Raw genomic sequence first — 58,304 nt, 5'->3', positions numbered from 1 at the left:
GGATCATTTCAGTGTGACGTGAAATGATCCCTGGCTTAAATAATCGAGTTTTAATCAAACAATTCTCCATCATTCTTTGCTGGAAAGTTCATTATTGTTGTATAAAAATCACCATACAATCTGCCTGCTGGTTCTCTTAACTTACATTGGAAGTACAATAAAGCAGCCACCATCTCTGCAGCATGTTCCAACATTCAACCACTTCCTCTTCAATGTCCAGGCATTCTTCTATTTGAAGTCCATCCTAGCCAAGACGCCACGCCCCTTCACCAAACACTAGTATTTTTTTTTTCTTTTACTCCTTCCTCTATTAAAACTTTACTCCTCTTACTCCCACAGGAAGACTGAAGGGAAGACTAGAAATGTAGTGGGCGTACGTGCTGTGCAACGCCAAGTCTATACACCCCCTCCTTAAAACTCTCATTCCAGCAACCACCAGTGAGCCATGCCTGGAAAAGAAGAACAGAATGGAAAGAAACAGAAAAAAAAAATCCCACCAACCACAAAAGTGTAACGACCCACACATTTCACACATTATTCTAGAAGGAGAATGCAGCTGTAATTTGGGAATTCCCTGTTGGTTTAAGCATTCCCAGCGTGAACCAATGGGGTGAAGTTGGAGCACTCGAACAAGGAGGAAAGATAACTCTCACTTCAACTATGAGATAGACACTCTCTGAGGCAGCCTTTCTACTCAAGAGCTTCTTATTTTTAGCCCGATAAGTGACTGGTCCCTTTCTGTGTAGATCTAACCAATGTTTCAGATTGTCGCTTGCCAACCAAACTGTTAATTTATACCTTAGTCATGTTTAAAGAAACCCAGAGTGATCCCATAAAAGGAATATAGCACAAAAGCCCTGGGGTTTGGGGTATTAAACCTCACTGCTGGTCAGACGTTACTCACCACTTAAAGAAAAAACTTTGCACATCATTGGGCCGGCAAATCCACTGCTGAGTAAATTCTTCCTCCTTGATCCTGGCAGAGGCCAAGAGTCAGAAACTGATAGAGTTCAAGGGGAAGGATTATGTGGAGAGGGGAACATTACATAATTTCTAGTGTCTTAGAACCGTTTTGTGTTAGATGTTCTGTTGTTCTCATCTAAAACATGAGCAATTTATTAAGAACAGGAAAAGCTTGGAAACAGAATGATGACAAATACAATGAAAATGTCTGAAATGCTACAGAGTACCGCTGCCAAGCTTGCCTGCCCCTGTGGAGTTCTAGTAAAATTCATAAGAACCTGTAAAACAGAAAGAAAAAAACACACACACACACACACACACACACACACACACACACATTCAGCTGCGGTGTGAATAGAACAGAATGACATAAGGTTGTACAGGCTTTGCAGCTAGCACCTCACCCCAAAGCTCAAATTGCATCCATTGTTAATGTGCGAGTTGATATGCTGTTGACCAAAAGGAGAAAACAAAAGGGCACATCACGCATGTTTAGCACATCCTCACAATGATGTCTAATGCTTGTTTAAGATAATTATGACTGAGGAGGGTTGTTGTTTCAAGGCCACCCTCTTAACTAGAAACACACTGAGGCATTTAGCTCAGGCAAAGGCTGGGCTGCTTTCCGTCAGTCATCAAAGGCAAGAGACTTGGCAGACAAAACCCCTTTTCTCACTATCAGCTACACTGCTGAACACAAGGACCCTGGCTTGGATGAAGTGTCTATGAAATACACAGTGAATCCTTGACAGTCAAAGTACAAGCAAGGATTCATAACCTCTGCAACACTAAAATTCGGTTAAAGGTTAAACTGCACCAATCTGTCTTTGTTGAGGAAAAAACTTTCAGCCTTTTGCCATTTTTAATGTGAACAGATTGGATCTCTCATCAGATATGTTACAATACTGTCAAAATTAAAATGATTAGATTATCAGTGTGACTGGCACATCAAGTACTATTTCCATATTCAGTTTCTCAGACAAAGCACATCAAAAGTATTTAAAAATAGAAGAAAAGACATGTCTCAAATGGAAAGCCTGCTTCCAAAGATGTTTTTATATAACTGTGAGACTGCCCTTACTTCTGTATCAACAGGAAGGAGATGTCAGGGTAAACAGACCCCATCCAACATTTTCAGGTAATCTCTACCTATAAAGTATGATGGTGTGATAAAACCAGCCGTATATTATATCATTAGCTCACTCCACCAGAAAAAAAAAAAAAAAAAAAAAAAACGTGGACTGCTCCCTTCAGGTCATGGATCAGTGAAAATGCTCACACATTGATTAGCACCTCAGTAAGCTACTTGGCATCAAGAGCCTTGCCAAATGGCACTGTAATGTGTTTGTTGAAGTTGGATTTAAATCCTCAACCTGATGAATCCTGGCATTGTCTGCAGGAATGCGTCTGTCTGTTGTTGCGATGAAGGAGCAAGCCAAAAGGCAAAGCTCTTGATTTACAGGCTTATCTATAAACAAGATCTTGCATTCAAGCAGTCTCATTGCTCAGCCTTGGAGATACGGTGAGAAGCTCAGCCATCCATAGGGAGATCGAAGTAGAGCTGTTTTCCCACTTGTTGTCAATCAGGCATGTGATTAGAAAGCCTTTTGGGTGTTTCCCTTTGGATATTTCATTGGAAACTGCTCCCTGAGCTGACCCAGATCCCACTGGGGGCACTGCATCTTGTGGCCTCGTAATCCCTTGTGATGCGTTTTGGAAATGAACAATAGGATAAAAAGAACCTTATCTCCATTAATTGTAGTTCTAAATTACATTTGAATCAGATAACGGATCAAAACAAAAGAGCTACTAGCGACTTCCTGCTTACATGTACATAATTTATTGCTACCAGAGAGCCTCCTTCCTTTACAGCAGATCATTGGTTGTGAAAGCAGGTTTAAAATGTTCTCAAGGTGCGTACAAATTTACAGAAGGCTGGTAAGAAATATCCCATGAAAGACAACTGTGTGGGGAGATATGTGGCTTCCCTTATAATTAATCTTTATAGTACAATAAGGACATAAAACCTTCATTGATATGCTGGTCACTTCAGTCATTTAATTTATTTGTTCTCCTCTGAGTACACAATTGACCAGAGTTATAAAACAGTTCAGTATCACCTCTCCACTAAAAATGTATTTTTCTGAGTACAATGTAGGAGGAATGAAAAGTCATCGACATCCAAAGGATGTAGAGACCTTCAGTCATTGCACATAACTAATAATCTTCTTAAACATCACCGTAGAGGAGGCCACCTTCGTCATTCTAAAATTGCTTCCTTTTTTTTTTTAATCACAGGATTAGGTTGACCATTAAGAACAACTGGGGCCTTTACTTCTGAGTAAATTACTTTCTGGTGACCTCTCACCCTGAAAAGGGGAATTAGGTAGAACAAAAAAAAACCCCTACAACTTTTCCTCATTTAATTTGTCTCCCACTCATACCTGAACTTCAAAAACCCAGCCTCAACGGTTAAATAAATCCAATTCACTCAGCTGTTGAAGTCTCCATTGACCTGAAAATCCAATATGGTTTTCAGAGTTTTTAATCTTTTGCAAATCTTCTTGGCACCTGGTCATTGCAATAATGTTCAGATATAAATAAATCCAGTGGATACATATTAAAAAACTAAAACGCCAGGTTGCTAGTTAATCAGCTCAGGGGGAGGTTGTTGATGTAGTGGATATATTGCGGGTCCAAAGGGCTAATCCTTACTTCCTGGCTCAACTCCAACAATACACTCTAGAGCATTTCAACCCTTCCAGTTTTCCCACTAGTCACACAGCCATTAAGCTTCAAGTGATTTGTTATGAAATTAAAGTACAGTTGCAGACAATGGCCATCTAATGATGCTTTAAGTGGCACAGAGCTGTAATATGATGAAGTACTTGGTTACACACTTAAAATGTGTGGTCTCAACTAACAACTCAGGCTGTTGCAATAACAGGTTTATTGGTTATGACCCTGCAAATGAGAAAATGAGAGTACAGTTCTCTTTAGTGTTATTATTTTGATCATGATTAACGTTTTATTTGTTTATTTTATGTGTGCCTGGCTTCACTTACTGAAAAAAAAAAAAACAAACAAAAAAAAAACAAAAAACACTGTAATAAAGATGTTCTGCTCAAAGTCCCACTAGGAAATTAATTCAGAGCTCAGTGAAGTTGTTGAAATCCACAGAGCAATTTCAAAAACGTCCAGCCATGGGGGTCTGGAGCTTTTTATATTCAAACTAGTTAAACTAAATACAGCAACAAAATGTGTGTTGGTAGGTTAAAACTTCATTATAGTAAAGTGGCCACAAAACTGTGACCATTGCAAATTCAGTTTACACATTAAGATTTACTAGTCAGACTGGATAACGTTTTTTGATGGCAATTTGGCACTTCTACAAAGGGAACCCAAATGACTTTAATAGATTCGGGGATATGTTCCTAGAACTTTAAACTTTGAAAATTTTGAAAATGAATTTTGAAAATGGCAGAAACTGTGGTATAAATGTCGAGAACACAATTTAATAATCCTACAACTCCAAAAGTTATATTACATGTGACAAATAGCTGGCCATGAACAAAATAAATAGGGGAATACCAAAATCTCCACACTAAGTGAGTGTGACATTAAATATCTGAGAAATATTTCCAGGAACAGGTGAAAATTATATGGCTGCTTTAATCCAGCAACCATATAAACCCAAGTATTTGTGCTCATTAGTCAAACTAATTACTTTGTCACAAGCAGGTATTGTTATTGCGGTGTTATTTTGATTTTCTCAACCATTCTCGGTCTTGTTTCTTTGGTGATATATCAACTTAAATACACTCTTAATGCCATCTAAATGTCTTTTTGCCTTCTAACCATTGTAACTTTCAGCCAACAGGATTTTCTTTCTCCTCTCTGTTGACACAGTCATGTCTACAAGGCAAGTTAAGGTCAAGGAAGACAGATAAGCCAGTGTCAAAGGAGACAACAAAGACCTAAATAAAAAGCCTTTTGTCCAAAGATTTGGGCTTCTGCAGTCATGTGTGAAACTGTTTTTTTTTTTTGTTTTTTTTTCCTTTTCTTTCTCTTTGACGCATTGTCTGTCTTGGTAGCATGTCATTATCCAATCTGGAAGTGAGTTTGAAAGCCTGTATTTATGCTGATTAATTTTCAGTCTTAGAATTTTGTGTAAGAGACACTTCTATTGGAGAAGCCCAACACAATAGGAAGTGTAAGCTGAGAACTTGTTTTGGACTCTGACTCTGACCGTTTAAAGATGGAACAGGGTGTCTGATCTAAAATCCAGTGAAGTACTACAGGCTTCCGATTAACATCTGGGTTTTTGTGCAGTATTTGAAAGTTGTCATATTTGTAAAAGCTCATTACAAAATGCAGTCTTATTTTGTCTGGTTTTTGTTATCCATCTCCTGAAGCAAGACCTTTCTCTTTTTTTGTATTTGGCTCATTAACTCTCTGAACAACCTCAGTTTCCGTGATTACTGAAAAAGAGAGGATCTTGATTGACATTTGACCACACCTTTGTAGTGAAGCATGTAATGCCTTAATAACAGTTGAGGAGAAAACATTATCTTAATGGGCATCTGGGTGTTAAATGTGATGTGTAGACAAGTCTGATCAGGATTCATTTAGAAAGGTACACAAAGTTGAGGTTTTCTTTTTTTTTTTAAATCAAACATATCTGCACTCGGGTTTACAAAATCCTGCACTGTCTGAAGAAATTTCAAGTTGAGTCAAGCCATTTTACCTCAGTGGAAATAACAGTTAAATCTCCATGTCTGTCTTTGATCTTAGGCATAAGAGAAGTAGTGTGGAAACTTCTTTACAACAGACTATAATTTTGTCACCCTCATGAGTCAAAACCTCCTAAAACTGCATAACGGGGCTTCTTTATCTGAAGTAGGAAAGTCCTCCAAACTAATGAGGAGAGTATGCAAATCCCGTTTTTTTTATTTTTTTTTTATTTTTTTTTAATGTAAACTGGAAAAATTAAGTTTAAAATATCCATGGAAAAAAATTAAACTGTTAATAAGAAGTAATCCGAAAACATGCTAATCCGCATTAGGCAAGCCAGTTTCAATAATCAGGCACCACCCTTCAAACAATGGTTTCTTCTGAAATACTCTAGGATGGAGGTTTGTTTGTGAAGCCATTGTTCTCCTCCCTGTAGGGGATTTCTTCGGCAGGCGAGCACACATTGTAGCTCTGCTCCTCAGAGCGACCTGTGGGTCACGCGAGGAGATGACAGACCGACAGGAGGTCCGCGGGATAATGGGGAGAGCCTCTCACCTGCAGTTTGGATGCTTCCATTGAAGCAGCGGTAGCTAAAAGCAGCAGGATATAGGCTCTCTTTGATGGACATTTAAACAATCAAAAATATGAAAAAACTTCTGTCTGATGTTTTGTTTTTGCACCTCCTCCCCCAATTTTCCGGGTTTTCTTCACTTTAATTAGCTCGCCAACACTGTTCATCCATATAGAGTATGTTTTAATGCAAATAAAACATATTTGTTCATGGGAAAAAAATGCGATTCTATAATTACCCCAAATAATAAAAAAATATCTGGCGTTATTGCAAACTAACATTAAACATTAGAAACCATAAGAACGAGCGTGAATCGACTGCAAAGCTTTGTTCTAAATTAAAATATTTCAACATTTGTAGCAGTGCAGAGCACTAAAAAAAATCAAGACTTGCCTTTGTCTTCTGTGTAGAACTACAACCCATTTCATTTTTATGAGTTAATCTCAAAGTAGTAGTTAATTGCGTAGTTAGTAATATTTAAAACATGGCTTGAAATCAGAATACCACAAACAGCCTGGGACAGTTATTGGTAAGAAAGTATAGTGACAATTTAAAAGTTACAGCTTCTATGACAACCTTCCTACACAGGTAAGTGAAGTTCAGAGTGACCAAGTGCATAAAGTATAGAATAATGCAGTCCCTCCCTTCTTCAACCTGCTGCTACACACTGTTTGTCAGCTGGCTCAAAGAGGGCTACTACCCTTTTCCATTTGTCATACAAGTTTGAGAAAATCGTGTGTTTGCATTTACATTTAGTAGTAAAAGACATATTTGTAGCTTAGCGGATCTTTTTTAATGGTTATTTCACTGCTGTAAGTCTTAGTCCTTTTAACCCACAGTAAAATAAGTTAAAATGGTATATTTTTTAGCCTCTAAATTCTGTCCTAAAGTAACCTAAATAAGAAATATTTGCATAACTATGACAAGCATGCAGAAATCTTTTTAGCTTTCACTTTTAAACATTCATGCAAGAACAAAATGTTACTTTGGGAACAGACAGAGAGCAATGATTTTGGATACAAAGATAGCCAACAGTCATGACTATAACAGTAAGGCTATTTTAAAGCTACGATTAGCAAAATGTGTAGAAGATATACTGACAATTTAACATGACACTGCAATATTGTTATTTTATAGATAAAGGTTTTAAACAAGCTTTTTGATTTCATTCACCTCTTCCTGATGGGCTAAATATTTCTTCTTTAATCTTTCAATCTGTGGCAAATAAGCAATCATAGATTTACCTCATTTAGTAATGCATTGCTTAAAATCAAAAGCAGTAGATTTTGTATCAGAGCTTTTCATCAGGAGTTATTCCTACAGTAAAAAGGGAACTTATGTCTTAAGAAATATTATTATTTAACAATAAAAATAAAAATATGCCCGCGAGTAAAAGAATCTTTCTCAAAAGCAAAAACATCCCCTCAGGGTTATTAATTTAATTAGATGTAGGATGTTTTTCCTATTAACACAACACTAAAGCTGATGAGAAGATAGCACAGGGCCTTTTTTTCCAGCCTAGACGGCTGGGTCTCTTTCCACTTGACACAACCGGACGATCGTGGAAAGGCCATAAATGCTGCGGATGACTTTGTTACCATGAACAAACAAAGGGAGCAAATCTGTTCAATGAGTAACTACATATTCACTCACTTATTCCATGCTGGAGGTATACAAACTACTGAAGTGCAACCAGACAAACAATTAACACGTGAATAAGTGCAGTGTCACTTGACTTACACTGGATTCACTGTTTTTCAAAATCTCCTAACAGTGAAAAGGAAGCGAAATAATGAAACTGTTGATGCAGATTGACCTGCATACCCGCTTTCAGGTGTGTCTGCATCAGGTTGCGGATCTGTGCTGCTCTGCAAAGTATCACTGATGCCAGATGACCTGCTCTCTACAAAGCCACTATTGTCTTGAAAACCTGCACCTTGCCAGCAGTTCTATAAAATTACTACCACTCAGACTTGATGCAAGTTCTCAAAGCTACGCTGAGGATGACCAGAAATCACACTCCATCCCCCACAGTTTCAACAAAAAAATCCTTTCTTCCCCAACAATGGCTGCAGCAGATGTAAGTCTGGTTTGTTCGTCAGAGGGACAGGAAACTGAAGTTGCAGTAGCATCAGCACCAGCAGGACCTCTTGTGGGTCTAAGATTACACTGGATCACAAGCTGCACTTCACTATCGCTCTTAGGAGATTGGCTTTAATGAATGGAAAAAGGCATGGTTTATAGGGAAGCTGGGGAAAAAACAGATGGACCGATGAAAGAAGAGGGTCTTTTAAGACTCTAACTGACCACACCAGGAAAAACACTTAGCTGAAATGTTGAATTGTGCTTCGAGCTGGAAACTTCTGCCATGAATCAGCTCAACATTTAACAAAAGAGAATATGTAAAGCTTAATGAAACTTGTACCATCTTTAAATTTCATTCAACTAACTAATTTAGACAAAACATACTGGCATCAGCAGGCTACACTTACCCAAATCATGCTTCAAGCATTAGGAATTACTGATTTATCTTAAACAAGCTCATGTGACTAGTCTGATCATTCACAAGTAAACTTTTTGGCAGAGGCAGGATAATCACCACTTTAGCAGCTTTCTACTGGTAAAACACTTCTCATAGGAACAAAATGCCGCGATCACTACCAGTTCCACTCCAGTCAGGAATAGACTAATCAAATAACCCCAATGGACCTGTCCACATTTTATAAATTCAATATACCAGAGCCCAAGGCAAGGATTGTTTCTACAAAAAGGAGCTTTTACACTCAATTGAAGACACTCACAGGGGAATGCTGTCCGACCACACACATGACAAGAGGGACTTCAGTGGGGAGAACGTCTGGCCCGGCTCAGATGTAACGTCGAACTAATTCACGTACAGGCTTGATGTGTCGCTTACAAAATAAAATAAAGATGAGATGAACTGAAGAGTGTGTTAAATTTGAGGAAAACATAAATGTTTTCCTCAAATTTATCCTGTATGGAAAAGGGGCAAGAAGAAGTCTATTGTTGAAAGAAAGAAAGAAATAAAAAGGCCCTGCTTGCAAGAGACAGAGCAAGCATGTGGCAGAAGGTGCTCTGAATGGATGTAACCAAAACTAAACTTTATGATTTACATACTGCTATGTGCAGTGGAAAGCTAGCACTGGTGAAGAAGATGGATGGAGATATATACAGGATAATCCAGGAAGAAAAACAGAGGCTGCAAAATACTTAAGATAGAGATGCACATTCAGCAGAACAGCAGAATGGGCCTAATGGCCCGTTCCAACCTCACAAAATTGACCTAGTTAAAGTTCAGACCTAAATCAAACTGTCTGTCTACATAAAGCCCCAATGAAATGCATTGACGTTTGTAGTCATGACAGAATAGAAAAGGATATTTTGTTCACATGAAAATTATCACTACAACAGCAGAGTTGTACAAATAGCTTTAAAATACCAGCAATACAAAAGAAAGTAAAGTGGAGTGTTAAATGTTTTGACAATTATTTCTTAGATGCTTGTTTTTTTACTAACTAAGAAATCTGCTTCAAACTCTTCATATGTTATCGATTGATTGAAAAACACTCAGGAGGCCTACTGCAATTCACAGACGGAGAGCAAATAAACAACAAAGTCATACTGACTGAAGGTGGGTGGATTGAGTTACACCAGATTTTAAAGGTATAATCTTCACCATGGTTCTTTCTGTTGCGGAAGACAGCAAAAAGGGAGCCACACCAGCCATTTTGTTGTTTCTTCAAACACCCTACGATATTTATTTCCTTGTCATGAGCTGAAAAAAATGCCCCGTTTATTAAACACACAAGATAAGTGCAAACAGGTACAAAAAGATCTGATTTGACAATAACAAGTAGAAGTGTAGGATTATGTTTTGAACTTGAGTTCTTCTGTTTTAGATGCTTGGGAACATCTGTAAAGTATGTTGGATTTTCCTAGAAGCAGACTCAAACCGGGTGTGACTGCAACCCATAAGTTGTAAAAATCCATCTCAGATTTAGAAATACTCTCAAAATCAAGCTCTACCCTATTTGCAAAGCAGAACTCTCTCAAAATATAACCATATTAAACAAATGCTATAAGAATTCACTTCTCATCTATGATAAAATAGAAATTATATATAAACAGTTTGCTACCAGGTGCAAACCCAAAAATACACTGAGCTGCATTTCAGCTCCTACCATTTTTAATGCACACCAATATTTCTTCGGTTCTCTGTTAAGGAACCGTATAGCAAGATTTACAACATGCAACATGGAGGAGGTTTAACATCAAACTGGACACTGAGGATATTTGCCACATGGAAACATCTGTCCTGCCCCAGAACAGCAATAAACCAAATAGTGCAACATGTCTGTCGGTACAGCTGCTCATTATTCACCTCATCTGGTCTTAATAAAATTCCTAATTTATTATTTATGGTGGGAGACATGTTGCTGCTTGAGATATAAGCTGTCTTCCCACAAGTAAGACAGAGAGGACTGTCCTTTTTGCTCACAAATATGCTTACAATGGTTATGGTTAACAAGTATATAAATACATATATGACATGCATTGATTGGAGCAAAGACGCTCATGTGTGTTGCTGGAACTGAAACGTGCTCATCCACTCATTGGGACAAACAGCACAGAGACGATGTGAGCGTTGGACCATTATGATTCATGAGAATAGGAAGTTACAGTCATTAGGTAGTAAAGTGATACTACTGGTCACTTTCTCCCCTCACATCTGGCCTTCATGAAGTCTGATTCACTTAGACCAACTACAATTATATAAAACATATAGACAAAACATAAAAAATAGCTAAGTACTAGACAAAACCCTGCTGCTTCAGGGCCATCAGAGAACAGAATTTCAAGTAAACATGTAAATCAAATTTACCTTTAACAATAAACTAAAGGTAGCTATTTGCATACATTTTATCTAATCAATGTTTCTGAGGAGAAGTTATGTAAGATTAACAGTTATAATATATATTTTTTTTCTGATCTGGTTTGACCTAAATGTTAAGAAGAAACAAAACTTTTGAAGTCGTCTGTGATTAAGGCATAAAAGAAGTAAAACATAAAAAAACTATTCTAAGCAAGTTAACCAATAACTAAAGCGAGCATGTGTAGTTCTCTTCAACTGAAGAGTAAATAAAGTAAAGGAGATGAAAAGTTTGACTTTAGCATCTGCAAAGCTGATGAGCTGAACTTTCCCTTAAAACCTCTATTTCACCAGGTAAGTTAGTTGAGGTTTATACTGTAGAAGAAAAGAATATCACTCTTTAAGAGATATGGCTTTTTTAATTGTTTCAAAACTGGATGAAGTACTTAAGAAAAAAAAAATTATATATATATATATATATATATATATATATATATATATACACACACACATATAGTGGCCAACTTTTAAAATATCAGTTTCCTTGTTTATACATTTATATTCAATTATTCACAATTATTTTCTATTCAACTAATTGTTCAGAATCGCAACATTTTATCTAGAAAATATGATTTTCCTTAAAACAATGTCATACAGTTTAAAGAAAGAGTGGAAAAGTCCAAAAATATTGCTCAACCAACATCATTTCCCATCATCGTCTTCATCACCACCACCATCGTCATCATCAGTCTAGTTCAAAATTTCACACTTGGATCCTGACAGATGGTCACTTCCTCAATTATTCAATTAACCAATTAATAATAGCCTCTGCTAATCACACTTTCAATTGTCATGGCGGTTACTAGGTTGTACTTTCACTGAAGGCTCAAATCTAGCTTTACAACAGGTCACAGGGTGAACAGCGGGGACTGTGAGAAACTTTTCTCCCATGCAGGATCAAGTTTCCGCGCAGCTCCGTCTCCGTCTCACTCAAATTTAAGAAAAAGCAGGACAGGCAAACAGGGAAGCGAAAGCCCCGCTGGCGTTCTGCCTTTTGAAACCCATTGTCCAAGCATACCTTTCTTTTCCGCCAGAACACAGGAGCCAAAGCAGAGCAGAGAGGTGAGGCTGATCCACCGCAGAAAACGGGCTGCCATGGTGTTTTCGAAGCGCGGTGTCATTCCATGTCAACAGGACGCGATATCCCGACTGGATATAAACAAACACCTTAATTTAATCTAATTCCCGTGTCGATGTGTGGAAGAGTGTTCCTTCTCCGAGAAAGTCCAACTTTGACAGCTCCTCCTCCTCCTCTTCAGATATCTCCAGCAGTAGTCTGCCTTCAGCCTACGAGGGCAAACCTCAAACTGCTGCGACGTCAGCAGCAGGAGGAAGGACAGATGCGCCCCTCAGGTATACACGCACACAGAGGAGAAATCCAGGACAAAAATCTGTTCACTGCGCTGACGCTGCACGCTTTGCACACCGCAAAGACGCAGATGATCGGATCTAGATGTATATTTAAGGTGAAAACTTCGAGGTTTTTCAACTTCGATAAACCTCCTGCAATGAAACCCTAGCAGTTGCACTGAGTACGTTTTTATGGCCGCTTTCCTCTGGTGGTTGAACGCAAAGGCACAGCAAAGAGAAGCAAACCCATTTAACAGTCTTTCAACAAATGTTATAATCTTCATTTTAGCTTAGGTTGTTAAAAGCAGATGCAAAAGCAAAAAACTTTTTAACTATAGAACTTAAAAAAAGACATGTTTTATCTTTGAAAATAAAGAAGTTAATTTGTATCTGTATGTTAACAGCCTCAGCTATTGCTTTAACATCTTTGTAAAGCATATTATGTTTGCATACGGTCTGAAACGTAAAAATGTAACTTGTATGTCAGTTAAAAATTTTATTATTTTGATTGAGCATAGCTAAATTTTATGCTCAGTCACTAAAAGAAGATAAGTCAGACTACAAGTTTTGCCCCATTCCACGTGGGCTGACAGTGTGTCCTATGAGTTTGTTTTTATGTGTTTTTTGTGATATAGAGCACTTTGAAATGCCTTGTCAATGAAAGATGCTATACAAATAAAATTTAATTAACTGATTTGGCTCGGTGTGACTGACAGCAAACAGAACCTCTCTATTCTCATTTGCAAGCAGGGAGATATGGGTGTTTGTCCTCTCTTATACCGTATAAAAATAACAATACTGATCCAAAGTAAAAGCCATACACACTAGTACTGAAATAATCACAAAACAGAAACAACAGTAAAGCATTAAAATGACCACCAAAAGTCCATTTATCAAGAATGCTTAAAAGTGCTGAATACAAATAAAAATGGATGAAATTATTTCTCTAACATATAAAAACATTTAGGGAAAAGATTCAAACAAAGAAGTAAAGTGATTTTTTTGATGAACTGTCAATAATTCTGATTCTGTGCTGCATAAAAGGGAAGAGGAGCAGCTGAATGCTCTGTCCCTTGTTTCTTTAACGTACTTCTGGGAAGCTTTGGCTGGACCTGGGCTGGTAAAAATCTGACCTGATCTGCTAAATATATAAGCACTCTGTCTCCAAATAGATGTTCCTGATTGCTGTGACCTCTTTCAGGAGGGTAATACATCCTGCTTCAAAACAAAACAGGACTCAGGTAGGGTTGGAGCAGCACTGATGTAAAAACAAATTCGCCCAATCTCAGTCCAGTTGATCATCTGCGAGTTGTACTGGACATCTTCCTGGCAGACACTACAACTTTTTGAGTCTAACAGAGTCCGCACCTCGATAGGTCAAGACTTTTATGGCTGCAAAAGGGAGAAACAGCATCGTATTAGGCATTTTTCATGAGTAATCTGTGTAAATCTTTAAAAAGAATATTTTTTTTTTCTGTAAGATGTAACTTACTTAATGGTATTTTTTATTTTTTTTAACATGCCCCTTTATCAAGATTCAATAATGTTCAAAACTGTTTTCCATCCAATCTATTGTTCACATTGTGTTGTTACAGCACTGAAATCCAAATAAAATATAACCCAAAGTTTGTGGTTGTAATTTTATGACATCTGAAAAAGTTCTCTGATGTTCTTCGGTGTCTTGGTAATTTTACTTAACCTTTACTTGACAGATGCAATTTATAGGAGCTTTCAGTGTAAACATCATACTTTAAAAAAAAAAAAAAATCTGGCACTATTATGGCTGCATGGTCACTACAGTTGTATTGAATCATTCTAAATAAATAAACACTGACATCCCTGCAGCTTTTTTTTTTTTTTTGGTGAACGTCTATGAAAAGAAAAGTGTCCATGGTGATGATTCACTCAGAATGTCATAATTCACATGGAAGGTTTTATGAAATTTGGGCCTGATAAAGGAGACAATGTTTAGATTCTAATATTATTTTATTGGTATATATATCTATATTAAATATGTGTGGAAGCTGAATGAAAGTCATAAATAGCAGCAGGGAACAGGGGCGGAACACAAAATGTCTAAATTGCTGACAAATCTTCAATCTTACCGGATCTGAATCTAATTGGACACCAAAGCTCCTAAAATGTGTTTGTTTGTCGTAACCATATTGGGCTCTATGGGGACAGCAGGGATGGAAATCATTTCTCACTGTGGTGTTTATTTCATTATTGAAGCCTAATGCTTCTGCAAACTGTCCTTGGCTGTGCTGTTGGAGGAAGAGGTTATAGTGTTGAGTGAAATTATGGCCATTCTGCTCCAGAAGAAATTGCTTAATGTGAGGCTAACGTTTCACATGTGGCAGCACCGTAAGATTTGTGTCTACACAGTGGATGTGATGCAACCATCAGTTTGAGGGCTTTAACTGCTAAACAGACAAATGCTGATGTGATTAGTGAAACTGAGAAGTGAAGTATTTACTGAGGGAACCAACTAGAGTTACTTTCCACAAAAATCTACATCAGGTTGTGGTACCTTTCTGTAGAAAGGATTTTCTGAACACATCGTTTGCTTTTTCAGATACCTTGGGGAAAAAAGAAAAGTTTGTTATGTACTCTGTCTTGTGTATTCATGGCAAAAGAACATTTTCAGCCGTTACTGTTATTCATTTAAAAGTCATAGCATATAAGTATACTGCTCAAAAAAATAAAGGGAACATTTCACTTTAATTTTGTGTGTGGCTCCAAATCCAGGCCTCCATTGGTTAATAAATTTGATTTCCATTGATGATTTTTGTGTGATTTTGTTGTCAGCACATTCAACTTTGTACAGAACAAAGTATTCAATGAGAATATTTCATTCATTCAGATCTAGGATGTGTTATTTGAGTGTTCCCTTTATTTTTTTGAGCAGTTGTATTTTGGGAACAGAGGTACTCAAGTAAGACTAGCACTACTTCAACATATTCACAAGAAAAAGTAAACATAGTTAACTTCTGGTTTAATATTTAAAACGATGATCTCAAACAGATACACAACACAAAGTTTTGTGCAAGTTCTGGTGTTTTAAAAATGATTTGCTACTCATCTCTGCTTGGGGCTACATGATGCAGTTTAATAGGAAGTGATAATCATGAAGCAGAAGCGAAACTATACATCACAATTTATTTATTTTTTGTTAGAATATCTGCAAAAATACCTGAAGACCAGTCAAGATGGAACGATGGTAACAGTGAACATATGTATTTTAAATATCTTCCATTTGCCATTGAATGTATGTCTAGGCTCTGACTGGGACATTCTAACATGAATATTCTTTCATCTAGAACTTCCCATTGAAGCTGTGGGTGGAAGTTTATGGTTATCATCTTGCTGGAATATGAACTGCCACAATAGTTTTAAGTCTTTAATAAATAAATGCATCCTGAAGAAAAGTAAGTCCATAACATGACGGTGTCACCCCCATTTATGTGGTTCATGTTCATTTTCAATGTTAGTTTTTTATTTTTTTTTTTACCAAATATTACCTTTTGTAAATGTGCCATGTTGAAAACTGAACCGTTTCATTTAGATCTAATCTGATGTTAGCACCTTTTTTCCTTTTGCTGTGTCTCTGGCATGGCTTGTGGCTAAATGTAAATCAAACTATTTACTGCTTTATTTCAACAATGACTTTCAGCACAACTAATGAATGCCATTGTTCTAACTATCTGTTACCCATTAATCCGTCCTTGTGGTAATGTGCATGCACACGTTGATGCTACATCACACACTGCTTTCTCAGCAGATTTCTTATCAATTTTGACTTGGATCACTAAAAAGCGTCGGCTCCAAAGCGGCTCTTCAGATTTATTTATTTATTTTTTTGTTCCTTAATTTATTATCCAACAGGAAAATGTGGCAAAATGAATAAGATCAGCTCATAGTCAGAAATCACTACATTCAACAGTTCTTTTTCAGGGTCAGCGTAAAGTGAAACGTGCAATTTGAGTTTTAAAATACCTGATGAGTTTGTCATTTGGCCTTTGATGGTCACGTTTACAGATTTAACTGCGGAAAATTGATGGAACACGAGCCTTTAATTCAGAAATCTTCCCACTTTGTCTGAAACTTGTGTTTGTATTGAACCAGCAATCAGAAAACGTGCTTCTGTTACATGACAGGTTGCTGCTCCAGTGTAATGGGCTTTAAATTTTTTCCATGTGTTGCTTTTCTTCTCTGAAAAACACACCAGCAATAAATCTCAGGCTCTAAAAGGAGTGAAGGGATTATTTAAATCCACAAGGAGGCGTCCTGAACTGTTTCACACTGAAGGCTGTACATGAAAGAGAATTACACCCAACCATAGTCATTGTTTTAGTATAATGTAGAAAAAATGTGACATTAGTTGCACACAGAAAATGTAAATTTTAACACTATTTGTGATTTTTGGTGTTATAAAAATATAATAATCACTTTGTTTGCTTATATTCTGTATTATTCAGTGGACTAAGAGACTGCTATGATTTTTTTCCCCTCCATGTATGGAAAGCGCTGTGCCGCCATGACGCTGTGACATAATACAGGATAACAGCCGACAGCTGACAGAAAGTTCCTAGGGCGTGTAGCCACACTGAACTGTTGTCTTGCATATTAAAACACAATTCGATCACGATGTTGTTTCATGCAATCACGGCTATTTTAAGTTGAATTTTTTGTTTCAAAACACATTAGAGAAAATTGAAAAGTGGTGGAAAATTCTGTTTTTATTTTGCTATTTCACAACTAGATGGTTCATAGAAATGGAAAATCCAACATGTGTGGCCTTGTGCAATTTCGTCACGCGACTTAATTTCTTCTGGACGACAATGGAGAGATCTGCTGGAGCTGCAGGTTGGAGGTCACAGAGGTAACATTCACACTTGAATCCATCAACTCTTATTTGCAGGTTTTCAGCTGAACTGACCTCTACATTGACAGGTCCCAGTCGATGAAGAGGGGATCGACTGGGACCTGTCCTTCAGTGTTTAAGTTTGTTTTTAACCCATTTTCTCTCCTAGACTAAGCAACAGGCAGAGCTTTTGTTGCAAATAACTTTTTTTTTCTCATGTATAAAGCCATCAAAGGAGCTTCTACTACAACTAACTCTCTTTTCTTCTATAGAAACTCTCCTGGAGCAGCTCTTTTTCTTTTTCTTCCTCTCTTTACTCTGTCCTTTCAAATCCCCGGGGGGTAGTGATAGATGGCCTTTCATACAGAGCCAACTTCTGCTTCTGCTGTAGGGTTCTTCCTGTTAAAGGGAAGATTATTCCTCTCCACTGTCACTATATGCATCCTAAATAAGAGGCATTGGTTTAGCTTACTTAACTGAAGTAAGCGAAGACTTCTTCCTTTCGGTCCTGCACTGAACAGCTTCTTTCTTCTCAGTTGGATTTTTATTTTCCATTATAAATGTTGATGAAAATAATTCATCTGAGTTCCTGTTTCTCTTTTTTTATTTGTATCTGAGCAGTGGGAGAGTTCCATCCATCCATCCATCCATCCATCCATCCATCCATCCATCCATCCATCCATCCATCCATCCAACCAACCAACCAACCAACCAACCAACCAACCAACCAACCAACCAACCAACCTGGCTCCCTTCCATTCCTGGTAATTGTTTCCCCTGTCTTATACTATTTCATTCTTAAAATCACCCCTGTATTTAAAATATTTTTTAAAAGGTAGGGTATTCTAATAAAAAGATTAGTGCATACAACTGCGATAGCTTTTCATTTTAAACTGGTAGAATATTCTAATGAAGGAAGTGATATTTTTTGTGGTTTTATCGTGTATATAAATTGTTCCAATGATATGCTAGGGATAACTCCTAAGCTCCGGTCTCGTAACCCGCCATAGTTTTCGGTTTGTAAGCATGACGGTAGAAGTTTTAGACTGGTAGCACCGACATATAGACATAGCTATCTATCCGTGCTACGGTAGGAAAGTCTGATGAGGTAGCACAGATAGTCAGAACACCGTGCTCATAGATTTGCTCACCTGTGCTGTAGATCTCTGCAGCTCCTTCAGAATGTCTCTGACGAAAACTCTTTTTCTTTATGAAATCAAATGTGTGAGAACTTTATGGAGCATCTCTATTTATACTGACATGATATTACGCACAGGTGGACTGTAGTTATAAATTGTGTGGCTTCTGGGCACAGTTTATTGTAGAAGATTTCATTTAGAATGGAATTCAAAAGCATGCCACATTTCTCCAATTTTTATTTGTAAAAAGACCTAAAAACGGTAAAATTTTCCTCTAACGTACAGCTATGAACGATCTGTGATCTGTATTATCTGGTAAAACCAGTGGTGGTAAAATGTAAGTGTGCAGTGTGGTAAAATGTAAAAAACATTCAAGGCACAGATAAGACTCGTTAAAGCAGCAAGGGGATGAGAAAGGAAAAGACACAATGAATGTCATTACCTTGGCATCTTACTAGTGAAAAATTTCCAAACCTCTGGCAAAGGCCTCCTTATGAAATGGTTTACACCAATTAAGAAAGAAGTTGCCGTTATTTCAATGTTTTTTTGTTTTTTTTTCAGTTCCTGCTGCAAGAAGCTGAGATTTCTGCACTACTGACATGAGCAAAAACACCAAACAACCAGAGTAATGGTCAGACCGTTCAAGAAACACAACACAGTAAAAAACATTTAAATAAGGATGAAAATGCTGGGAAGCAATACAAGACATATCATCTTTTGGAAAAATAAACACATGTCCCATCTCATAATACTCACACATTTCCCATCTTTTTATACTGTATAAGCGCCGTGTGGATGATCCCGGAACGTTATAAATTAGCTGCATGAGGTTAATAGCTCATATTATATATGACGTTCCCCTAAGAATAACCATTAGAGCCGAGCTGTAAATGGCGCCCGTCCCTGTTAACACTTCTGGGGATAATATTTAGACAAGGACTCCTATTAAATGGTTGAGTGTGACAGAATAGCTGTGCAACTGAAGGATATGGGATGATGGCTGGTTATCCTGAAGGTATGCTGTCAGAGGGTCATGAAAAAACCAAGGGGACCCGACAACATCCCAGAATATATGAAAACACCACCATCTAGGACGCAGTCATTTGTAATTTATTTATTATTATTTATTTATTTATTTATTTACGCTCTTTCACATACAGTAGGTGGTCGGGATGAGAATACGCTGGGGAAGCAAGAAAAAAAAAAAAAAACATCTGGGATCATATGAGATAGTCACTGTCACCACTCAGTTCTGATTGCTGCTTCCTCTCATAAACATCTCTCGAGTTGTGTTTTAGACAATAACCAAAATGTTAAACAACAAGCAATTAAAATAAAAATAAAAAAAACATGAGGTGACTGAGGCCTGCAGAGCTTTAGATCTTGTCTTTGGTTTGTTTGTGACCTTCTTCGGACTACTCTTCGAATAAGGCTAGCAGCTCTGGGGAGGTTCAACACTGTTCCATGTTTTGTGAATGATAGCTCTCACTGTGGTTTGCAGGAGCCTAAAAAAAACTTTATAAATGACTGTGACACCTTTCCAGGGTAACAGATGTCAACCTGTTCCTTAATTTCTTAACTCTGTTTTTTATTTGAGATATTTTAGCCTACTTCACTTTGTCAGAGAGATTCTGTATATGTTACTTCTTCATTCATCAGATCTGAGAATAATAAAATATCTACTTTTTTGACTGTAAATGTCAAAATATACCTGAAGGAAACATAATGATTGGATGTTGTATGTTTTTTTTTTTTTTTTCTCAACAAGCCAAAAATAATTAAAAAAAAGCTAAATTAGATTAAATTAGCTACACCATCCCACACACGTCTTTTGTTTTTGATCTCTTATGATGGCGGAATTGGGAACACATTGAAATTATACTGTCATGGCAATCCGAGAATATTTCTATTAGATTTAAACAAATCCACCACATGTCTAATAAAATATTCTGGGTCTTGTTTTCAACACTATGGTGGAAAAGCCTCAAGCATTTGTTGGAAACTGTCTGGCACCCATTAATTAGTTTTAATTACGGACGTCAGTGATGTTATCTTGCGCTTCACCATCTGGCTGCCCAGAGGCAAACCTAAAGCTGCTAAACCTAAACAAAATCTTAACTGTAAACCTTTAATTAGTGACCCTGATTACACCATCCCACACATGTCCATTGTTTTTGATCTCTTATGAGGAACAATATAACTTGTACTCAGGTTGGATCATTCTGCATTTTTCTTTCTTTTTTAGCTTTACCATCCAGGGCCTCTGCTCTTTGGCTCCAAGCCATCTTCACTTGCCAAAGCATGCAGTTTCCATGGCGTCCCGACGGGTTACACAGTAAACACCTAAAAAAGTAAATGAATGAACTCGCTTTAATCCGATAGGCAACCCTTTCTCAACTTCTCAACCTGTCACATCCTGTTTCACAACCGAACACCTTGTTCTCAGCTTTGAGCAAGGTGAATGGGATCCTAACAGATCAGCGTGTTCAAGATTTACAGATTGAGAGTGGCATGATGGGAATGTAATCACAAAATGCACAATGCTCCCTATGTTTGTAGGCATTCATGGGGAAGATTTGTAAAACAACTTAAAATAAATTGCTTTATTGCAGTCATACTGAAGATTATCCAAGCTCTAATTAGAGTAGATTGGTTTATATTGCAAAATGATTATAATATATTGCTACAATGATAATTGAATGTAAAGGCCTCACTTACATACTGGCAACCCTGTAGTTGATACTTTGCCAATAGGACACAATTACCAATATGTTTGGATTATTATTCTGCTAAAAGAGCCAAAGATTATATTTTTTATTTTAGTTTTTCAGTCAGAAGATATGTATTTAAAAGGTCCTGGTATTTCAAAGAGTCAGTTATGCCAAGCTCTTGAGGCCTTTAGGGGGAAAAAAAGAAGCTAAAAGCACACCGATCTTCTCCCAGTTGATGGTTCTTGAGTGAATGGGTCCCTTTACAAACTCTTGATATAGAAAATTGATTGCCTCCTAATTTAACATTTAATCGATAGCTGCAAATTCAATAAAAGTCTGCATGATAAGTTATAGCACACTGGCATGTTTTTGGACCATGCTCATGTTGTCCACAACACAGTAAAGTACCTAATCCTCATTAAAGCTGCAGAATGTAACTTTTACAAAAATATGTTTTTCCAACATTTATTAAAAGTGTCATCATGTCATTGGCATGAGACAGGTAATTTGTGAAAAAAAAAAAAAAGAGCTCTTCAACTTCCTGCCAATGCTACTATTGCTGCCTGCAAAAATACTCCGCTCCCAGAAACAACCAAATGGAACCAGGAGGAGCCAATCATTCTCCTGTATGCGCTGCTTAATGTGCTAATGGTGGAGAAACAACTTACCTTTTCAGGAAAACATTATCAATTATCACCGTGACCATGCTAATTAGCCTTAGGATTGGTGACAGGCTATGTTGTGGTGAACCAGCTGTAGCTTAACAAAGAGCAAGCAGGAGTGGGCGAGCATGAGAGTGATTGACAGCACTAAGACCCTCCTCCTGACTTTGATTGGTTGTTTCTTTGGTAAAAATAGGATTGTTTTATTACTGAATAATAGCGAAAATGTTACTACAACATTGTGGTACAGCAAAAGAGGTACGGATTTATTTTGAAGCGTTTTATGAATTTTAACCAGAGGTGTTATTACGTGTAGAGGGTTTTGAATTGGAAGACTGTTGGAGAAGACTGCTTTCTTTTTCAGTAGTCAGCTGCTCTCTCTCTCTTCCACTTCCATTCAAGTTTTTGTTGGATGATGTGGGTGCCACTTCTGGAAGATCTGAGTCATTCGCATGGTTGAATGAAGGCGATCAGAAGCTTGATTAAACTGGCTGAAGAAGCTCATATTTCCCGCATGACTCTGAAAGACAAAGAATATAACAGTTTGCCAAATAAAAACAAACAAACAAAGAAAAACAAATTAAAAAACCCCCGAATTGAGTTACTTTCTGTTTTTGAAAAGTTTGCCACATCAGCAGGAATGACTGAAGAATGTGCTCAGGATATGCGGATAGGTTTTTCAGATTGATGATTCATGATAGTCCATGAGTTTTGCCGCACAACAAGCACCACTAACTTCTGTACTTGTTTCACTACATTTTAGCAATGATTAAAAAAGCAAACTTCTCTCCTTTTCACTGTTCTTCTTGGCTGTCATATCAAGTTAAAGTCTTACTTTCTCAGCTTACTTGTTCATGGGTGGACTGAGGCTGTGATTTATTCTGTAACCTAGTACCAAAGAGGATACAAAGTAAAATCTATTTTTTTTAAATTAAATAGTTATTTATTCATGACAAAATTGAAAATGCAAATAAAACAAGAAATGACTATGTTTTTGCAAATTATTGTAAAAATCTCAACGGTTCATTTAAAATACAATATAACTGAATGTTAAATTCAGTAGTTAAAGTTTAAAGTCATATGTGACGATTTAAAAAATATATATTTTTAAAATAAAATCTTGAATTATTCTGTTCTGTTCAGTTGTACTGTTGTGAAATACTGTCACTGTGACGCTTCGAAGGACATCTGACTAGTTAACTTCCACAGTAAGTCACCTTCAGAGCTCCATACACTGAGGGCTGAATCTGACAAGTGACAAAAAACTGCAGCATTTGACCATGAATTAATTATTAAATATATTTATTAATTGTTAATGTGTTGGCTAAATCAAGACAAGTTTATTGAGTTACATATTTGATGTAGATTTTATGTATTTCTTCCTTGTTGTTTTAAAGAAATTATTATTATTATTATTATTATTATTATTATTATTATTATTATTATTATTATTATTATTATTATTATTATTATTATTATTTATTGGCTAAGAATCAATATACTGACAAAGATTTCTTTTTCATTTACATATGTATTATGTTCTTATATATTGTATGCAATGCTATGTATGTAGTATTTTTTATCGAAATGTGACACCGCAGAAATAGAATAGCTGTTTTTTAAATTCCACGATGAAACGCCGCCACCTTGTGGTTGTTTTTGCTTCTATCAAATATGATCTGTTTCAAAGAGGTAGAAACCCGACAGTCATTTTTTTTACGTCTGCATTTCCCCAAATGTCTGTATTAACACGTCTGTTAGCCTTCAACAACTCATATTCTTTTAATTTCACATCATAACACAAATAATGTGACTATTGTAGCCCATGTCCTGGGTTCTTGAAAATTTCTTTCAAATTCTTTGTTATAATTGTTTGCTTAAAGACTTAAGAGTGCCTGTTGTTTGTGGACCTTATTTAAATACCTTCTCTACCCTTCCACTTAAATTTCCATTTATATGCAGCACTCTAATCTCCCAAATTCTTTTCCAATGGTGTTTGCACCTTACACTGAAGGGTGCCATTGATGCTCTGCTGGACCAGTCAACTGTTTATACGATTGTGTAGGCTATAAAATAGGATTCTTGTTTTAGAAATATGTTCTTTGTTCCTATTTTGTTGTATTCCAATTTTATGATGAACTAAAAAAAAAAATGTATTTTCATTTATTTTTAGCTGCGGTTCTCTTTGATGTCACTATTTCAGGAGTGGATCAGTACATCGAATGTCATGTCCTGGAAAGGGTTAAGGTTCTACTTCAGCTGCAGTCCACAACTTGCGAATTTCCTCCAATATCTTGAATTGGCTTTGTGTCAAAAACCTCTCAAAACTTCAGGTATCCTTGTTGATCTTTCAGCCACTTTTTTCCCCTTCCACTTAATTTTCCATTAACGCAGGACATTGTGAACTGTCAGCTTCTTTTTAAATGACATTTTGCCCTTTGTCATCATTCCACATAGATGATGAATAAAAAGTCTTCCAAGCACAGAGAAGTCAGAAATGATCAAATTAGCTCGGAGTCTGACTCGATTTACACAAATTTCATACAGTGACGGTGTTGGATAAAAAGGACTTGTCGATGATATTGTGATTTCCGATTGAGCTGCAGCTGTACAGAGCGTCCTGAAGGGTTTTCTCTCATGCAGTCTGCAGCCTATAGGGCAGCTCTTGTGATGCTGCGCTGTGTGCGGAATCAAAGCGCAGGCGTCGAGTCGGGAGGGAGCCTATCTTGCGCAGACTGGGTAGCTTTACTGTACATGGCCATTGATACCGCTGTGGATGGATGTAGCCGCTGTTGTAAATCAGAATGGCGAGGACAGCAAATATAACGCGCTGAGTTATCTCTGTTTGACACCCGAGCACGTTTCTTCAACCATCATCGGGTCTTTTATTTTGATTTTTGAATTAAAAGACGCTTCTTGAATTCAGCCGAATCTCGCCTTGACAGCCCGCACCGATGGTTTTCATTTGACACAAAGCAGACAGGCGGCTTCTCCTAATAAACAGTCGGGAAGAAAAGCGGGTCATTATGACCTTAGTATCCGTCAGTAAAAGAAAACCACCGGATTGCTTTTACGCGGCAGCGCTCTGCTTGCATCTCTTGCTTTGGATTTCACGATCCGTGTCCGGAGAGGAGCAGCATCAGTTCAGCGTTGAGGTAAGATTTTTTTTTTTTCCTCTCTTTGCACGGCCTTCCCTCCTCCTCTCCTCCACATCATCTGCCTCTGCGTGGAAAAACAACATATATGCAGGCTGGATCAGCGCGCTGTGGCTCTGTAGGATCATGATGGAGACATTATGAGCTGCAAATAAAAATATTTTTGCTCCTTGGATCCTTCATTTATAGTGAACCAGCTCAAATGAGGATGTTACATTGCGGTGCTTGAACTAGATATAATGCTTGTTTTCCCATTGAAGGTGTTTTCATGGCAGGTCATCATGAGGTGAGGCTGGGAGATGTTTTGACAGCATCATATAGTGTTAAAGAAGATTAAACATTTACAAGTTGAATAATAGGATTTGCTAGTTCGTACCTGATTAATTGATGTCATTTCCATCCTCACCACAGGCTGCACCCCCCCCCCAGCTCCCTCCTCCTTCCACTCTGGAGAAATTAAACGCTGAAACTGACAGTAACACACACGCATCATTATTCAATTTAATGCCTCGCTTCAGTCCGTCCATGGATCTGTCTAAAAATCACTGTCTATAGACAAAACACAAGCCACAGAGACAAGACGAGGATGAACAAGAGGTTTAGATGAGCAGAGAAGGAAAAATTGGGGAGCAATGGGGAGGGATGGACAGAGGAAGCAGATCAGCTCCAGATGAAGTGGACACACCTGGACCTGATGTCTTTAGGTCTGAGTCTGGTGATGTTTTTTGTATGCATTAACCCCCAGTCTGGTTTCGTAGAGGATGAAAAGAGGACTGGGCCGCAGTCTTTCACATGCACACACACCAACCGGAAGCTGCAAAGACACAAACACTTGACTGCTCTCACCGTCAGTGCTTCCTCAGCTTCTGGTGAATACATTTAAATCTAAAGCCCTGCCGAGTGGACCGTTTCTAACGATGCACATTTTCAATTCTGCTGACCAGCTCCTATAAGCATTCCAGGCTCACTGTAGAGGCTTGACCATAAAAGAGTAAGATGATAAATAACAGTCGGTGCAGGGCATTGGGTGGTATGAGATTCTCACTGCATAATAATCCTGAATAAAAATATTTGTACAAAAATGTCAAATGAGAACATCTAACAGCCCCCCCCCCCCCAAAAAAAAAGAGCAACAATCATTCCTTTTGCTGTTCAAAAACACAAAGTGCCATCAGAAAGTATTCACTCCCCATCGGTTTTTGCACTTTTTTTCTTACTCCATAGTCTTATTCTAAAACCAGTTTGAGTGAATTTCAAATTATTTTAAATACAGTTTATATTTATACCATTAATTCAAGACAACTGTCATCTGAAGACCCTTTTACAAGACAAACACTTGTAAAAGGGTGCACTCAGTTTACATTCAGAAGTGTTTTATGAAAACATACCAATCATATAAACAGGTTATAATTCTTACATTCCGATTCAATCCCAGTTACAATACAATGCAGTTAAAATTTAGTTTACATTGTATGATAGTCCATACAGTGTAAACTGTGTTTTCAGAGATTGATTTGTAACTTTATATTAAAAAATGCAATTAACCAAGGCGGATATGCTGACTTTGGTATATAGGGCTTAAGCTCAAGTGCCCCTGATTTCCATTGACATGCTTCTGTAACCTGATCCAATATGCTTAGTTGACTGAACTTGAATTGGAATGGAAACCAGTGGACTACATAAAGTCAGTGGAAACCAAGCAATGAAGTTTCAAGGGAATTTTTTTTCTAGGCCTCCAAGTTCAGAGCGTTCTGAAAATAACAATGTTGTCTATTATTTACAAAATATTACAAAACCTCCAGAACCCTCTCTAGATTAAACTGAGTTATTATGGAACAAGACCCTTTGCCACAGGGTACAAAGAACTCAAAAGTCGCTAAAGTGAAGATTCAGTCTTTCTTTGTGGAAATAGAAGAACCATCTAGAAGTTCAATTACTGCTAACACGCTCCATTTATCAGGTTTTGTGGTAGAGTGACCTGGCGGAAGCCAACACTCACTAAACGGCTCATGACAGCTTATTTAAGTTCTGCCTAAAAGCACCTTAGAGACTGTCAAACCATGGCAAAAATAAATAAATAAATAAATAAATAGTGTCACTGAACTGTATAAACAAGCTGATTTCACCTGGTTGGGCTACCTGCTTGGGGGCTGCATGGTGGAGTGGTTGTTAGTGCTATTGCCTTGCAACAAGAAGGTCCTGGGTTTCATTCCAGGCCTGCAGTCTCTCTGCATGGAGTTTGCATGTCACACCAATGCATGCATGGACTCTCTCTGAGTACTGCAGCATCCAAGGTTCACAATATGCATGTTATTTTGATTGGTCTTATTAAATTATCCTTAGAAGTGTGTGCATGATTGTTTGTTTCCATGGTATCCTGGCAACCTGTGCAGGTTGAACTCTGCCTCTTGCTTTGTGATAGCTGGAAGTAGGTGCCCTCCCCCTTGCAACTCCATACAGATAAGCAGGTACTGACAATGGGAGAGAATCAGCTTGGGAACTCAGTCAACATTTACACGTGGTACTCACATGGGCTGGACATGGGCAGGAAACTGGGCCACGTAAGGGATTGTTCATGGGTTACATAATGTCCCCCATGTAAATTGCCTGTATACATTTGATGCAAGAGAAGTCTTTAAAAAAGATGGAGACTGATTATGTTACTTAATAGTTTTTCTCTAAAATCCATTTAAGACCCTCATAAAACTTGCACAAATCTTCTTACTGATATGAGTTTTATTTGGTGAACCAAAGTGGGTTCTAAGAAGCTCATTGCGATTTCAACCTTGTACGCACTAAGAAAACAAAAGTATGTATGGGGTTCATGCATTTGGATGGACATATGGGCTGAACTGGCTAATTTTAGAGTGTTTTTCTGGGTTAAATAATGAGGACTCCCCAATCTGAAACACATATAAAAATCAACCCATCGACCTTTGGAGGAAGGTGGTCACTGCTTCAAGACACCCATCTTCATACTTCATATATAGTGTTTTGATCTCCACCTTGGTAGAAATCTGTCTTCATTAATGTTTGTCTGTTAGCAGGTTTTTGCCAATTCTGTCAACATGGATTTAATCAGCTGAAGGGAAGCTGAAGTGCAGACAAAGGATGTACCCATTATATTTTGGAGCAGATCCAGATCACTTACACTTGTAAGACTTTGTCATTGAACATCTCTCGCTCCCTCTCTAAGTGCTCTACTAATCTTCCAAGAGACTGGAAGAGGAGAGTGGAACTTAAAGAATATAAGTTTACTTTGATTTTTTTTTCAAAGTAAAGCTGAATTTTTCTGAAAAGTTAACATTGGATATATACCGTTACTTAACTAGTAGCCAGGCAATATGATAAAGCACAACAAAAAAGGCAACTTTTGCATCAGGACGTTGTTTCCAAAACTCCTTATCACCAACATAACACTGGAAGAGACTTATGATCCAGATTAGTGCTTAACTTTGCAAGAATTCACTTGCCGGTAAAAGAAAGACCACCATAAATCCAAATATTAAACTAATCTGTCTGAAAATAGTGTCTTTATTTCTTGAAGGGAATTATAGCAAAATCTGCTTTTTAAATAGGGTTAGTAATCGTTTTCTAAAGTGAAACCTAAGTCCTCTGTTGGCGGTTTGTGACCCAAGTTTGGGAAACGGTTGTCTTGTTTCAGCTGATACTGCAGCCTCTCCACTTTGTTGCCGAAACCAGATGCAGTGTTTTGTGGCTTAAATCATTAAAGTCAACCCTGCAAAATCAGAAATAATACCTTTTGTTATGCAAATCTGTCCTAAAACTGCAAGGTAAGAAGACCCACTTCATTGTATCATACCCATATAGGCTACCATGGGACATCATTAAAAAAAAACACCCTTTGGGAACAACCTTTCAGGGCATTAGAATGGACTTTTATTTACTTAAAGTTATTTCAACAAAGTTATTTTTTTCTCATTTGACTGCAGTGGTAGTTGAAGCTTTAAGCAAAGCAACATTGCAGTGGAGGAATGTTTGTGGTCTGTATTTATGCAGCATAGACAACATGAATAGAGTGTTTGAAATAAGCATTCCTCTAACAAACATTTCTTTCACTTTTATATTTAAAGTAGCTTTTTATTGTAGCTTTGTATTTTTAATTTCATATCTGATTAAACCTATGTAAATTGCAATGTTCTTTGATGGGATTATGTTTTTATTTTTTTTTTTTTTATTTTTTATCTTACCCCTTGCAGGGATGGCTACAGAGGTATGGATACCTTCCCCACACAGAACCAGGAATGTCTGTCCTGCGCTCAGCCAAAACCATGCAGTCAGCCATTGCTGCTATGCAGCGCATCTACGGTCTCAATGTCACAGGGACGCTGGATGAGACAACCAAGGAGTAAGTGGACACATGACATGTGTTGCAGATGCACAAACACAACCCGTGCAACACAAACACCTTAATAAGACACATGATGCCGCTTGAGAATTCTGAAAATTTGAGTCTGAAAAGCCTGTTTTTTTTTTTAGAAATACCAGTAGGAACTATGATTACCTTAATGAGCTGCTCAAGGACAGATACAGATTTTTTTTTTTCACCTCCCACCCCCTCCTCTTCACCTTCACCTGAAACAACACCAGGTGAAGGTTTTAACACTTTTCCCTCTTCTCGTTTTGCATGATCATGCAGTGATATCACTCTAAGGTGAGAACTAATGTTTTTGCCATTCTATTGTGTTTGTTCAGTAGTTGTGATAAATTATGTTGTACGAATGAGAACTGTAGTCTTAGAAGTAGTTTAGCAGTGTTTTTGCATCCATTTTTTTCTTCTTTGGCCGTTGTGGTTCAGTGCCCGAGAAGAGAACTGACGAGTTCACTTCTGCGGTTTGTGTCATTATATAGAGTGCGAACTGTGATGGAAAAAATGCTGAATGGAACATTGACTTTTTTTTTTTTTCCCCTTACTTTTTAGATGGATGCAGAGGCCACGCTGTGGAGTTCCAGATAAAATTAAAAGTGCCACAAGGTCAAGAAGGAGGAGATACGCGCTGACAGGGCAGAAGTGGCAGCGTACGCACATAACCTACAGGTGAGAGACAGAAACATCAGCTGTGACGGCCTGCAAGTTTCTTCAGATTTATTACTTTCCCCATATCGCATTTTATTTTAATAGTGTTTCAATCTAGCATAATTTTTTTTGTTTGTTTATTTTGTAATTTTATTTTTATTAACTTGTGTATTTAAGAAATATGTTTCTTATTTTATTTTTAATACATTTTGAAAATTTTGGTCGTTCTTTTCATTTTATTTACTTTTACACCATTTTTTCATATATATTTTGGCTGCTTCTAACCACCTGGGGTTGTATGCTGCCATGTTGTCATAGAGACTGAACAAATATGTTGCTTGTGCGGGGGGTATTCGCACATGCACATACCAACAGATTAACACCTAAATTGTGTGTTGCGTGTGTGCTGCTCATTGTATAAATAGCATGTAGCACAGTTAAAAACGAATTAGGATGTGTTTTGAACCATTACACAATTTCTTTCCCGTTCATTAAGCTAAACAAACTGCCCTCACCCTGATATATGAAACTGGGAGAATAAACTATCCACAATCTCAGCAGAAATTGTGAAACTCATCTTATCTGCTATAATTAAGCTTTGGGTTTTAATGGGCCTGAGGAGGACTGATAAACGGGTCTGCAGCACAACCGCAAATTGACAGGTTACAGCAGTAATAGATGATAACACTGCCAATTTATTTAAATCCTTCCTTGCTTGCTCACTGAATTTGAATTGATGAGCCACCTCGTCTAATGGAATGTCAATCAGTGCTGAGCCGGTGCTGCCGCCGCCGCTGCCCGAGCTTTATTCACGAAAATGAGTGGATAGAGAGAGAGAGAGGAGGGAGAAGATGATTTCCCCCTTCCTCTCTGCCTGCCAGGGACTGATAACGACTGCTGTGTTAAAAGTTCAGTGAAAGCTGTTGGTCTTTAAATAGTTGTGTCAAGTGTTACTTTTTTACCCAGTGTCGCTTCATTCTAAAAACTGGAAATATTCACTCCAAATTAATGAGCTAAAAACTCAAGGGGGAGAAGTGTGGAGGATCTTACTTCCATATTTTGCCAGCCTCCACCCCTCTGAAGCCTCTCAAGCAGCTTCTTGTTTATCTTCCTGCAGCATAAAAAATATCACACCAAAGGTGGGTGCCCGGGAGACTCATGATGCCATCCGGAGGGCGTTTGATGTGTGGCAGGGTGTGACTCCCCTGCGCTTCGAGGCCGTTCCATACAGTGCCCTGGAGACTGGCAGGCGTGACGTGGACATCACCATCATCTTCGCTTCTGGCTTTCACGGTGACAGCTCACCCTTCGATGGGGAGGGCGGATTCCTCGCCCATGCCTATTTCCCAGGGCCTGGCATAGGAGGGGACACACACTTTGATTCAGATGAGCCCTGGACCCTCGGAAACCCCAACCATGACGGTGAGAAGGGAATGTAAACGAAAATTATTATTTTGTTTGTAAATTATTAAAGTGACTTACAAACAAAAATCTGAAAACTGCGGTATATGTTCCCAGCACCCTTTACTCTGATACACCTAAATAAAACCCAGTGCAATCAATGCCCTTCAGAAGTCAACAAATTGTTAAATGTTAATTTAATCAAAACAAATGTTGCATCATGGGCATGATTGCGTCACGGATCACTATTCAGTGCATCATCTAAAAATCGAATGAATAATCTGCAAAATGCTATGTTGCACAAAACTAACTGTATTATTAAAGCACCATCTCTATGGTGGAACAAAGGTGATGGGATGTGTCCCTGCAGCAAGGAAGCTAGATGGAGCTGTATATAGAAAAATCCTTAAGGAAATTTATTTGAAGCTTTAAAAGAACCCCAACGTGTTCCTGGGTTAGAATGGCTAAGTCAAAGTAATGGTCCAAATTTAATTGAGAATCTAATATCAATCCTTTTATTGATATCAAATTTGTTTGAATTAGTGCATAAAGAAGAAGGTGGAAAAATATCGATCTGTGAAAAGCCGATATAGACATAGACCAAAGGACTTGCAGGTGGTTATTTAATTGATTTGACTCGGGGAGGGCTGAATACTAATGCATGCCACACTTTTCAGATTTTGCTTGTAAAAATATGTTGAAAGTGTCACTGATATAAAAGCACAATAAACTATAAGAAGGTTTGTGGTCACAACTTGTCTAAATTAGAAAAGAAAGAAATGCATCAATGCTAGAAATAATAGAGAAGGAGAGAAGAGACAACGGCAGAGAGACAGACGACAAAGACGATGGAGAAATAAATAACCCTGAGAGGAAGAGGTGAGGAAAGCAAACAGTAAAAAGTGCAGTCTTGTGGAGAGATGGATAAGAAGTGATGGATGCCAGATCAGGGAAGTACAGATGGCCTGGCTGGAGGGTGTTATGAGAACGACGGTATCGCAGGGCAGAGTGTGAGGGACGCTCAGCCAAAAACAAAGAACGCTAAGATGTGTTTGATGCGGCGCCGCTCTATAAAGATGCATCCCCCCATCTGTCAGGACTTTGGTTTCTGTCTGTATAATAAGCTCTTCAGATGACAGGATAGAGAGCGCTGCTATTTTAGGACTTTTGCTTTTGCTGGCACATGATTATGGTTATCCACATTTGTTGAATTTGATGTAGCTGAGCGGTTGCAGTGGCACGGCTCAGAGAGGAGAATAGGATACCTTTTTGAGGCATTCAACCAAACACTCCCTAATTACTCTACCTACGGGGTAGAAGGCTTGTGAAAGCACCACCAGGCAGTTTCGCTATTATCCAACTGCTGGGCACAAACTTTCTCCCCTTCCATTAGAGAGGGAGGAGGGCTGTGGCTTGCATTGTGTTTGTGCAGGAATACCACTTGCCACCCATCAGCTCCTTTCCTTTGCTCCCTCTTTTTGTTCTCTAATGATAATAGTCTTAGACTCCCAAGTCAGATGCATGCTCGCCCCTGAGCAGCATGCCATTGTCATCCATTTGGAGCTCTGACGCTAAAGGAGGGGAAAAAAAAAAAAAAAAAGCTCCTGTCTCAGCATGTGTGCCAAGGAAGCTGCACCATCTTTAATGGGTTTTCACAGCAGTGGATCTGTAAATGCTGCATGTTGACATGTGTGCTAATGGTAGCTCCAGTCTGTCTGCAAGGAATCCTTGTGGGGCGTTTTCGCATATCGGTGGCAGTGGTTGGTTGGATGAGGTGAAAGTGGGAGAGGGGAAAGTGTAACCTTTTTGCTGCTGGCTGAGGGTCAGTGGTGGTTTGATGCCGCGCTCCTGGCATGAGTGCATATCATCCTCGCAAAGGGCAACCGTCTCTTCGGGACAGGTTCAGTCACTGTTTGTACATAAGAGTTGTAATTCCTCCTAAATCAGACTGACACTCTGAGCTGACTGCATCCACTGGTTGTGACATTTTTACTTTTGCATCTGTCTTCGTGTGTGTGTGTGTGTGTTTCGGCAACACACAGCGGCTCTTGGCCGACATTTTTTAATGCTCAGGCGCATTACGTACATGTCCTTGGCAAAAAACATGAATGTGTGTCCTTCTGCTTTTTCGAGCTGAGGAGAAAGTCTTGCTGCTTCATGATTCACGTCCAGTAATCTTAACTCATAATGTTTTGCACAATTTTTTTTACAACTGTGGAGCAGGGAAAGCGAGTAATTATTTTCATTTTGTGGCTTATGTATTTTAATTATTTGTGTGAAAAACCATAAAAATACAACAAAATTAAATGCTTAAAATATGAAGTGTGCAGGATTGCTAAAACGCTCAGCTTAAACAAGCAGGTAAAAACTACAACATTTTCGAAATGCGTGGGGAAAAAAATTAAAAGCCTTGATAACAAATATTGATTGAGTCATGCATTTGCATTAAAATGGTTGATTTGCTGTCTGTCGCTAAATGCTTAGTTCCCAAATGGACACACTCTTCACAGCATATGTGCAAAAATAATATGAATCAATATGTGTTAAAAATTAGACATAGAAGTAACCAGCTCTAAATAAAAATAATACAAAGTATAAAAATAAATCCAAATGCAAACGCAGTGTCTCATTGCCTGGAGCTGAGAGATATAATGCCTTATAAAAGTATTCATGTCCCTGGAGCTTTTCCTGAATACATGACCTTACAGCAGCAAACTTCGGTGCATTTTATGAGGGCTATTTTTGATGCACCATTGCAAATGATCATATAAATGTGGAATTGGAAAGAAAGTGAACCACTGTTTTAAAATATTTTAACATATATAATCAGAAAAATGTAAATTGTACTTTCTTCCACCCCCTCTATACTGATACCCCTAAATAATATTCAGTTAAACCCTTTTCCTTTGTCCATCATACCGATATTTAAGACCTGGCCATTTATCTAGGCTTAAAAGGATGAAGAAGAAGTGCAATAATTAGAGAAGAAGTCAAGATACACGGTAGCTTACATGTTAGAACGTAAACACACGGGACACGGACACTGGTCAGAGTTGATGAGAAAAATCATGGAGATGAATAAAGTACAATCCTGAAATAAAAAAAAAAAAGTTAAAAAACTTTTGGACACATTCTAGGAACATATGGGGGGTAAAGAAAACAACATGTGCAATCAGGAAATGGTTTTGGAGACAAGAACCAACTTTTTGAATGTTGACAATGGTTTTTATCAAATTTTTTTAGCCTAATCATTATTTACGGATATTGTGTCATTTTTTTTCTCTCTCTCTCTTAGAGGGAATGCCATGTCTTTTACATTTGGTATGTTATGAAATCTACTTAGACAGCCTCTTGCTATATGTTTCAATTATTCGATGTGGGTAAATACACAAGAGTCAATTTCTAACATTTAGACTTTCGTAAAGTCTGTTTATGTTGTCCTGGATATAATCAAGGATTTAGATTCTCACTGCAGATCTTCTCTTCCCTTCTCCAGGAAATGATCTGTTCTTGGTTGCAGTTCATGAGCTGGGGCACGCCCTCGGCCTTGAGCACTCAAATGACCCCACTGCCATCATGGCTCCTTTCTACCAGTACATGGACACAGAGAATTTCAAACTACCTCAAGATGACTTGCAGGGAATCCAGAAAATCTATGGTAATGTACCACAATACAATCTCCTTTGAAATAATAAATCATTAAGTAACAGTTTGTATGAGTTAAGAGTTAAGCTGTTCCAACACTTTATTAGAGATGCACCACATCACAAAAAATCAAATTGCAAAGCTCTGAAACTTCGTCAACATTGCAACTGCTGCTGCGTCAGTCATGCTGGGTTGAATGCCAGTAAACAGCATTTGTCAGCTGCTAAAGAGGTCAGCCAATCTGTGTTTTTCAAAGCAACATGAGTCAACTAACAGATTGCAAAAGAGGAAAATAATCAGTGCCAAAAGAAATGGTTGCATTGGTTAAAATATCTCTTAGCGGGGACAGTCTTTGAAATTGCTAAATATCATAAAAGCACAGCAGTGAAGTTCTGATTCACAGGAACAGGTTGTAACACTGCAGTTTGTATTTATAGGACCACCAGATAAAGCTCCACAGCCCACCAGTCCTCCGCCTACAGTTCCACCTCCTCGTTTCCATCCGCCCTCAGACCCCCGGAAGCACGACCGCCATGCCAGACCCCATCGCCCTCCGCAGGGGTCCAAGCCGTCTAACCCCAACTCCAAACCAAACATCTGTGACGGAGGCTTCAACACTCTGGCCATCCTACGCCAGGAGCTGTTTGTCTTCAAGGTAAAGCGAATTATCACCATGAGGAAAGCATTCCTGCTGACGTTTCAGCCACGTCAGGTAACAACAATTTTGCATGGTTTGTTTCTGCAGGACCAATGGTTCTGGAGGGTACGGGACAATTCAGTGGTTCCGGGCTACCCCATGCCAATCAACCACTTCTGGCAAGGCTTGCCTCCCAAAATTGATGCAGTGTATGAAAACAGTGAAGGGAAGTTCGTCTTTTTTAAAGGTAATATAAAGTATATATTTGTGAATTGAATTGCAGGGAATTGAAGCAAGATGATTGACTTTTTTTTGTTGTTGTTGTTGTTTGCAAACAAACATCTAAACACTTTGTTATGGATTTGTAATAAGCCCTTCAATTAAAATGTCAATGTCAACTAATTCATAAAGTCCACAACAGCATAGTTTAATCTCAGCATATATGCAGCTGTTCTGTAAAGGCCTCAGGCTTATTATAAGCTATGCACTTCTCACAGAACAGTGCTCAATCCACAAAATAAAATGTACACTGCTCAAAAAAATAAAGGGACACTCAAATAACACATCCTAGATGTGAATGAATGAAATATTCTCATTGAATACTTTGTTCTGTACAAAGTTGAATGTGCTGACAACAAAATCACACAAAAATCATCAATGTAAATCAAATTTATTAACCAACGGAGGCCTGGATTTGGAGCCACACACAAAATTAAAGTGAAATGTTCCCTTTATTTTTTTTGAGCAGTATATATAGTCTGGAACCTATCTAGATATTACTATCCACCTAAACTAACAGGCTAAGCAAGGAGTATCGAGAATTGATCAGAGAAGCAGCCAAGTTGCCCATGGTAACTCTGGAGGAGCTGTAGAGATGCAAAAGTCAGATGGGAGAATCTTTTGACAGGACATTAATAGTTACAACCTCCATCAGTCCTTGACAACTTTTCTGATGAAGCCCACAAGTCATCTCGTCTGTCACAATATATGTAGCGGTCACAGAGATACAGAGGTCAGAATCGGCCAGCTTTTCAGCTGCTACAGACAACCCAAAAGATTTGTAGCTGTATTTTCAGCAAAAGTTGGTCCTACAAAGTTTGAGAATTCTGGTTTGCAGATATGTACTAAATACTTTGCAGATTTTTTTTTTTTTTTTTTTTTTTTTTAATTGAGCACAATGTATATTTTTTTCTCCCAATTGTTTGTCACATGAAATCTCAGAGAAATACATAAAAAAAAAAAAATAAAATAAAAAAATTAAAGTGTATGGTTGTAATGTGACAGTGGTGTTGGTGCATTAGTAAAATATCAATCTGAAAACATCTTGACTGATACAACTTGAACTGTCAGCTCTTAAACACACAATATCTTCTTTGCTACTTGGAAACCAGAGTGGTTCACCCTGGGCTTTCTAGACGTCTGCATGGTTGGAGAATGGGTGTAGGTCCCAGAGAGACATCCGTCCATCAGACAGATTAACATGACATCTGTCACCCAGTGGGATCAGAGAGCCTCATGCTTTATTTATTCACTCTAAAGGACTTAACCATGTGCGTACTCGTGGGTGTGTGCACGTGAGCGTCTAGCCACCTAGCACTCACACAAGCACACGCAAACACTGCACCACAACAGCTTTCTTCCCTCGGCCCGAGGCACTTATGATCAAATTGAATTAAACGCAACAATAACTTCAATAAGACTCAAAACAACGAGACTCAGCAGAGCTGCCTTCAGAGCACCATCAAGCTTACATTCTGTGCTGCGAAGATAATCTTTAAACGAGCTTATGAAACATCTGGTCTGTGAAATCTCATGAAGGAAAAATAACCCACAAAGAGGGGCATGAACAAGCAGGAATCTTGCAGTTTATTATTATTTTTTTATTATTATTTGGTGTGATTCCAGGTTGTTGCGCTTACTAACCGTGTTTCTGTGTTTCAGGAAACCGTTTCTGGGTGTTCAAGGACCGGCATCTTCAGCCTTCCTACCCTCAGGACATTTCTCTGTTCGGTAGCGGCATGCCCACACAGAGTATCGAGACGGCCGTCTGGTGGGAAGATGTCGCTAAGACCTACTTCTTCAAAGGAGACAGGTTTGTTTGCATCATTAGTTCCAGTGCCAGTTTTTCACTTCACTTCACTTCGTCTTTGTCCCCCACAAGGGAAAATTTGGAGCACAGCGGCAGTCAAAGACAGTCGAGGCATAATCCCCACGTCAACAAGTAATAAAATGTTCCAGAAGTTTTAATTGTGCTCGGGACAAAAAGCATTTGTACTGATTGCGCCTTATGGTTTGTCTGTGTTTGACTTGAGGGAAGGGAAACACTCCTCTAAATGTGGGTGGTCTCTACTGGCTAGGATGGTTTTGGCCTTTTTAACAACTTGTATGTTCCAGTCATCCGATAGGGGCGCTGTTGAAAATCAATTGCAGCTGCTTTAGCCAATATAATATTATATCAAAATAAACTAATTAAAACATGTTAAAAAAAATATTTTATTTCATTTTAGTATTTCAACTTATGAATTACAAAAGGAGACTTATACTGACTTACTTTGAAGACAAGACGAGCAAATAAAGCCCAAGCTGTGTTTTAAAGAATCTCTATGTGAAAAGTTTTATTCCTGATTTCACCTGAGTGCATTTTTTTTTGTAGCCACAGAAGAGATACTCAAGTTTAACTTTAACAACTTGAAGTTTTTTTTTTTTGTTTTTTGTTTTTTTTATGGGGCCAGGTGTTAGCTTAGCTCAAAGGAACTTCAGAATTATTTTTGTTGTCTCTCCAGAATCCCTAAAGCAGAAGATCCGTTGTTTATTTACGTGCGTCAGAGCCGTTGTACAGTATGAGAATATGCCCGTCTGACTCACATGTTCAGCTGCTGAGATAAATCATATCCTGAAAGGTCACAGGACGCTGTGGATGGAGCTGACAAAACACTTTGTCATCTCCTTCCACAGATTCTTCCATTTAATAAAAGAGGGACGTTGTGCGGATAATTTTAAAGTTGATTTTATCACTCAGCGGGGATGTGTGACGGGGGGCTGATGGTGCTCTAATTCAAATGGCTTTTTTTATCTATAGTTTTACGGGTTTGCACAGCAGCAGCGTGTGAGCACTCACAAAAACTTCTGAGGCTAATCTGCATTGCAGATAGACACGCCGTGGATGACTGATTGATTGGAGTCAGCTAATGGTCTTTTTTTCTGAAAAGTACCATCATATCAGTTGGAGTAATTCTGTCTAACTACAGATAAATTTAACTTTTTTTTTTGTTTGTTCTGGGATAAAATAATGACTCCACCCGTTTAAATATTTATATAAGGAACACTTATTACCAGGTTGCTTAAATCCTGTATACTTACACATTTAAAATTTTGCATAGGAAGTAACATCTCATTAATAACTAGAGTAAGAACAAATGTTCATGTTTAGTTTGCAAACTTAGACCTTAAATTAGCTCTCATCTCTTCACTAAGCAAGAGTTTAACACGAGTCCATTAGAAATATAAAAGGAAGCTTTAATAAAACATGCCAAAGCACTCAGATCGAACCGTTAAAAACACATCTGATGAAATTGTAGCATTCAGTTTATTGCCTTTGCAAACTAAAACACAGGGGGATATGGTTGATAAAAGTAAGTTGTGTTGGAAAATCTAATAAGTTAGTAGGCATAGAGCTGGAGAGATGCTCGAATCTATTTTTATTTGTTTAGCTCTTCACATCATCACTAGCTGCTGTCGGCAACCCTAAACCATCCCTGAAAACAGCAACATGAACAACTACAACATATGAAAATGCAAGCAAAAGGCTATGACTCTGCAGATAAATGCCTTACATATTTTTATCTGGCTACAAAAAAACAATTCAGCAAATTTACCTTGTTCTATTTGGGGGATATTCTGTTTCGTGTGCATCTTAGGAGCAGAGAAAGTGCAGTACCTATACACTTCATGCTTTTGTTCTAATTATATATGTTTTAAATAGTAGCGGAGAAAACTGTTCTGTCTTTGTGAGAACAGAGTCTTTGTCCATATTGGATCAATTATGAAGTAGCAGACTGTTGGTATTTATCACTTCCTTTCTTTTTGTTTTTTAGATACTGGAGGTATAACGAGGACATGAGGACGATGGACCCAGGTTACCCAAAACCCATCACCATCTGGAAGGGCATCCCTGACTCTCCACAGGGCGCTTTTGTGGACAAGGCAAATGGTATGTGGGCTGCAAAAATTATAGGAATCTCTAAAGATCCCCATAAAATAAATATTGGAGTGGGATCAATATTAATCTTTCCATCACAGAGGGTGAAGAGGTTTTTAAGGGATGTTAAATAACTTCCAGAGCTCACTGGAAGTTGGAGAACTGCATCAAGCAAGGTTATCTTGAAAAGCTTCCGTAAAAAACATTAGACCCAATCCACATCCAAACTGGTTGTTAGGGGGAGAAAACGGGGGAAAAAATGTATTTTCTATCTTCATGTCACATATATAAATAAGATTGTGATGTTTGCTAATCTCGAATACCTTTTTGAAAATGCCAGGAAATTTTGTTTTAAAATCTGGTGGTTTTACATCACTGACTCCTAAAAAGGCAGAAAGTCTACACAGCAATGGTTGACCGGATATGAAAGCCACCTTCTTCCATGGCCATCACAGTTCCCAGACATTTATCCTGCAGAGTTTTCTTATCTGCAGGCTCTGACCTGATGTGAGAGTTTTGTTCTTATGAGACAAAATACTGTCCTATATGCAAAAGAGGGTTGTATTGACAAAGTATAATCAGTAGTAGTACAGGGTCAATGGTGACTTTGTTGATGTTATTGTTTTCTTGTGTAGGATTTTTTTTCACACATGAATAAGAAAACTCAAATTAAAGCTTAAACCTTTTTAAAATGATCATCAATAGATTATAACAGTCATTTCATACTTGCACATTTGATGTGTAAATAAATGTGGACATGAAGTAGTCCCTGGATTTTAATAACATTTTATCTTTACCTTTCTTCTCTCTGGAAGCAATAATAGTTGGAGCTCCAAACTAAAGATAGACAATCAAAAATACCAGAGGAAATATTGAAAAAGTTGGACAGCTATATTAAGTATTAAGTAAGGATATAAATAGTTCTTAACACGCCATTTCTGATTAAATTTAATTCGTTATCTTTGTGTGAATTGATACTCCTTTTACATGTTTTGATCTTTTAAGAGATTTAGTTAATTGGAGCTTAAATATATGTTAGCATATTGATATTAGCTAATACATATTTATTAGCATTGTACTGAAAAATGTTTTCAATCTCACTGTATTGTCGTCTACTCTAAAAACAACTTTGCCATATAATAATATAGCCTTCATTGTATTCACTTTAAATTCAATCTGTGATGAAAGAACTAAACTTTAGACCTTGTATTTAATTTAGTTGTTTTTTGAAAAGTTTAATTTGTTTCTGCCTTTTTCAACTTATTTGATGACATTTGGATTGTTAATTTTATGTGATAATTTTATGCTTGTAAATTTGCGGTTCACTTTTCGATGATGGATTTTTATAGTAATAGTTTAATAGATATGTTTTCCATCTTCAGAAGGATTTTATGCCTAAAATCTCAGCATGAAAGTATATTATCAGATAAAAGTCAATCAGTAAGCCAGATAAAGTTTTGTAGTTCAACATAATGACATCCCACTTGCAGTGCATCACTTGACAGCAAAATAACTGAACCGGGCACCATTAAGTCTACCATAACAAGACTAATATTTAATAATCTTAACAAACTCAATTTTTCCCCCTTTATTTTCATATCTCCATTGCAGGTTTTACCTACTTCTACAAGGGAAAAGAGTACTGGAAGTTCAACAACCAGCTGCTTCGCGTGGAGCCCGGCTACCCCAGGTCTATTCTGAGGGACTTCATGGGCTGCGACGGCCTCCCCGCTGACCCCGACTGGGGCTGGAATCCCCCGGCGGCAGACGAAAGGCACTGTGACAACAATGACGTGGACGTTGTCATCAAACTGGACAGTGTTGGGGGTACGGAGAAGGCTGTGGCCATTGCCATTCCTTGCGTCCTGGCGCTGTGCATGATGGTCCTCCTCTACACCGTTTTCCAGTTCAGGAGGAAGAGCACTCAGCGGCACATACTGTACTGCAAGCGCTCCATGCAGGAGTGGGTCTAAGGGGACTGTTACAGTATAGAGAGCTCTGAGAAAGTCGTTACTTAAAGCCCTATAACTTGAAGGACTGTAAAGAAGTACAGTAGACGAGGTTTGCTGTTTGGGCAGATCTCAGGACAGCTGGAACATGTGAACTGTGCGCTACAAGGAAAGGAAACTATCAGCTGACCTCAGTAGATGACAGTGGCAGAGCTTCATCTTCTTTGTCCTACTAATGTGTATGTATCTGCTTTGATTTTTCTTTGGATCTCGAAATGAACTCAGTTAAGTGAGACAGAAATAATCTACCGTAAGCGGGATCTTTGTCTATCCCCGTCTCTGCACGCCGCTGAAAAAGCCCCCTAGCACTGACTTCAGAGGACAAATTAGATCTAGGCTTCTACTTTACTTAATTCGATCACCCTGGGTTGTGCTTTTTTTAGTCTAGGACCCCTGTAAAACATAATTCACCGTGAGGAGATACGAATATCATACATAAACCAAATATGACGTTTTTCTTCCAAAGAGGATTACAGCTTGATGTTGTTTTCGATCGGATATTCTTCCTCCATGGATCTAACGTTTTGGATCACACTCTGATTTTCTTTCACCGCTACTGTTCACACCTACTCATCTTCTCTGTAAGGACAGAAAAGAAGGAGCAAAAGAAACTCATGACTGTTGTGGCAGTCTGTCTCCACAACAGGGGCCAAAATAATAAAAAAAAAACACTCTGCAATACTAATGAGACTGCCTTAATCACAGATTGCTTCAATCCTTTCTCCTTCTGTTCCACTGGTGTGGAGAATGGATACTGAGTGACACAGCGGGAAGACAGAAAATGCGTGTGAAGTCATTACTACTGCCCAAAATGCAACGCTAAACCAGTAGTTGAGGACATTTCGGTCCAAAGAGGAGATCTCGAAAATGTCAGCTGCCAAAGATCAGCTTTCATTTGCGGCCTCACAAGAGAGAAAGAGAGAGAGAGAAGATTTTGTTGTGAATTTGTCTGTGTGTACGTGTGAAAGAATGAATAATCACCCTTGTTATGTAAGTACTGAGCTCTGCTATAATTTATAATTATCTATGTTGATTCACGTACTTCAAACCAGTTTAGCAACCTTTTAAGTGTTTGTGTCAGAAGAAGGCATGGGCCGATTCCAAAGTGTACCGAGGTTTTAAACTCCTAAAGCTTTCCATCAAACCAGTTCTACTTTTAAAAGTCCTTTTAATGAGACACCTGAGAATATGCCCGAGTGACCAGACTCACTTTTGAACTTAGGCTACTACACTGTTTTCTCACTTAAAAAATATATTAATTTGGCTACTCTGGAATATTTCTAGTTGCAAAACAAAACAAAGATTTGCGCCCATGGGGTGGAAACTAAAATTGTGCCAGTCTTCACTCTTACCGGTTTGATGCTATTCTGAAAATCCGAATGGCAAACTTGGAGCATTGGCCTTGATGGCAACACAAATTAATGACATCATGGGAGGTCTGCAGAACAAATAAGCACTGCACATGTTCTCTGCTGTGCTCTTGCCCTTGCACCTGCTCACCGTCTCACTTAGCGCAGTCAAAAGTAGATTAGAAATCTCTGTGCATCTGCGGAAGTCAGTTTCCGTCGTTTCTCCGGAAAGTCAGTGCGTAAATTTGGTTTGTTCGTATCGTTACACTTCCAGTGTTATTCTATAAAGGGCAGAATGGAAAAAAAGGTATAATCTTTTGCACGAAAGTATGTCTAAGAAAACCTTTGATTAAATTTAGGAGATGTTTATTTTATTTTATTTTTTTAAATTCAATGTATTAAAATAAAAACAATGTGATAAAAGCAGCTCCGGAAAACATTTAAGAGACCAGTGTAAAGTTTTAAATGAGCATCTTTATGAAAGGCAGCCATTTCATCTCATTTGACATTTTTTTATGCAAACACATATATTCAAAATAGTTGATTTTATTTTGTCATTGAACAATTTTAATCATAAAATTAAGCAATGTAAATTTTGGAAAGATCTCGTTTTTCTCTAGAGTTGTTTATAGATGTAAAGATATAGACATAAATACACAAGACAATGCCATAAATGTAATAGAGCTTTATATTATTGTCACAAGAAACAAGTTTGCTTTTTGTTCAAAATAAAATAAATTGGATCAGATTTTCCATATTTGTCTTAAGTATATGTGTCACTATGGTGAAAACGTGGTGTTTTACAGAGTGCAGGACAGGCAGAGTCTCATCCCGGCCCATGCCCAACAGAGGGAATAGCGAGGAAAACGGAACAAGAGAAGGGAAAAAAAATCTGCTTCTTTTACTACCAGAAGCACTTAAACTTTGTTAGCTATCTATCTTCTTATAAAACTTTGAAACATTTGTTTTTTTTAATTTATTTTGTTTTAGCTGAATTCAACTGTTTTTGAGGAGAAAGCCTTTTTAAGCTTTACCAGGACATAATTTGTTGTTTTAATCTTACAGTTTGCTGAATTTTTGTGTTAGGGGAAAAATGTTAAACCAATATTGCCTGTGTCTTCTGTTTTCTACACTAGTAACCTCAATTAGACGCTATACAAACGAATACATATGGTCGGTTTGATTAACAAATTAACACATTACTAATGAATGTTTAGAACTATTTAAATATTGTTGGATTCCAATTGCGTATTGGAAAGTCAAAACGAGTGAAGTTAAATCTGACGAACGCAATTCTAAATATATACTATGAAACCATGACATTTCATATATTCTGTACACACGTATATACAACTCAACTGTATATGTAAATCTTATATTGTTTCAGCTAACTTAATCAGCCAATGTAATGAAAGAGAAACTCTCTGTTGTAGAATGGAGTTAAAATGATCAGGAATGAGAGTTTTTAAACCTTTTTTTTTTTTACGTATTATATGTACAGATGCAAATGATAACACTAATGATTGCTAGTTTAATGTCTTATTTTGGAATTGTCTTTGGAATGCCACAAATGCAAAAGTATTGTGGAGGTTGCAAAGAGCCTCTTGGCAAAGCAAAAATAGAAGTGCTAGAAATTTGCTCCCTCGGTTTAAAAAAACTGGATTCGCAAACATTTGTGTTCGTTCGTGTGTTTGAAGCAGGAATGGACTAAAAAAAATGTGTTATGATGTCTTGTGCAGTATAAAGAGAACACTGCAGTGATGTAGTGGTGTACAGTGTCCTGATGCAGCAGAACACTTGACTCCAAGACACCTGCACCATTCAAAGTGGATGTAACAGGAATTAACGTTCCACAAAATCTCTTTTACAACATGCACAGCAATTACTACAGTAAGGATATTGATTGCAAACCCCTGGAGAGAATTTCTTAAACCGAGGGCACCATTTGTTTGCTTTATTGTTTTTGCTTGAAGCCCTGAGGTTCTCCATTTATTACAGTTATGTTGTGTTTTTGGTAGATGATTTGTGATTTCTTGAATATTTGTGTTCATTGATTTTTGTTCTATTAAATCAGTGAAAGATGTTATCTTTCACCGATGTTAAGGCGACGACGCATCGAAGCAGATCAGAAGCTGAAGACGTTCTCCTATATCAGTTATCTAGAGGAGCTCTGGGTGAACTGTGGCTGATGACTCTGACATTTACTGTAGCTTTATCATTTGTAATAGATAAAAATTTACATACAGGAAAAGCTAATGCATGCAGATTTGAATTGAGACAACATTTGTCAACCTTGAACTGCTTTTCTACCCGTCTTTAGCTGAGGGGTTAAATGACAGGACTGTATTAGTAGGTTTCTGCTGGGTGTAAAAGTTCTCTTTGTTATTCCAGCTTTCATCATTAAATCTATAAACAATACGTGAAACCAGTAGAAACTGTTTTTAGATCTACAGTTTAGATCTACCCACATTGACCAGTGTAACTTGGAGAAGGGGCAAAGCCTTTACTAGGTGTTGTGCTTGATGTCGTGTGGCTTTGTTTACTAATGGCGAGGGCTCATGAGAGTGTGAGTTACACATGACCAAGAAGGAGACTTTGTACTGTATTTCTTTGCAATTATCCTTCCTCAAGTCTTGCATTGCATTAAGGGCAAGAAGTCAATAGTTGTCAATAGAATTCAGTTTGAAACATTTTATTTCAGTTCGACAGACTCTAGGTGATTGTCCATGAAGTTATACCATAGTCTACAATTCGTTTTATTTCCTTGTAGCTCTTACTCACTTAGAGGTTAGACACAGTTTTATTGCTTTATTTTGAAGTCTGACTAATTCCTGTCTTGATGTATCAATCGTGGCTGACTCTTTAGTGCTCTTTCTTTTTTTTTTCCAAGTCTGTCTTGACACTTGCTGCTAAGCATTAGGGCTAATTTGGAGTGACATTAAAGGAAGCAGAGGGGACTGATCGGACAGCAGTCAGTACACCAGAGGGGGTAAAGAAGAAAAGACAAGGAGCAATCTCTGCACTCTAGATGCTTTATGCAGATATGTGAAGTTTATTCTCACAGACAAACTGTATAAGATGTTGACATTATTGCATTATATGTATATAGTGTACAAGCCAGGCTATTTGCTGTCTGTTTTGGACATTTTCTTTTTTTTTTTTTTGATCAACTCCATGGATAAAGAAGATGATTTGTGTTGTAAATAAAAGAGGTGCATAATAAATCTGACTGGATGTGAGGCTCTCACACAAACACTCAGGTTCAACACTTTTTTTTTTTTAAATCCGGGCTGAACAGCAAGTTGGTCCAAACCCTCTCCACAGAGTGGAGTAAATTAAAATGTTCAAAACAAAGCATTACATTTATGAAGCAGAGAAACAACTCTGAGTTTTATGCACACATAGTGAATTGAAAAGAAAACATGCTATAAGGTTAAAAAAATGTGTCATTTTACTACTACTACCTAGGTCCACCCAAATTTAAAGACAACTTTAAAATTTAGGTTCAACTGGATATTTCATTCTCAAACTGGATCTAAACAGTGTGTGTTTACTTTAGATTTGATCAAATATCAAATATTTGGATCTTATATTTTCACTTCTCTTTGTGTTTAGATTTTTTCCCTATATTAATCTTATAAACTAGTCTTATTCAACTTTTATTGGTTACTTTTGCTGTTTTTATTGTCTGTATCATTCAATCTGTTTGAAAACACTCTACGAATGAAGCTCGACTGATCGAATGTTGAACTATCCTTTAATACATAGTTTATTTGCACAAACTGAGATGAAGAAAAAGGAAAAACAAAATAACAGCCATCCCCATAAAATTAAATCTCCACAATAATTGTTCAACAAGAAGAGAGAGAGACAGCACAGAAAGAATAATCGTGAACTGATTGTGAACCTTGATGCAATAGAGGCACAAAACTTTATAAGCAACTAAAAACAATCAGGCTTTAGGGAAATCATTCACACATAAAAGATTTGATCTTTGTCACAGTCTGCTGATGACATCGAGGGACACTTCTCTTTATTGCAGATTTCTTTGTAGCCTTCTGCCTGGGTCAGCCCGCTTGCTTTTTTAGGTAAAAACAGCAACAACAAAAATAAATGAAATCAGTTTTGTTTTTATATTGCAGGAAATATTTACTAAGTAAAAATGAGTAAATAATTTACCATCAATTAGATCATAGAGGAGGCAATAGTCATTGGGATCGGTTTCATTCTTTGATTTTGTGGTAGAAATAGCCTGTGGACGGACACCGTATATATGTTTTAAAACAAACATGCTGCAATTTTTTTTATTTTATTTTAATTTGCAATGCAGTATCGCAAACTAACTTTAATTTTGCAGAAGGACTTTGCCGCAAGTGGGCCAAAGATGATGTGAATTTCTGTAATTTTGCCTGACTTAGGGGAAGTGTGCACTACTTCAAGCTCTTCTGGGGACTCGCTCATTATCTAAGGATCAAAACCAAGAACAAATATACCACAGTTTAATATCAACAAATAAATGGGCTTTAATATATATATATATATATATATATATATATATATATATATATATATATATATATATATATATATATATACTGCAAAAATTGCATTGCTCAGGTTTTGCTCAGTATTTCATCACCTTATACATGCACTTCTCCGGACCGTCTCGACACTTCTTTGTGCTCCAAGCCTTCAGCTGGTTCACCAGATCACTCACAGGTTCAGAGCAGGGCAGCCTAAAAGTCCTGCAAGAAAGATTCCTCTCATTTCTTAGAACAGACAGACAGACAGACAATGAAAGTAACAAGCAATACAAAAGAAAGATACATCTGAACAATTGTGAATATTTTCATTTCCTACCATATTGCTATGCATTTTGATGGATCTACAGCTGATGAGGCGGGTAAAACAAACTGTAGGAATAAAGCAAAGACCAACAAAGATCTGAGACTCATGGTGGCAGCAGCTAGAGAGCTGTGTTGTGAAAAGAAATTCCCCGTGTGAGGAGTCATTTATATCTTCTGTGATGACATAATGTGACGTTAGTGAGACAGACACAAAGCAGAACAAGCCAAGCAATAAAGCAAATGTCCTTGTGATGGATGGTGACTTTTTGCTGACTTTGTTTTTCATCTTCTGGAAAACTGATAATTTACACAGATGCTCAATTTTCAATACATTTTAAATCACTCCTAAGAAATGTACATGTATACAACCAGGAAGAGCACATAAAATCTGACCTGTTTTGCACATTAAAATATATCTTGATAGTTTCCTTGTATAGGTAGAAGTTTGTCAAAAAAACAAAATCATTTGTTTGACTGAAGGAAATCTAAAAGTCATCTAAAAATGAAATAAAAGAAACATATATTTGCACTATAGCTCAGAAATAAATGTGGCTCCTTAATAGTTTTAAATTATCTTACAACTGAACTGTGTGTCAATTTATTTATTATTTTATTTCTACAAAAAGGTCAAAGAAATATAATGTAATTAAATGCATTAAACAACATGTTAAGTAACAATACAATTATAACATAATTTTATTGTCTGTTTAACAGTTTAGACCAAATATTAACACCTCTATATAAAGGGATGCTAATTTAAAATTTATTTTATGCTAATATTTTTCTCACTTTGACATTAGTCCAAGCTTTCACGTTTGGGTCAGTTGGGATAGCGCAGATTATTTTAAGACAGAAGTCACAATGGCTGCCCTTCTCCCGGAACTTTCGTTTCACTAAAATATCTTAATTAGCCTTGAAAGATGACAAACATGCTGCCTGGGTCATGCTCACCATCATCCAAATTGCATTTCCATGCCTCCACATGACAATCCAAGCGCCTTTCAGGTACTGCCTTTGAGTGCAATGTTCCATATAAACCCCAAAGGAAGAAATAATTAGTCAGTCGTGCCTTTGGAAACCAGAAGAAAGTCCCTCATCATGGCTGTGAAGACTGTTTTTGCGGCATTCCTTCTCCTTTTAGGAATGTGCATCATCATCACAAGTGGAAGACCAGCTCCATCTTCAAACGCCTTCTGCAGGATTATCTGGTAAGGGAGTGTTTGTCTGTGTGTGTATTGTTTAGCGAAGTGTTGTGCATGGAGCCAGTCTTCTAACTGTGATCTGATCCAGGTTATTTGGAGTTCCGTGTGATCAGGTCAACATGGCCATTGTGACTGGCATAAAAGACGACAAAAAGTCATACAAGGTATAAAAAAAACATACAGTACTGTTTTCAGAGTTGCACAGATTCATAGAGGCTAAAAACATTTCTGTCTTCTACCTCAGCTTGGCCCGGTAACACCAGATCAGATTCTAGCCAATCACACTGCCAAAGATGGTGAAATTGCAAACCTTAATTTCACAATGGACTCTACAACCTTGAGTATGGGTTGCCATGTACAGGTGAGGCAAATGTCTCTTGAGTTCAAGTCATTTTTAATTTGGTTATATACTTTTTTAATGTTAAAGCAATAGCAAAAAAAAAATGTCTAAGCTAAGTGTTTTTTCCTTCATGTAAACTATTCTGGATTCTTATCTGTCCAGGGTTCCTCAGTGTCTCCATTTTGGTTCAGCCCTTTTGATAATGGAACAAATTACTGCAACCTCTACAAAGTTATAAAAGGTCGGTTTGTGCACTTGGCTAAATAATAATCAGCAAGACAAATTTTCAGTTAATCATTCCAGTCATGACATTTTTCAGCATTTGCCCACTTGTCATTTTTTTTTTACTTGTTTTGTCTTTTCTTGTTCAGGAAGTGGACTCAACAAAACCCCAGGCTTTGTTGAATTCACCAATGAGTGGCTCTGTCTTGGCTTCGGCGCTTCTGTCTGCAAATGAGAAGGAAAACAAAAAAATGTGTGATTAAAAACAACTGAGCAAAAAGAAGAAAACATGTTTATTCTTTAGCAAAAGCTTTGTTTTGCTGGAGGATTGTCTTGTCCTGCGCATGACTAAATGCACATTTGTTGGAGCGACCATGAAAAAGCTCTCATTGTTAAAACTCAGATCTCTCCATATGAACTAAGATTACTGATTAAAAAGTGTGAATAAATATTTGCTTGATGAAAATACTGTTGTCTTTGTCTGGAAAGATCTATAACATTATTTTCTCGTATTCTTTTTATTTTCCAAAGGATGACAACAAAATGCTGCACTCCAGTCATGCTCACCACAAGACTGTTGTGTTCTCAAACAATTATGCATGTGGATTTGAGATTGTTTTCCGTTACTAAAGAAAATTGTTACACTTGCAGCACCAACAGCCTGCTGACTGTCCTACAGCCTGGAGGATAATTGCATGGTTATTATTGTATGCGTTACAATGGCTTAGACCATATAAATATATTTCAGGAGTTGGGCAGGAAAGTCAATAGATGAATTGTTCCAAAGAATTCAGAAAAATTATTCTTAGCTCGAGAACAAGTTCTTTCTTGACATGATAAATCCAGCAGAAATTTGTTTTTTTGTTTGTTTGTTTTTTCAATGTTGTTGTTTTTTAAATTGTTTAAAGCCCAGGCAAACAATCAGAGATGTTCTAAAACATGACCAAGACAGACATATTATTCTGCATTTGTTGTTGATCATGTAAAAATGTAAATTGAAGCAATAACGTTCAATGTGATGGCGAACTTGTGGTTGTCTCATGATTCAGGACGTGACTATCTTGTCTGCATTAACAGCTTGAAGCAACAACACGGCGTGAGAATGATGCTATTAGTTTAACACAGTGGTGTCTTTGTGGATTTCTACAGCCTGAAGATAAAATCTGAAGGGAAATGACACCAAATGAGAGAGGTGGTTTCAGAGATTAAACTGAAACTATAAAACAAACAGCATAGATTCGGCAGCACAGATTTATTAAGTTACATGTTTAAAACAGAACTAATAGGTATAGGTCTGAATAAAGTGAACATTGCTATTTTATTCTATGAACTACTGACAGCAAGTCTCTGAAATTATAAACAAAAATGTTGATTTTATTTGCAGAAAATGAGAAATTGTCAAATGGGATTCAGTGCAGTGGTCCCCCCCTTCCCCCCACCAGAGCTGTATATGACTGTAAAATACATGTTCTAGTGGCATAAAAATAGTTAAAAAGTTCAGAAAATGAAGGCATAAAAACATGCTGATCAAACTCCAGCTTTTTTGGTCTATTTATGATAAAGAATCATCATGTCCAGTCCAGTGGAAGCACACAGTGTCCTTTTAATGGGGTCCGACTTCAGCTAAATTATATGGTGAGCTTAGAGAAGGAAGTCCACCAGTAACATTTCCTAACATTTATGCACCATCTTGTCAGGTTGCATCATGAGATTTTTATACTGTAGAATCCTCAACTCTTTCCAAGTATCAGGTGCCAAAGACGACTAGAGGAATGTATATGTGGAACATTTACATCCTTACCAATTGAGAATGAAGTCTTTCCTTCTTTAGCGTTCAGGTTCCAAATCAATCATGGCTTTGATCCATCAGGCATCATCTGCCTCCTGAATGGCTTTGATCTCTTTTGTAGTAATATAAGTACAAGGGAAAAGCACCATGTCTGCAACATTGAAATGGTGACACAATAAGGCATGCAAACAAACCCACACAATCCAAAATGAAAACTGTTTATGTTTTACTGTAAACATGACCACTCCTACTAAAATGTACAGCTCTGGAAAAAAAAAAATCAAAAGAGCACTGAACTGAACTCCACTGAAAACCTCATAGTTATTCTACCAAATACTGATTTCTGAACTCTTCCTGAGTGAAAACATTAGTGTTGTTGTTTCTAAAATAACCTGAACTTGTTTTCTTTGCATTATTTGAGGTCTGAAAGCTTTGCATCTTTTTTCATTATTTTGACCATTTCTCATTTTTTGCAAATAAATACAACATTTTTTGTTACCTTGCAGTAGGAAGGGTCAAATTCTGGCCTGGAATCTTTCTGCATGAAGTTTGCATATTCACTGTGTATGCATGGAGTCACTGCTAGTATTGTGGTTTCCTCCCACAGCCTAAAACATGTCTGTTAGGTCAATTGGTTATTCTAAATTGGCCCAAGGAATGAGTTTGTGGATGCCTACCCCATGCCTCTCTGTCAGCGGTCTGTTGAGTTGACAAATATTTTACTCAAGTAAGAGTATCCTTCTTCAAAATAATATTACTCAGGTAAGTTTTATACTAAAACTACTTTGAGAAATACGTTTTTTTTTAAACCACCTGAGTAAATCCATCCATCCATCCATCCATCCATTTTCTTTACACCCGTGTCCCTTAGTGGGGTCGGGAGGAGTGATGGTGCTTATCTCCAGCTAACGTTCCGGGCAAGAGGCGGGGTACACCCTGGACAGGTCGCCAGTCTGTCGCAGACCTGAGTAAATGTAATTAATTAATACCCTGATCTCGTCTCTGTTTTGTCCTGTGAAGGACTGAACAGGACTGAGGGCTGTCTAAGTCATACAGCTCTCTCTCTCTCTCTCTCTCTCTCTCTCTCAGTGACTGCTGGAGAAACGGGTCATTAAATCGGTATAGATACTAGAAAAAATAATTATTTGAGAATCATTTTTAACAACACAGTAAAAATGCCAGTGTTGAATCAACACCCAAAAGTGTCTATATGTTTCCAAGTCAGCTGGTGTTAAATTCAACAATACAGAGTGTCACATTAACATTTACAACGGTGCTGGTGTTAAAATATACTAAAAGTAACACCAGTGTAGTGTTGATCACAAAACCTAATGTGGTGTTAAAAAAGTAAATAATTGACCCACAAAGTGTCAACATCAATCAAATCCAGTGGAAAATATTCAAAACAACACACAGAAATGGAAATTTTAACTTTTCTTAAACCCATTTCAGTATTATAGACCAATGTTAATTTAACAAAAAAATGGGTGTCAATATTTTAACACTTTCAAAAGTGTTACTTTAACACCTGCTGACTTGGACACATATATACACTTTTAGGTGTTAATTCAACACTGTGCACTTTTAATGTCCTTTTCTTTTATTTCTGAGCATATTTTCAAGATCTTACCTGATAATATAAATACAACAGTGTGAAGAATGAAAAAGACATCAGTGACAAGCAGGGGCAGATTTTAATTCCAGCTTTTATTATTTATTAAGCATACACATAGAAGTAAATTCCACCACATAAAGGAAAGATCAGTTACATCTCTTTTGGTTCAAAAGGCGATTTGAATTATTTTTCTTTATGTGACTGGTATTCTAAAGCCTTTCTTTAAGCTTTGCATTTGGCCATCCCGTATCCCAGACAGGCCCATTCGTTTGTCATCTCCATGAAGCCTGGAGCTGAGGTGAGTCCGCTCGCTAGAAGTAGAACATTGAGGAAACAAGCAGCTCTGTTATAACAAACACATGTTTTGAAGTAATGCTGTCCAGTATAAGGGTTTCTTCCAGTTTATTTGCTTACCTGACAGCAGCTTGTACAAAATGCAGTAATTAAGCCCATCATCAAGAAGACTGGTGAATCCAAGAGAGATGGACTGAGCCTATACAGAGCAGATTAGGTAGCCAATTAAAAATAATGGTAATTATCAATTGTTTTAAGAGTTTCTGTGCTTGCTGATTTAAGATATACGTATCATTAGATTTCAATTTTCTTCTTAGATTTAAAAGGAAGAAGATAATTTTATAACAAAAAAAATCTACTGAAATCAAACTACAAACGTCAAACATTTCTATAAATCAGCTCCAACACAAATCTTTTTACTCACAGAAACACGGCAGCCTCCAGTTAAGATGGTGGGACTGAATAAGAAGGTGATGTTCTGAGCGGTGATGCCATCAGGGGAAGTGTGGTTTGCTTTGATTTTCAAAGGAGTTGCCAAAGAGAGCTGTAAAAAAAAAAAAAAAAAAAAACAAGCCAGCCCAGAACATCACACCAGACCCTTTCATTTATTTAAGAAGAATGAGAAACTTGTGCTCTGTTACCATATACTCAGGGCTGAAGGCTTGGATCTGCTGCCCAATTATGGTGCTGATTTCTGCACAAGGTGTTGCAAAGAGCCTAGGAAAAAGAGGGTTTTGTTTTTTTTTTTTTTTTGTTTGTTTGTTTTTTTAGCACATACGATGAAATCAAAATTCAGATTTAGTCAGATTTTAGAGGGGGGAATGAGATGTACTCACCATAAAGCTCTGCAGAAAGCATGGTAAGGAACAGGAAAGGGGAAAGGATCCGGAGGAGGAAAGGCGACCAAGCAGCCGAACAGGCCTAAAAGGAGAGCAGAGGCCAGCAGCACCGTCTTCATGGCGTCTTTCTTCAGAAGTGGGAAAGTATTTGTTCGACTTGCTTCCTTGCTCAATAAATCGTGAATGAGGAAGAGGGCTGCAAGCCAATTTATACATCAGGCTTGTCATGAGGCGCAGCAATGGAGCTTGAAATTGATTTGTGTGACTGAAGTCTTGTGGTTATTGTCTGACCAAGTGTTGAATTCTGCTGATTTTCTTCAATTAAACAACAAAGTCAATCTTGATGAAACAAATCAGTTCTTAAAGATATTTTTAATTTTGTCATAAGATGTTTCATTGATTATTTTTCTCTGTTTTGGAAGAAAAAAAATCTACTATGCATATAATATAATCCAGGTGTAGTATAAAAGAAATCTCAGATCTGATTTTGTTACTAAAACTGTATTCCTTTCAGTTCTTCAGTTTCTTCTGTTTTTCTTTGTCACACTTTACAGTTTTAGCCTTATTCTTATTCCTTTCCATATTAGACAAAAAATGCACTTTGTAAATACAAAGAAGCTGTTTAAATTATATTTTCATTTATTAAGAGAAAATATGTATCAAAAACAAATTCTAGAAAAAAAAATACAACGCATACAAAGTCTTAATTCTGTCTCCAACTTGACAAAATAATTACTTTTCTAAGATTTGTTTCCAGTTAGATTTGGTGAGATAACCAGAAACCAGATAAATGAGAAAATAACCTCAAATTGACATGGTGGTGGGTGGTAGTGTGATAACATAGGGATGCTTCGCAGCTTCAGAACCTGGACAGCTTGCCGTAATTGATGAAATCATAAATTCTGTTCTCTTGCAGGAAATTCTAGTAGAAAATGTTTAACTTTCGGCTGGAGTACACTTGGGTCCTGCAGGAGGACGTTTATCCAAATCCCACAAAGTAAATGCACCTCCGAATACCTCAAAAGAAAGTTTTGGATGACCTAGTCAAAGTTTAGACATGAGTGCGCCAAAGATGATTTGGTGTGTTGAGTGACTAAACAAAAGTGCGGTTATAATTTCCAACCATCCAATCCAACATCATCTGATTTCCCTTTGCCTCTATATCTGTGAGCCATTTTAAATCAATAATATTTATGTCTGTATATCACAAATGGATCAGTTCCTTAAATACATAAGAAAAATGTCCAACATACTTTTGATTTCCAGAATACATTACTCTTCTAACTGGGTTAGGAAATTGGACTTATTGTCAGTTAACAAAGAAGTTTATTCTCATGATTGTCTTGATGTCCCATATAAATACTATATAGAATTAAAAGTACAATTGTATGTTCACATTTCATGGTCTTTATTGACAAAACAACCTTTTCAACAAAAACGTATTCAAGTTAAGCAAATTTCTGTAAACAAAAAAAAAGCATCTTTAATAAATGAATTGTAAATTTAATACTATGATTTGATTTTTTTGTGGTTCCATCAAACATTTTGCCCTCACATAGCATGTTCTCTCATAAATAACGTCTCTACATGTGGTCAGCTCACTGAGTCGTCGAAAGCCTTTCATGTGTCATTGAATCTCATGACTTCAAAAGAAAGCTTAATCAAGCAAAACGCGCAAAATGCGACAGCATTTGTTAGATGCCTCCCACTTTCAGAACAACTGATTTATCTCAGTTTCTGAACTGGAAGAATTTAGTTCGTTTAATATAATAAGTCCATATTTTACTGCCTGGTGAATTTTCTGTGCTTGTTTGAAGCAATCTTGTGATGTGCCCAAGGCTGGGAGGAGCCTAAAGATCTGAACGAGGTATTTCTTCAGGCTTTTAGGCTCAGAAGAGGCTGATCACTTCACCAAGCTCCGTTAAGCACCACAGCGATGGGTTTCAGAGTTTTACTTGGAGCATTTTCTCTCGTTCTGCTCCTTCATATTCTGCTTTCTTCTGCTGCAGATCCATCAGCATGCAAAGCAGTGTGGTAAGTATTGTAAAAAAAAAAAAAAAAAAAAAGTGGCATATTCTGCAGAGATTAAATAAGGGTGAATTGGTTTTCCCTTTCCCAAAGGATTTTTAAGGTGCCCTGCACCAAACCTGAGAGCTCCATGGTGGAACAGGTGAAAGCTTTAAGCACTTACAAGTGCTTCGACAGTGAAGAGCAGTGTGCCTATCAGGTGATTACAGCATCCTATTAGGAGATTTAGAAATATTATGATTTGTAACAAAATTTATTTATTTCTCTCACATGATTTTTTTTTCTTCCAGATTGTAAAGAAGATGCCTTCTTATCTTGAGATCAAGCATACTTACCTGAGCAGCCAGAAAACATCAAACCTTAACTTTACATTCAAGCCACCTGCATCTCCCTCCTTCTGCTCAATGAGGGTAGGTTTCTGTTTTTTGATTGTTTTCTTTTTTAAGAAAACATCTGTATTATGTCTTGATTGTGCAATCAATTCATGCACCATGCCATTTTCATTTTATGGTGCCTAGATTTCTCTGTAATAGAGATGCTTATTAACTCTGCACAGGGCCTCGCAACCACTTTGTCTCCCGCAGTGACAAATCCTTACTGCCTCCTCCACAATCTTGTTAATGGTATGCAAATTGTATATATATATATATATATATATATATATATATATATATATATATATATATATATATATATATATATATACACACACACACAAAACAGTGTTTAACAGTCTGTGTCTCCAGTCTCTAACTTTATCTCTACACAACAGGAAGCGGTCTGAGCCAGGTACCAGGCTACATGGAGATCTGCAACAAAGGCTTATGTCCTTCAGTGGAATCAGCAACATGCAACAAATAATTGTAATTTCTAAGATGTCTGTCTTCCTCATTTCACTTTTTCTTTAGGTTTCATGTGTTTAAATATTCTCTAAAGATAATTTCCATAAACTGATCCCCACAAAGCAGTTTTCTTTTCTTACTGATATTAATGGAGTTTCATTAACAATTAATGCTTTGGATTCACCAACATAGCTAACAGGGAGTTCATTTTATTTTTTTTATATAATTTTCTTCTGAAAAATAGTCTGTTTATCTTATTTCTTCATGTGGTTCTATACTTTTTAAAAACTTTTGAGATTTTTGGTTACAATAAAGCAGAAAATATTGAAATATAAACTTTTTAGCACCTCTGAACATTGATAATAATGTTGGATAAAATGCATAAGTCAGAAGTTTTTGGATATGTTTTTGAGTTTATTTTGTCTTTTATTGTTGTATGTCAGAAAAGACATCAGACTGATTAATCTAAAGTTAGGACTGAGTTTCTCCTATCATGTGCACTGTACCATTTGTTTTTACATTACATCCACAAGCATTAATGCATTTTATGGTGATATATGTTGTAAATCAATACAAAGTGCTGTTTTTGTGCATGATTGTGACACGAAAGAAATGATTTCCAAATAAAAATCTGGAAAGAACAGCAAGCATTTGTGTTTACTTTCTCATTGACAAAAGCAATGACACAAATCAGGTCTAAATGACATATAGAGGAACTGTAAATAAAATCATTTGTGAAATTCAGTTTTTTCTACAGCTTTATTAAGGTATTCAAACCTGCCAACTGTAAGCAGAGCATCTTGTGTGAACTAGGACGATTAAAGAAGTTTGCACCCATGGGCCTTGGCTAGAACATGACCATATTAAAGTATAATAACACTGTGTCACTGTCACTTTGACCAGCGGAGG

General features: G+C 37.4%; 1 protein-coding gene across 2 annotated transcripts; it reads left to right on the top strand.

Annotated features, from left to right (window-relative positions):
- The first annotated feature begins 24,576 nt into the window (after nt 1-24,576).
- On the top strand, nt 24,577-46,601 carry mmp16b (matrix metallopeptidase 16b (membrane-inserted)). Of its 2 annotated transcripts, XM_015051078.1 has the most exons (11): nt 24,578-25,100; nt 29,321-29,469; nt 29,761-29,775; nt 30,043-30,159; nt 31,256-31,560; nt 35,036-35,197; nt 35,622-35,839; nt 35,930-36,068; nt 37,763-37,913; nt 39,916-40,031; nt 41,631-46,601. In XM_015051078.1, the coding sequence occupies exons 1-11, from the start codon at nt 24,972-24,974 to the stop codon at nt 41,990-41,992; spliced, it is 1,863 nt and encodes a 620-aa protein (XP_014906564.1). In that variant the 5' UTR covers nt 24,578-24,971; the 3' UTR covers nt 41,993-46,601. The 2 variants fall into 2 exon arrangements, with proteins under 2 accessions (XP_014906565.1, XP_014906564.1); XM_015051079.1 differs by lacking the exon at nt 29,761-29,775 and having other exon boundaries at nt 24,577-25,100.
- Nucleotides 46,602-58,304: the final 11,703 nt, after the last annotated feature.

Source organism: Poecilia latipinna, unplaced genomic scaffold (genome assembly GCF_001443285.1).
Source record: "Poecilia latipinna isolate Pla-1442-1.1 unplaced genomic scaffold, P_latipinna-1.0 Scaffold1027, whole genome shotgun sequence".
Classification (NCBI taxonomy): Eukaryota; Metazoa; Chordata; class Actinopteri; order Cyprinodontiformes; family Poeciliidae; genus Poecilia; species Poecilia latipinna.
The sequence above is the reverse complement of the archived record's forward strand: the minus strand, read 5'-3'. Positions and strand labels throughout refer to the sequence as shown.

Coding starts and splice junctions, on each gene's coding strand:
- mmp16b (XM_015051078.1), top strand. CDS start 24,972: ATGACCTTAGTATCCGTCAGTAAAAGAAAACCACCGGATTGCTTTTAC. Junction 35,198..35,621: donor GGGAATCCAGAAAATCTATG/GTAATGTACCAC, acceptor TTGTATTTATAG/GACCACCAGATAAAGCTCCA. Junction 36,069..37,762: donor GAAGTTCGTCTTTTTTAAAG/GTAATATAAAGT, acceptor TCTGTGTTTCAG/GAAACCGTTTCTGGGTGTTC.